Here is a 72,089-nt window from a genome sequence, read left to right as displayed (position 1 = left end):
GGTGTAGAGGCCGCTCGTTGCCACGCACGTGCCTGCTCAGCTGGTTGAGCTGGCAGCTGCATGGGGACGGCGGCGGTGTCTTGGCAGGCGTGGGCCAGGCTGTGGTCCCGCTGATGCCCACGGCAAGGGCCTTGTCGGGGGCTCGGCAAGGGTCTTGCCATGGCGTCGTGGCCGTCCCCGGCAAGGCGCTTGCCAGGGGTCTCGTGGATTTACTCGGCTAGGATCCCGCCGAGGGTCGTCGTCTTCTGGTCCTCATCTGATCTCGCGTGTTTATGATCTTGACAAAGATCTGCATGCCACCATGGAGGTGCCTCCCGAGCCTTGGTTCCAATGTGGTTTGTTGACGTTGGTACCCCTGGGCTCAAGGGAGGCGCGCTCCGTTGGCGTTAGGCAAGTTGCCCCGGCAAGGCTCTTGCCGGGGCTGCGGAGGCCGTCCCGGCAAGGGTCTTGCCGGGGGAGTCCACCTCGGCCTCTTGCTCTTCGTGGTCTCGGGGTCTTGGCGTTGCCTTGGCTATCTTGTGCTCCGGATTCCCTCCTTTGCCCTGCTCGGTGTGGTCGTGGGCGCGGCTCTGACTGCCCGTGCACAAGTAAAGGGGTCAAAAGGAGAGCCCCTACTTTTGTACACCGACAGGGTGAAGTAAGGGCTGGTTTGACACCGGCACGACGGTGAAGATTACCTCTGAAAAGGAGAAAAATTTGTGAGCATGTGTACGGAAACAAAACACAATACCCTAGAAAGAGATTCTTCCAAAAAGGTTGTCCAATATCCCGTTCATGAAGAAAGATGAACTCAGGTCGGATTCGTATTCGCGCAGAAAACAGATCCGAAAACTGATGCACCAATCGGATGGTTCCCAGAGTTTGGACGGTTGGATCGAGCTGAAATTTTGAGAGGTGGTAGATATGGAAATTCCGCACAAGATGAACCACTGGATCTTCCAAATGACCTCTGAGCTAGGCTCTGGAGACCACGCCCTAAACTCGTCCAGATTCCCGTCCAGACTCGACAGGTCTCCAGTATATCATAGATCGCCGAAGATTCCTCCATCGGAATGCGACGAAATTTTACAGGGTTGTTGTAGACTCAATTCCGCACAATTCCATCGAAGGAATCGTCAAAGCGATGCTCGAGGAGGCGGTGGCGGCGGATACAAGTTTGCTGTTCAGAAAAATAGCACGGTCGCTCAAGGGCAATGTTGACGTTGAGCCCCCGGGCTCCATGGATGATTCCTCCATGATCTTGATAGAGATCAGAGTTGATGATGACAAGGACATATGTCCGATATTGATGATCTGAAGAGGAGCCTGGTCCTCGGACCAACCGAGGTGACCAGTCGAGCCGGCGATGAAGACACCGGCGTCACAGTTGATCTGCAGACCAGCCATTGATCCCTTGCCGATCACACAGCAGAACTCTCAATGAAAGCACCATTGTCGGTGTCAAAACCGGCAGATTTCGGGTAGGGGGTCCCAAGCTGTGTGTCATGGATCGATGGGTAACAGGAGACAGGGGACACGATGTTTACCCAGGTTCGGGCCCTCTTAATGGAGGTAATACCCTACTTCCTGCTTGATTGATCTTGATGAATATAGAGATTACAAGAGTTGATCTACCCTGAGATCATATGTTGTGGTCTAAACCTGGGGGTATGATGAATAATGTCATGATGCTCTATCGACTAGCCTGGCCTCGGCTTATATAATGTACCGGAGGCCTAGGATAACAAGAGTCCTAGTCGAATACGTTGGTGAAGAGGAGTCCTTGTCTTGATCACCAAGTCTTGTGGAATCTTCCTTGTATGCGGCATGGGCTGTCCGAACTAGCCCAATAGTGAACCGCCATGGGGGTCCTCGGCCCGAGCCAGCTGGTCGGGAGACGACCTGGTGATACCCCCTAGTCCAGGACACCGTCATCAACCCCTATGCATAGATTACCCCAATGTCACCTCAGGAATCCGCGAGTTGAGTGCCAAAACATATATCAAGTGATCTCAAATCCATAAAAGTATTCAATCTGATAACAACGAAATCTCAAAGGGAAACTCAATTCATCACAAGATAGAGAGGGGAAAACACCATATGACCCGACTATATTAACAAAGCCCACGATACATCAACATCGTGACATCTCAAGAACACGAGAGAGAGAGAGAGATTAAACACATAGCTACTGGTACAAACCCTCAGCCCCGAGGGTGGACTACTCCCTCCTCATCGTGGTGGCCGCCGGGATGATGAAGATGGCCACCGGAGATGATTCCCCCCTCCGGCAGGGTGCCAGAAAGGGTCTAGATTGGTTTTCGGTGGCTACAGAGCCTTGCGGTGGCGGAACTTCTGATCTAGGTTAACCCATGATGGTTTCTCTATTTATAGGATTTTTTGGCGTTGGTTTCACGCTAAGATGGGCCTCGAGGTGAGCACAACCCACCGGGGCAAGCCAGGCCGACCAGGCGCGCCCTGGTGGGTTGTGCCCTCCTCGTGGCTCTTCTGGCCCTCCCACGAAGCTTCAGGGGTCTCTTTTGTTCAAAAAAATCGTCAAAAAGTTTCATCTCATTTGGAGAACTTTCATTTCTGCACAAAAAACAACACCATGGTAGTTCTTCTGAAAACAGCGTCAGGCCGGGTAAGTTCCATGCAAATCATACGAAAACCATATAAAATTGTTGTAAACATGGCATGAATACTTCCTAAATTATAGATATGTTGGAGATGTATCACTTGCTAGGCCTGCCGCCAAGGCCACCACGGTGCTAGACAACGCCACCATCCTGTGCGTATCCATCCACATGCGCCCGTCACTGAAACTCCGCAGCGCCATGCAGCCGGGATCTGCCGTCGGTCTTGCGGTAGATGTAACACAGCTCCTCCTCTTGTCCCCTCCAACCTGCACTTACTCCAAAACGATACCTCCAGGAGGGAGAATGACACTGAAGGCACCGTCATCGTCCGATCCGATAGACCCAGATCTAGGGTTTCCCCCAGAACATCCCGATCGAGTAGACGAGACCTATATTGGTACCTATATTACACAAAGTTCTTGTTACTTTCCTGAGAAAATTAGAAGGTGCTCTCCTCTACCAAGGTAACCACAGATACTATCAATAAGCAAAATTCCTTTTTTTCGATAAATGGCGCTTTTATTATCTCAAAATGTAGCATCAAGCAGATAAGAAAACATTGTGAGTAACATCCGGCCTCTGCATAACTAGGATGCACATAGCTAAACAACAAAAGTCTGACAAAAGGAAAAATAACAAAAATGACAAGTCAGCAACAGTAGAGTTCTATAGACCAGCACTATGCCTATGTCAAAAATGGAGGTAGATCGATTAGGAGGTTATGATGCCAGCCATGTTGGAAAAAACCTCCATAGCCACCTGCTCCAACCGCATACACACCGTCTTGAACATCGGTTGGTGCTCCGGCTGTTGTAGTGTAGACCACATATGAAGCAAGTGCATACAACGGAAAATAACTTGTAGAGAAGAAGCATTTTTGTCATTAAAAATTAAATCATTTCTAGATAGCCAAAGCGACCAAAGTAAGGCATACGCTCCCACCCTTATTAGCATTTTGAACTTATTTGAAATACCGTCCAACCAATAACCAAATATATTGGCAACACTTGTGGGCAGATACAAATTTGACGCTATTTGGATGACTGGCCATGTAGAACATGCAAACTTGCATTGGAAAAGGAGGTGCTCGATTGTCTCGTCATGAGCACAAAAGCAACACTACTTACTTCCTGTCCAGTTGCGTCGTGTAAGGTTGTCTTTGGTTAGCACAACTCCCCTACGAAGATACCACATGAAGATTTTAAACTTTTAGTCGAATCTTCGACTTCCAAATTTTCTTGTTATTACTCACTGGTACCTCAGAATGCATTAGCGCACGATACATAGAGTCTACTATGAAAGAACCCGATGTAGTAAGGTTCCAGCGAAAAATATCCCGGCCTTGTGTCAGGTTCATTGAATCCAGTCGGGATAAAAGATTATGCCATGACATAAGTCAGGGGCCAATCAAATCCCGCATGAACGAAATATTCGGTGGGGATGAACTGAGCATGTGCGCAATATATAGTATTATTTTTATCGCGAGCAATGGTATATAAGGCTAGGTATTGTTCTCGGAGACTGGCATTGCCTAGCCATATGTCTTTCCAGAAACAAATTTTTGACCCATCCTTTATCGCGAAAGACCCAAAGCGAAAGAGATGTTTGTTTGCCACCATTAGGCCAGCCCAAAAGTGTGAGTCACCAGGTTTCCAATAGGCCTGAGCCACTGCCTTTTGGCTTAGATACTTGTTGCGCAACATGGTTTGCCAAATACCATCCTCAGTAAAAAGTTTGAACAACCATTTACTAAATAGGGCTACATTCTTGACCTGGAGGTCATAAATACCAAGACCATCTTGGTTTTTCGGCCTACAAACCACGCTCCATTTGGCCAGCCTATACTTTTTATTTTCACCATCTCCTTGCCAAAAGAATCTGGATCTAAAATAGTCCAGTCTTTGCAGCACCCCTTTTAGGAGTTGGAAAAAAGAAAGCATATAGAGAACCATATTTGTGAGGACGGAGTTAATCAAAACTAGTCGTCCTCCAACTGAGAGCATCTTGCCTTTCCAACTGCTCAACCATTTCTCTAAATGCTCCTCTACATGTTTCCACTCCGCAATGATGAGACACCGATAGTGAATCGGCATTCCCAGATATTTAATCAGAAATTAGCCATGTGCACAACCAAACAGGTTGGCATAATCGGCAGCCGCCTCAACAACATCTCCAAAGCAGAAACGTTCGCTTTTATGGAAGTTAATTTTGAGACCCGACATTTGCTCAAACGCTGAAAGTAAGAGTTTCAGGTTTCGAGCTTTGTCCAGGTCATGTTCCATAAAAAGAATTGTTTCATCAGCATATTTCAGAATAGATAGGCCACCATCCACAAGGTGTGGCACTACTCCGGCAATCAGGCCGTCCTGCTTGGCGCGATCAATCTGAATAGCCAACATGTCAGCGACAATGTTAAATAACATTGGGGACATGGGGTCACCCTGCCGTAGTCCTTTTTTTGTCTAAAAGTAATGGCCTACATCATCATTGACTTTGATGGTCACACTACCTCCAGTTACAAAATTTTGGATCCACTGGCACCATTTTTTGGAGAAACCTTTCATTCTTAGGGCTTGTTGGAGGAAAGACCATTTGACCTTGTCATAGGCTTTTTTTTGATGCATTTCGTGAACGGTCTCATGCAAAATTACTACACCATCAAATATATTTATTCCTTGCATGAATGTCGTTTGAGATGGCCGGACAATATGGTCAACTACCGAGTTTAACCTATTCGTAGCCACTTTGGTGAAAACCTTGAAGCTAACATTAAGGAGGCATATAGGTCTGAACTGTTGGATCCGTTCAGCCTCCTTACTCTTTGGCAACAAGACAATCTCACCAAAATTAAGTCTGAATAGGTCTAGTCGGTCGGCGTGAAAACAATTGAACAACTCCAAAAGGTCAGTCTTGATGATATCCCATAAATTCTGATAGAATTCTGCGAGGAAACCATCTGGGCCTTGAGCTTTGTTATGTTCCATTTGAAACACAGCCGCTCCCACCTCCTCTTCTGAGAATGGTGCCGTTAGGATATCATTTTCTCTGCCATGACTTGTGAAATATCTTCTGCTCGGGTCTCATTGAGGGTGAAGTTCCCTTTAGTCGGCGCTCCGAACAAAGATTTGTAGTATTTTGTGATATTCTTTTTGAGCTCTTCCTGACCTTCGATCCGCCCCTCATCTTGTTGGAGACTGTAAATACATTTCTTCCTATGCCGCCCATTGGCAACCAATTGAAAGTATTTTGTATTACTAGCACCCATCAAAATGAAATCAGCTTTGGATCTCAGGTAGTATTTGATCTCGTCTTCTCACCAAAGACGGGCAACCTCGCAAAATTCCTTCTACACACATATTTGTATCGTCGGCTCAACCGAGTGAGATGTCAAATTCTGGCGGAAGGAATGATTGATTAATTGGTACACTGTACACCTAGCGTGCAGCCGTACCAGCCAGCATCCAAAATCTCAAAAGAAAAAGGAGATAGATATTCGGGACCTGCATATTTTTATGGTTGGCACCAAAGTACTACACCACATGCATGCATGAATCACGCACGAGTGACTGTGCATGCATGTGAAGAACATGGTCCTATCGGCCTTTCTCGTCCTCCTCCTCTGAGTTCGTGTCTCTTTTGCTGTTCGTGACATTGTTGTGTTGTGAGCTGTGACCGATCGAGGATCAGCGATCGGTGCTTGTCCCTTCGTTCGGAGAGGCAAACAGCTCGACGGGTCGGTGTCTCGTGCCATCATGGTAAGCGAGAGTCGTCTGATTTAAATTTAAAACCCATGTGGAATGAATGTGATAGTCTGATTGAGGCGGCTTGGCTCAGTGATAGTCCCATAGCTCCTTAAAAAACAACATGCAGTTGTCCTCTTCCCATTTGTACGTTGAGCCGCGTCACCAATTCCGGGTTTACTTCTTGACCTCAGACTGGAACCAAGACTTCTACCTATAATAATACTCTTTTTTTTTCTAAAATGTGAGCTCTGCCTCAGGGTTTACTTCATGACCTCAGACTGGATCGATCCAAGACTTCTACATAAGATAATGTTTTGATTGTTTTTTGCCAATACATTTGGCGCGATGATGTATACGCCTCACCTAGTGTATCTGCTGATCGGTGAGCTAATATTCGATGTCTATTATCTTGATTTTATTAGCGGCAATTTGCAAAGCTAGGGTCAACTACAAACGCTATGACAACTCAAACATATTTTTTGGTGTCCAATGCCCGCAAAGGTTTAATAATCCCACCAAGCGGAGAAATGATTCTACACAGATGCCAGAACAAATAGATTGCTAAACAAATCTAATATTTTTTCTCATGTTCTCGTAAATTACTCATCCCGGATCTCGCAAAAATTAATTTACTCATCTCGTAATCTAGTCCTATTGCATTGTATCGATGGTTATATAAACATTTTTTTGATGACCGCATGTACCCCACAGAGCAATATCATGATTGGTATCTCATTCACACAAAAAAAAGGGTGATTGGTATCTTCAAGCAACAGTTGCCATCGATGTGCAAGCAGGCGAACAAGATAGGGTTGACAAATGGCAAGTATGCTATAAAAGTTGCCGTGAGCAAAATGTTTAGGCAATGTTAATTTAAGCTTGGACATTATCTTCTAAAATAAAGTTACACGTCTCACGCGCTTGGAGTTTGCATGCAATTGATTCATTGATGTTGTTTTTACATTTTTTATGGAACTAATGGATGGACCTTGCAACAGTTTATCCCCCCCCCCCCCCCCCCCCCAAAAAAAGGGACGATGAAACCCCGGGCTCTTTATAAGCACGATGCACATGACCTTTCGTATTAACGATTAAGTAGAGTACAGAACAAAGGAAACCACTACCGAACAATTAACAAAATTAAATAACACTTATAAGTCGACTTCTTCTGATCAACACCTTTCAAGAAGAATAAAGTCCTCGTGCCATTATCACCACATCCAGCCCGAGACGACGTGGACAAAGATTTGCATCCTATTTGCTTAGACCAACCAATGAAGACCAGTGCAACAACAAATAGACAACATCTTCAACAAGGTAACAACGCAAGTCCGCAGCTACCGAGCACGACCAGTATAGGCCAGGACAAGAATTTTCACTCTGGACATGAAGGGGTGTTCCGATCAGCATATTGATGACAGACTGTTCGATGGTCGCGTTCGTCGGCACTCCATGTCAGGCCAAAAAAGCACTATTTGACTGGTAGGACGTCTTTCGACCTTAGACCTCTGTCATGGCCATCAGGAGGCGCTAATGCCTCAGTGTGGAACATTCGCTTCCACTCTAGACCAGCGCGAGACACATTACAACATCGACCATACCGTCAAAGAATTCATGGAGGAACCGCCGGTGTGCCCTAAACTCATCAGCATCGGCATTGCCACTGGCGCCAAGAACCTCCTCATGTGATGGTTGCTTCCCTTGCACCAGACAAAAATCCCCATTGCGCTGCCAGCGAGCATGCATGACCTCTGTGGCTATGCCTGCAGATAAGTTGAGCGCCTACAAATGCGCCTTTGCACTCCTCGATCTCCTTGCTTCGATCGTCGAGGGTTGCCACCCTCAAACAACCTAGCCCTAAATAAATCTGAACTCTTATTAACCACGATAGGTAGTCCATAGGGAGAGATCCACATGACAGGTGAAGATAGTAGAAAAGTTATTTGCCTTATTTAAGGCATCACCAGAAAGGGAAAGCTCACTTTTATGAAAATTGATTTTTAGTCCAGGCATCTGTCAGGCAGGCACAATATGAATTTCATATTATGTGCACTTTCATAGTCATCTTGTAAAGGAAATATATATCATCTACATATTGCAGCATATTAAAACCATTTTCAATGTTTTCCTCGAGCACTCCTTTGATTAAACCATTTCTTCTAGCTCTATCCATAATCATGGCCAGAGCATCAGAAGCCAAATCAAAGAACAAAGGAGACAAAGAGTCTCCTTGTCTTACCTTTATGGGTGGGAAAGTAAGGTTCTATATTGCCATTAACTCTAATGCCTATATTACCCTCCTAATAGCATGCATAACCCAACCATTCCATTTATAAGGAAAACCTTTTACTTTTAACATTTGCATCACAAGAGGCCAGTTAACCTTATCATAAGCTTTTCCAAAGTCAACTTTAAAGATCCCGCCACTTTGTTTTTTCCACATGAATACTTATAGAGTTTTATGTAAAATCATCACCCACTCCATAACGAATCTGCCCTTTATAAAAATAGTTTGAACGGGTGAAATAACCTCCCCAACTACCTCATTCAACGAGTTCATAAGTACTTTAGTGAAAATTTTGAAACTGGTTGACATTAAGCAGGCAAATACGCCTATACTTTTGTATTTGATTAGCATGAATGGTTTTAAGAGCCAAGGTGATAATCCCATAATGAGTCTAGATATATCCACTTTGCTTGTATGTAAGTAATCAAACATGGCTTTTAAATCAAACTTAACCAAATCCTAGAAGTGTTGAAAAATTCTGTAGTGAAACCATCAAGTCAGGGAGATTTATTATGAGCCATACTAAAAACCCCAGTTTGATCTTTTCCGTAGAAAATCTGCAATTAATTGTGTGCACCTTCTCTTGGAATAGTTTAGGAGCCTATATATCTAAAGATATAGTAGAAACCTTAGGGTGTCCAAATAGATTCTTATAAAAATGTTAATATAAGTAATCAATTCCTTACCCACCCCCCCCCCCACCCTATCAATTTGACCTTCCTCTAGATCCAAAGAAGTAATCATATTTTTCCGTCGCCTTCTATTGGCCTTAGCATGAAAATATTTAGTATTAGTGTATTCTTCAAAGATATCATTAATTTTAGCCCTCTGTTTCCATTTCAAATCTTCCTATTTCATAAGCCTGTGTCTACCTGTGGTCTTAGATCTTTCTGTTGGTGCCTCATTTAAGTAGTTAGGCCATGTAATTCACATTGTTTGTCAATGGGTATCCAATTTAATCGTGATATCCTTTTTCAGATCTTTGTACCCAAGCATTCATATTTTGATTCCTTCCTTTTTCCTTAAGCTTTCTCAGTCTTCTTTCCATTTATCTATTATAGATCCCTGGATAGTTGGATCCAACCAAGTATCTTGCAAGTAATCTACTACAGTGGCATAAATTGGAAAAGGCTTGTATTGTGTTATTGCCACCAGGGAAACAAATGATTTCGTGGTTGTCATTTGAACGCAGGGTGAAGACAATATATTGTCTACTTCATGTCATCATACTTAATACAATACTCTATTTTATTACTCCCTCCGTCTAGGTGAGTAAGTCATCTTAGGTTGTGCACCGTGACCAAGGAGGAGGAAAGAAAAAGAGACCTTAATGTTTATTTGCTAATTAATAGCATTGCATGCAATGAACTAACCACTGCATGTCGTGTTTGGTAGTCTCAAGTCATTAAAAGCATGCACACCCCTCATCTCTTATTGGTTGATATGTCAAGAAACAAGAAACAAGAAACAAGGTAGAAGTTAATGCACTGCGCCTAAGTGTTTTAAGATTATTTGATTTTCGTAAGATGACTTACACACCTAGACGGAGGGAGTACTTAATACTTTAAGATGCATGCTGGATAGCGGTCTTGGGTGGAGTATTAGCTATGTATGCAGTTGTATAACTATCTATAGATATTTGGACGTGATGCTCATATGTATTTATGCCATTTTTGCTAGTAAAAGGTTTGCAAAGTATCAATGGGAATAAGTAGGTTAATAGGATTATAAGAATAATTTGGAGACATATAAAACTAAAAAAACAATTGCAAACAACAGATTCATACTCCAAGCTGTGTCAATATCCTTTAAGTGTTTGTTTAGTAATTTGAGAAATGACAAGTCATGACCACCTGAACATTGAGACGATATTATTTCCATTGTAGTCTATACGGACAGCAGGGTTCATGATACGGAAAAGGGCATGCATGAGAGTATATTTACCACCGCCTAAAATATTCGTCTTCATGCATTGGAGTATATCTCACCTTCATCATTATTAAAAAGATAAGGACATTTGCTACTTGGAATGATACTATTGTTGATCTGGCAAAGCACTGAATCAAGCAATTCATTTGCCTGTAAGTATATCTCTCACAATTTGCTGACAAGGGCAAAGAAAGTGTAACTTCTATAGAACATGTGAACACATGTATGAACAAAAGTGGGCAGGAGGGATCAGGGATAATGGTAATTACATGGAGGTTATGGAGCTTAAATTTTTTCCCCTGACAGCCAGCTATGAGACATCCAATCTTCAGACAATAAAATAGGGCCCTCTGTTTATGTTATTTTTCATTTCAGCATGACCACTTTGCACACACCCAAATGTAATCAACATGACAACATATTTATTTATCAACCTATGAGATGGAAATCAGGAGCCACATTTGTGAACTCAGGTGTTAATTGTGAACCATCTCTTAAGCTTGCCCGCTGAAGTAAGCCACTGTTTTTATGTTTTGAGAGGTCAAATTTTCATGCTGGTTCTAGCGATGTATTTCAGCCTGATTTTTTTTAACATATAGATATAAATTCATACTGATTGTACGAGAGCTAAATATCTCAACTCTTTTTTACTGGAAATGATATGGATATCATACTCGTGTATTCAGTGATGTCCTAGTGTTCCCGTTTTACTCTTTGAACAATACACGCAAGGTCAAAGCCAAATCGATAGGGAAAAACAAAGAAATATCAATGTAGTGAGTTTGACTTGTACATGCAACGGTCTCGAACATCAAATTCATTACGTTGATACAACCACAAAGTGCAGAACTTGCCTATACTAATTTGTTAAGCTCTTGTCACAAAAGTGTGAAAGCAATTTGTATACAAAGTTCCTTACCTATGGAGAAGCGCGTCTAGTTGTGGTGGTGGTCGGACTTGGGGCCAGAGGAGAGGAGGTAGACGCAGTGCTCCCCCGCTTGGTGGTGGTAGTCGTGGAGCACGGCCAGATTGTTGTCCTCCCGTAGCCAGCGAGAGAAGGTCTGACCATGGGCGAAGGAGGCCGTTGACCGAGATGAATAGATCGCCCCTGCGAGGCATGGCCTTAATGATGACAAATCAGTACTAGTGGCCGGTGATCATTGGTGTCGACCGAGAGCGGTTGTGCGTTCGGGATTCGTGGTGGTGACAGGGAGCTGTGGCGGTTGGCAGATACACCACCGGGTTTGTGGAACCACCAGGTCATGGGAGACGAAGTGTTTGGGTGCTGGCCGACATGCAGAGGGGGCAGGGCTGCGGCTCGATGGCACATGGAGATGGTGGGCAGTGACGGTTTGGGCTACAGGAGGAGGCAACACAATGGGGGTAGAGGGCGGCGGCGCATTCGGGTTGGAGACTGGGTGTGGTACTGCGGTGGGGGTTCTTTTCTTTTTCTTTTTTTCCCTTTTCATAGAAAAAGGGACTTGACCAAACTGTTTTTGACTTAAACAACAGTGCTGGTTAATTACCCAAAACTACAAGGGGCTTTTTGTAAGAACAAAAAGTTTTTCGCTGTTTAACACTTAACACAACACAACGGGTTATTTATCCAAAACTTTAGCGGGCTTTCCGCAAAAACGAAACATTTTCTCTGTTTATAACGCTTAAAATAATACTGTGGGTTAATTATCCAAAACCAGAGAGACTTTTCCTGTAAAATTGCTGATGGTGGATGGGCATAAGCACTAATAATTTTATTAGTAGGTATAGATATAATAGTGTTTAGATCACTATTTTAATGATATAAACGATCTTATATTTGTTTGCAGAGGAAGAACTGTATAAAATCTTTTTTTAGCGAATCAACCTGTGGTTGGATGACTAGGAGGACATTGGTATCCCAGCCCACACTACTGGAATTAGCTAATTTGCCGTCTGTCAAGTCTTCGGACGGCAAAGAAGGTCTTTGACGTCCATTTGCAGAAAACGGACGGCAAAGAGTAGGCAGATGGCAAAGAACGATCTTTGCCATCTTCCTACTCTTTGCCGTCAGCTAGCGGACGGTAAAGAATCTTTGCCGTCAGCTAGCAGACGGCAAAGAAGGTGGTGGTCCCCACTAACGAGCTGATTAAAAAAAACTTAACGTCCCCCTCTTTGCCGTCAGCTAGCGGACGGCAAAGGTTTGGCGGACGGCAAAGAACTAACCTACCTAACGGCGAGACCCACCCCGCCCTAGATCCATCTCTCTGTTTCTCTCCTCTCTCCTTCCCGAGCAACCACGCCGCCGCCCCGCCGCCCGCCGCCGCGCCCACCCCGTGCTGCCGCCCCCGCCACCCGCCGCCACCCCCACCAGCCGCCCCCACCACCTGTCGCAGCCCCCGCCACCCACCAGCCGCCCCCGCCACCCGCCGCCACCCCCACCACCCGCCGCCCCCGCCACCCACCGCCGCCCCACCCCCTGCAGCCGCCCCCGCCACCCGCCGCCGCCCCCACCCCGTGCCGCCGCCACCCGCCGCCACCCCCACCAGCCGCCCCCACCACCTGCCGCCGCCCCGCCACCCGCCGCCTGAAGGAAGTATGCCCTAGAGGCAATAATAAAGTTATTATTTATTTCCTTATATCATGATAAATGTTTATTATTCATGCTAGAATTGTATTAACCGGAAACATAATACATGTGTGAATACATAGACAAACAGAGTGTCACTAGTATGCCTCTACTTGACTAGCTCGTTGATCAAAGATGGTTATGTTTCCTAGCCATAGACATGAGTTGTCATTTGATTAATGGGATCACATCATTAGGAGAATGATGTGATTGACTTGACCCATGCCGTTAGCTTAGCACTCGATCGTTTAGTATGTTGCTATTGCTTTCTTCATGACTTATACATGTTCCTATGACTATGAGATTATGCAAATCCCGTTTACCGGAGGAACACTTTGTGTGCTACCAAACGTCACAACGTAACTGGGTGATTATAAAGGTGCTCTACAGGTGTCTCCAAAGGTACTTGTGAAGGAAATATGCCCTAGAGGCAATAATAAAGTTATTATTTATTTCCTTATTTCATGATAAATATTTATTATTCATGCTAGAATTGTATTAACCGAAAACATGATACATGTGTGAATACATAGACAAACAGAGTGCCACTAGTATGCCTCTACTTGACTAGCTCGTTGATCAAAGATGGTTATGTTTCCTAGCCATAGACATGAGTTGTCATTTGATTAACGGGATCACATCATTAGGAGAATGATGTGATTGACTTGACCCATTCCGTTAGCTTAGCACTCGATCGTTTAGTATGTTGCTATTGCTTTCTTCATGACTTATACATGTTCCTATGACTATGAGATTATGCAACTCCCGTTTCCCGGAGGAACACTTTGTGTGCTACCAAACGTCACAACGTAACTGGGTGATTATAAAGGTGCTCTACAGGTGTCTCCAAAGGTACTTGTGAAGGAAATATGCCCTAGAGGCAATAATAAAGTTATTATTTATTTCCTTATTTCATGATAAATGTTTATTATTCATGCTAGAATTGTATTAACCGAAAACATGATACATGTGTGAATACATAGACAAACAGAGTGTCACTAGTATGCCTCTACTTGACTAGCTCGTTGATCAAAGATGGTTATGTTTCCTAGCCATAGACATGAGTTGTCATTTGATTAACGGGATCACATCATTAGGAGAATGATGTGATTGACTTGACCCATTCCGTTAGCTTAGAACTCGATCGTTTAGTATGTTGCTATTGCTTTCTTCATGACTTATACATGTTCCTATGACTATGAGATTATGCAACTCCCGTTTACCGGAGGAACACTTTGTGTGCTACCAAACGTCACAACGTAACTGGGTGATTATAAAGGTGCTCTACAGGTGTCTCCGAAGGTACTTGTTGGGTTGGCGTATTTCGAGATTAGGATTTGTCACTCCGATTGTCGGAGAGGTATCTCTGGGCCCTCTCGGTAATGCACATCACTTAAGCGTTGCAAGCATTGCAACTAATGAGTTTGTTGCGAGATGATGTATTACGGAACGAGTAAAGAGACTTGCCGGTAACGAGATTGAACTAGGTATTAAGATACCGACGATCGAATCTCGGGCAAGTAACATACCGATGACAAAGGGAACAACGTATGTTGTTATGCGGTATGACCGATAAAGATCTTCGTAGAATATGTGGGAGCCAATATGAGCATCTAGGTTCCGCTATTGGTTATTGACCGGAGACGTGTCTCGGTCATGTCTACATAGTTCTCGAACCCGTAGGGTCCGCACGCTTAAAGTTACGATGACTGTTATATTATGAGTTTATATGTTTTGATGTACCGAAGGTTGTTTGGAGTCCCGGATATGATCACGAACATGACGAGGAGTCTCGAAATGGTCGAGACATAAAGATTGATATATTGGACGAATATATTCGGACACCGGAAATGTTCCGGGTGATTTCGAAGAAAACCGGAGTGCCGGAGGGTTACCGGAACCCCCCCCCCCGGGAGAAGTAATGGGCCTTATGGGCCTTAGTGGAGAGAGAGGGGCTTCCAGGAGGGACGCGCGCCCCGTCCCCCTCTCGTCCGAATTGGACTAGGAGAGGGGGGGGCGGCGCCCCCCTTTCCTTCTCCCTCTCCCCCTTCCTTTCACCCTCCTAGTAGGAGTAGGAAAGAGGGGAGTCCTACTCCTACTAGGAGGAGGACTCCTACTAGGAGGAGGACTCCTCCTCCTGGCGCGCCAACAAGGGCCGGCCGGCCTCCCCCTTGCTCCTTTATATACGGGGGCAGGGGGCACCCCATAGACACAACAATTGATCTATTGATCTCTTAGCCGTGTGCGGTGCCCCCCTCCACCATATTACACCTCGATAATATCGTAGCAGTGCTTAGGCGAAGCCCTGCGTCGGTAGAACATCATCATCGTCACCACGCCATCGTGCTGATGAAACTCTCCCTCAACACTCGGCTGGATCGGAGTTCGAGGGACGCCATCGAGCTGAACGTGGGCTGAACTCGGAGGTGTCGTACGTTCGGTACTTGATCGGTCGGATCGTGAAGACGTACGACCACATCAACCGCGTTGTGTTAACGCTTCCGCTTTCGGTCTACGAGGGTACGTGGACAACACTCTCCCCTCTCGTTGCTATGCATCACCATGATCTTGCGTGTTCGTAGGAAATTTTTGGAAATTACTACGTTCCCCAACAACTTGTTGGGTTGGCATATTTCGAGATTAGGATTTGTCACTCCGATTGTCGGAGAGGTACCTCTGGGCCCACTCAGTAATACACATCACTATAAGCCTTGCAAGCATTGTGACTAATGAGTTAGTTGCGGGATGATGTATTACGGAACGAGTAAAGAGACTTGTCGGTAACGAGATTGAACTAGGTATCGAGATACCGACGATCGAATCTCGGGCAAGTAACATACCGATGACAAAGGGAACAACGTATGTTGTTATGCGGTCTGACCGATAAAGATCTTCGTAGAATATGTGGGAACCAATATGAGCATCCAGGTTCCGCTATTGGTTATTGACCGGAGAGGTGTCTCGGTCATGTCTACATAGTTCTCGAACCCGTAGGGTCCGCACGCTTAACGTTACGATGACAGTTATATTATGAGTTTATATGTTTTGATGTACCGAAGGTTGTTCGGAGTCCCGGATGTGATCACGGACATGACGAGGAGTCTCGAAATGGTCGAGACATAAAGATTGATATATTGGAAGCCTATGTTTGGACATCGGAAGTGTTCCGATGAAATCGGGATTTTTCCGAAGTACCAGGAGGTTACCGGAACCCCCCCCCCCCCCCCGGTAACTTGATGGGCCTTAGTGGGCCTAGGTGGAAGAGAGGAGAGGAGGCCAGGGCAGGGCCGCACGCCCCTCCCCCCCCAGTCCGAATAGGACAAGGAGAAGGGGGCGGCGCCCCCCTTTCCTTCCTCCCCTCCACCTCTTCCCCCCCTCTCTCTCCTAGTCAAACATGGAAAAGGAGGGAGTCCTACTCCCGGTAGGAGTAGGACTCCTCCTGGAGCGCCTCTCCCCTTGGCCGGCCAAACCCCCCCTTGCTCCTTTATATACGGGGGCAGGGGGCACCTTTAGACACACAATTGATCATTGATCTCTTAGCCGTGTGCGGTGCCCCCTCCACCATATTACACCTCGATAATATCGTAGCGGTGCTTAGGCGAAGCCCTGCGTCGGTAGAACATCATCATTGTCACCACGCCGTCGTGCTGACGAAACTCTCCCTCAACACTCGGCTGGATCGGAGTTCGAGGGACATCATCGAGCTGAACGTGTGCTGAACTCGGAGGTGCCATACGTTCGGTACTTGATCGGTCGGATCGTGAAGACGTACGACTACATCAACCGCATTGTGTTAATGCTTCCGCTTTCGGTCTACGAGGGTACGTGGACAACACTCTCCCCTCTCGTTGCTATGCATCACCATGATCTTGCGTGTGCGTAGAATTTTTTTGAAATTACTACGTTCCCCAACAGTGGCATCCGAGCCTGGTTTTATGCGTTGATGTTATATGCACGAGTAGAACACAAGTGAGTTGTGGGCGATATAAGTCATACTGCTTACCAGCATGTCATATTTTGGTTCAGCGGTATTGTGAGATGAAGCGGCCCGGACCGACATTACGCGTACGCTTACGCGAGACTGGTTTCACCGTTGCGAGCACTCGTTGCTTAAAGGTGACTGGCGGGTGTCTGTCTCTCTCACTTTAGTTGAACCGAGTGTGGCTACGCCCGGTCCTTGCGAAGGTTAAAACATCACCAACTTGACAAACTATCGTTGTGGTTTTGATGCGTAGGTAAGAACAGTTCTTGCTAAGCCCGTAGCAGCCACGTAAAACTTGCAACAACAAAGTAGAGGACGTCTAACTTGTTTTTGCAGGGCATGTTGTGATGTGATATGGTCAAGACATGATGCTATATTTTATTGTATGAGATGATCATGTTTTGTAACCGAGTTATCGGCAACTGGCAGGAGCCATATGGTTGTCGCTTTATTGTATGCAATGCAATCGCCATGTAATTGTTTTACTTTATCACTAAGCGGTAGCGATAGTCGTAAAAGCAATAGTTGGCGAGACGACAACGATGCTACGATAGAGATCAAGGTGTCGCGCCGGTGACGATGGTGATCATGACGGTGCTTCGGAGATGGAGATCACAAGCACAAGATGATGATGGCCATATCATATCACTTATATTGATTGCATGTGATGTTTATCTTTTATGCATCTTATCTTGCTTTGATTGACGGTAGCATTATAAGATGATCTCTCACTAAAATTTCAAGATAAAAGTGTTCTCCCTGAGTATGCACCGTTGCCAAAGTTCGTCGTGCCCAGACACCACGTGATGATCGGGTGTGATAAGCTCTACGTCCATCTACAATGGGTGCAAGCCAGTTTTGCACACGCAGAATACTCAAGTTAAACTTGACGAGCCTAACATATAACAGATATGGCCTCGGAACACGGAGACCGAAAGGTCGAGAGTGAATCATATAGTAGATATGATCAACATAGTGATGTTCACCATTGAAAACTACTCCATTTCACGTGATGATCGGTTATGGTTTAGTTGATTTGGATCACGTAATCACTTAGATGGTTAGAGAGATGTCTATCTAAGTGGGAGTTTTTAAGTAATATGATTAATAGATCGATCTTAAATTTATCATGAACTTAGTACCTGATAGTATCTTGCTTGTCTATGTTAATTGTAGATAGATGGCCCGTGTTGTTGTTCCGTTGAATTTTAATGCGTTCCTTGAGAAAGCAAAGTTGAAAGATGATGGTAGCAATTACACGGACTGGGTCCGTAACTTGAGGATTATCCTCATTGCTGCACAGAAGAATTACGTCCTGGAAGCACCGCTGGGTGCCAGGCCTGCTGCGAGAGCAACACCAGAAGTTATGAACGTCTGGCAGAGCAAAGCTGATGACTACTCGATAGTTCAGTGTGCCATGCTTTACGGCTTAGAACCGGGTCTTCAACGACGTTTTGAACGTCATGGAGCATATGAGATGTTCCAGGAGTTGAAGTTAATATTTCAAGCAAATGCCCGGATTGAGAGATATGAAGTCTCCAATAAGTTCTACAGCTGCAAGATGGAAGAGAATAGTTCTGTCAATGAGCATATACTCAAAATGTCTGGGTATAATAATCACTTGATTCAACTGGGAGTTAATCTTCCGGATGATAGCGTCATTGACAGAATTCTTCAATCACTGCCACCAAGCTACAAGAGCTTCGTGATGAACTATAACATGCAAGGGATGAATAAGACAATTCCCGAGCTCTTCGCAATGCTAAAGGCAGCGGAGGTAGAAATCAAAAAGGAGCATCAAGTGTTGATGGTCAATAAGACCACTAGTTTCAAGAAAAAGGGCAAAGGGAAGAAGAAGGGGAACTTCAAGAAGAACAGCAAGCAAGTTGCTGTTCAAGAGAAGAAACCCAAATCTGGACCTAAGCCTGAGACTGAGTGCTTCTACTGCAAGCAGACTGGTCACTGGAAGCGGAACTGCCCCAAGTATTTGGCAGATAAGAAGGATGGCAAGGTGAACAAAGGTATATGTGATATACATGTTATTGATGTGTACCTTACTAATGCTCGCAGTAGCACCTGGGTATTTGATACTGGTTCTGTTGCTAATATTTGCAACTCGAAACAGGGGCTACGGATTAAGCGAACACTGGCTAAGGACGAGGTGACGATGCGCGTGGGAAACGGTTCCAAAGTCGATGTGATCGCCGTCGGCACACTACCTCTACATCTACCTTCGGGATTAGTATTAGACCTAAATAATTGTTATTTGGTGCCAGCGTTGAGCATGAACATTATATCTGGATCTTGTTTGATGCGAGACGGTTATTCATTTAAATCAGAGAATAATGGTTGTTCTATTTATATGAGTAATATCTTTTATGGTCATGCACCCTTGAAGAATGGTCTATTTTTAATGAATCTCGGTAGTAGTGACACACATATTCATAATGTCAAAGCCAAAAGATGCAGAGTTGATAATGATAGTGCAACTTATTTGTGGCACTGCCGTTTAGGTCATATCGGTGTAAAGCGCATGAAGAAACTCCATAATGATGGACTTTTGGAATCACTTGATTATGAATCACTTGGTACTTGCGAACCATGTCTCATGGGCAAGATGACTAAAACACCGTTCTCCGGAACTATGGAGAGAGCAACTTATTTGTTGGAAATCATACAATGTATGTGGTCCGATGAATATTGAGGCTCGTGGCAGATAGCGTTATTTTCTCACCTTCACAGATGATTTGAGCAGATATGGGTATATCTACTTAATGAAACATAAGTCTGAAACATTTGAAAAGTTCAAAGAATTTCAGAGCGAAGTTGCAAATCATCGTAACAAGAAAATAAAGTTTCTACGATCAGATCGTGGAGGAGAATATTTGAGTTACGAGTTTGGCCTATATTTGAAACAATGCGGAATAGTTTCGCAACTCACGCCTCCCGGAACACCACAGCATAATGGTGTGCCTGAATGTCGTAATCGTACTTTACTAGATATGGTACGATCTATGATGTCTCTTACTGATTTACCGCTATCGTTTTGGGGTTATGCTTTAGAGACGGCTGCATTCACTCTAAATAGGGCACCATCGAAATCTGTTGAGACGACGCCTTATGAACTATGGTTTGGTAAGAAACCAAAGTTGTCGTTTCTTAAAGTTTGGGGTTGCGATGCTTATGTGAAGAAACTTCAACCTGATAAGCTCAAACCTAAATCGGAAAAATGTGTCTTCATAGGATACCCAAAGGAGACTGTTGGGTACACCTTCTATCACAGATCCGAAGGCAAGACATTCGTTGCTAAGAATGGATCCTTTCTAGAGAAGGAGTTTCTCTTGAAAGAAGTGAGTGGGAGGAAAGTAGAACTTGATGAGGTAACTGTACCTGCTCCCTTATTGGAAAGTAGATCATCACAGAAACCAGTTTCTGTGACACCTACACCAATTAGTGAGGAAGTTAATGATAATGATCATGAAACTTCAGATCAAGTTATTACTGAACCTCATAGGTCAACCAGATTAAGATCCGCACCAGAGTGGTACGGTAATCCTGTTCTGGAGGTTATGTTACTAGACCATGACGAACCTACAAACTATGAAGAAGCGATGGTGAGCCCAGATTCCGCAAAATGGCTTGAGGCCATGAAATCCGAGATGGGATCCATGTATGAGAACAAAGTATGGACTTTGGTTGACTTGCCCGATGATCGGCAAGCCATTGAAAATAAATGGATCTTCAAGAAGAAGACTGACGCTGACGGTAATGTTACTGTCTATAAAGCTCGACTTGTTGCGAAAGGTTTTCGACAAGTTCAAGGGATTGACTACGATGAGACCTTCTCACCTGTAGCGATGCTTAAGTCTGTCCGAATCATGTTAGCAATTGCCACATTTTATGATTATGAAATTTGGCAAATGGATGTCAAAACTGCATTCCTGAATGGATTCTGGAAGAAGAGTTGTATATGATGCAACCGGAAGGTTTTGTCGATCCAAAGGAAGCTAACAAAGTGTGCAAGCTCCAGCGATCCATTTATGGACTGGTGCAAGCCTCTCGGAGTTGGAATAAACGCTTTGATAGTGTGATCAAAGCATTTGGTTTTGTACAGACTTTTGGAGAAGCCTGTATTTACAAGAAAGTGAGTGGGAGCTCTGTAGCATTTCTGATATTATATGTGGATGACATATTACTGATTGGAAATGATATAGAATTTCTGGATAGCATAAAGGGATACTTGAATAAGAGTTTTTCAATGAAAGACCTCGGTGAAGCTGCGTATATATTGGGCATCAAGATCTATAGAGATAGATCAAGACGCTTAATTGGACTTTCACAAAGCACATACCTTGACAAAGATTTGAAGAAGTTCAAAATGGATCAAGCAAAGAAAGGGTTCTTGCCTGTGTTACAAGGTGTGAAGTTGAGTCAGACTCAATGCCCGACCACTGCAGAAGATAGAGAGAAGATGAAAGATGTTCCCTATGCTTCAGCCATAGGCTCTATCATGTATGCAATGCTGTGTACCAGATATGATGTGTGCCTTGCTATAAGTCTAGCAGGGAGGTACCAAAGTAATCTAGGAGTGGATCACTGGATAGCGGTCAAGAACATCCTGAAATACCTGAAAAGGACTAAGGATATGTTTCTCGTATATGGAGGTGACAAAGAGCTCATCGTAAATGGTTACGTTGATGCAAGCTTTGACACTGATCCGGACGATTCTAAATCGCAAACCGGATACGTGTTTACATTGAACGGTGGAGCTGTCAGTTGGTGCAGTTCTAAGCAAAGTGTCATGGCGGGATCTACGTGTGAAGCGGAGTACATAGCTGCTTCGGAAGCAGCAAATGAAGGAGTCTGGATGAAGGAGTTCAGATCCGATCTAGGTGTCATACCTAGTGCATCGGGACCAATAAAAATCTTTTGTGACAATACTGGTGCAATTGCTTTAGCAAAGGAATCCAGATTTCACAAGAGAACCAAGCACATCAAAAGACGCTTCAATTCCATCCGGGATTTAGTCCAGGTGGGAGAGATAGAAATTTGCAAGATACATACGGATCTGAATGTTGCAGACCCGTTGACTAAGCCTCTTCCACGAGCAAAACATGATCAGCACCAAGACTCCATGGGTGTAAGAATCATTACTGTGTAATCTAGATTATTGACTCTAGTGCAAGTGGGAGACTGAAGGAAATATGCCCTAGAGGCAATAATAAAGTTATTATTTATTTCCTTATATCATGATAAATGTTTATTATTCATGCCAGATATCATGATAAAGGTGCTCTACAGGTGTCTCCAAAGGTACTTGTTGGGTTGGCATATTTCGAGATTAGGATTTGTCACTCCGATTGTCGGAGAGGTATCTCTGGGCCCACTCAGTAATACACATCACTATAAGCCTTGCAAGCATTGTGACTAATGAGTTAGTTGCGGGATGATGTATTACGGAACGAGTAAAGAGGCTTGCCGGTAACGAGATTGAACTAGGTATAGAGATACCGACGATCGAATCTCGGGCAAGTAACATACCGATGACAAAGGGAACAACGTATGTTGTTATGCGGTCTGACCGATAAAGATCTTCGTAGAATATGTGGGAACCAATATGAGCATCCAGGTTCCGCTATTGGTTATTGACCGGAGAGGTGTCTCGGTCATGTCTACATAGTTCTCGAACCCGTAGGGTCCGCACGCTTAACGTTACGATGACAGTTATATTATGAGTTTATATGTTTTGATGTACCGAAGGTTGTTCGGAGTCCCGGATGTGATTACGGACATGACGAGGAGTCTCGAAATGGTCGAGACATAAAGATTGATATATTGGAAGCCTATGTTTGGACATCGGAAGTGTTCCGGGTGAAATCGGGATTTTTCCGGAGTACCGGGAGGTTACGGGACCCCCCCCCCCCCCGGTAACTTGATGGGCCTTAGTGGGCCGAGGTGGAAGAGAGGAGAGGAGGCTAGGGCAGGGCCGCACGCCCCTCCCCCCCAGTCCGAATAGGACAAGGAGAAGGGGGCGGCGCCCCCCCTTTCATTCCTCCCCTCCACCTCTTCCCCCTCTCTCTCCTAGTCAAACATGGAAAAGGGGGGGAGTCCTACTCCCGGTAGGAGTAGGACTCCTCCTGGCGCGCCTCTCCCCTTGGCCGGCTGAACCCCCCTTGCTCCTTTATATACGGGGGCAGGGGGGTACCTCTAGACACACAATTGATCATTGATCTCTTAGCCGTGTGCGGTGCCCCCCTCCACCATATTACACCTCGATAATATCGTAGCGGTGCTTAGGCGAAGCCCTGAGTCGGTAGAACATCATCATTGTCACCACGCCGTCGTGCTGACGAAACACTCCCTCAACACTCGGCTGGATCGGAGTTCGAGGGACGTCATCGAGCTGAACGTGTGCTGAACTCGGAGGTGTCGTACGTTCGGTACTTGATCGGTCGGATCGTGAAGACGTACGACTACATCAACCGCGTTGTGTTAACGCTTCCGCTTTCCGTCTACGAGGGTACGTGGACAACACTCTCCCCTCTCGTTGCTATGCATCACCATGATCTTGCGTGTGCGTAGAATTTTTTTGAAATTACTACGTTCCCCAACACCGCCACCCCCACCACCCACCGCCCCCGCCACCCGCCGCCGCCCCCACCCCGTGCGGTCGCCCCACCACCCCGGCGCCCCGGCGCCCCACCACCCCGGCGCCCCACCACCCCGGCGTCGCCGCCGCCCCCGCCACCCGCCACCGCGGTCCGGTGAGTTTTTTTTTCTTTTTTTGCTGTTTAATTGTTAGTGTTAGGTTTAGTGCTAGATATATATGTGTTAGTGTTAGATTTAGTGCATGGGTTTTAGATAATTAGTCATATAATTAAAAGAAGTAGAAAAAAGATGAAAAAGGAAGAAGAAGAAAAGAAGAATATGTAGAAGGGGAAGAAGAAGAAGAAGAGGAGGAGGGGAGAAGAAGAAGAAGAAGAAGAAAGTGTAGGAGAAGAAGAGGAGGGGAGAAGAAGAAGAAGAAAGTGTAGGAGAAGAAGAGGAGGGGAGAAGAAGAAGAAGAAGAAGAAAGTGTAGGTGTAGGAGAAGAAGAGGAGGGGAGAAGAAGAAGAAGAAGAAGAAGAAGAAGAAGAATATGTAGAAGGTGCTCTTTGGACCGCCACCCGCCCCGCCCCTGTCACCAGCCACCCGCCGCCACCCCCCACCCGCCGCCACCACCCGCCCACCCACCGCCTCTCACCCCGTCGCCCCGACCACCCGCCGCCCCCCTTTCAGGCACGCTACAATAAGGCGGATAAGGTGCCAGAGGTGTACGACATGTATGCCATGGCCCACACTGCCTCTTTCAAGAAAGTCAAGGCATTCTCTCCGTTTGACCTCGATGATGCAAACAACTTCACCCAACATCTCCTCCCACGACAAGCTCGTGAAATATAGAGGTGAGGGGAAGGCGAGGAAAGGGGAGGACTTTAACTCGAGCCAGGGTCCCATTGATCCAGAGCTGGTGATGATATCTGGTGGCGGGAGGTCCCATGGCTCCATAGCCATTGGAGATGGACTTATCCGTTGTCCTAGCACTCTCCCGGAGATCAAGGCGTGCCAGTCGAGCTCCGCTCCTGAGATAAGGCCTCGTGAACGGCCAGTCCAACTCGCCATCAAAGTTAGTTATACGTACTTAGTTATCTTTCTCCATTACATTGTCTATGCTTCCATCAATAATTACAAATGGTAACGAGGAGTGGTGTTGCAGGCTGCTATATAGAGTGAGAGAGATATAACGGAGAAACTTCTGGCGGAGGCGGCGGAGAGGCAGCGGGAGTTGGAGGAGAGGACGACAACGATGTTGGAGGAGGAGAGGGCACGGAATGACATGCAGGCAAGGGCCATGTACGAGCTCCTTGTGGTAAGTTTCTTCTGCAGATTAGCCAAAACATTCATGTAGTGTTTGTCTCATTACTAACTAGTATGACTGAGTCGTCAGAACCAAATGTGCAGTCTGTGTGCGAGAAGACCGGTCAGACCGCTCCGCCGATGCCAGTGATTGCTCCTGGGACCACGGTGAGTTTAATTTGAATGGACATTACTTGCTAGTCTTAACATTTGAGTGTCATCATGCTAACGAGACATTGGAAATGATCTTTGGTGCAGCGTAACTCCAGACAAGCATCGCACGATCCTTCTTCAGCTACCGGCACGAGCCTGCCCGCTCCTACACCTCCATGATCATGGTAAGTTTCTCTAGTGCTTTGCTTAACAAATGCATAAAGACCTAGACTTAGCCTTATTTCCTCCAAAATGCTTACCACAATGACCTAGACTTAGCTTTATTTCCTCCAAAATGACTTAATAAGCTTACTGACCTCCAAAACCATCCATTTTACCTAAGTTAGCTCTAAAACGATCTATACTTAGCTTTGTTTCCTCCAAAATGACCAAAGTTAGCTCTAATATGCTTAGTTAACTAGGTTTGCTCAATAATGACAGGTACTTAGCTTACTTATGTCAAAAATGGCATAATTAGCTTAGTTAGCTCATAAACGATCCATTTTACCTAAGTTAGTTCTAAAATGATCCATTTTACCTTAGTTAGCTCATAAACGATCCATTTTACCCAAGTTAGCTCTAAAATGACCCATTTTACCTTACTTAGCTCATAAATGATCCATTTTACCCACGTTAGCTCTAAAATGACCCATTTTACCTTATTTAGCTCATAAATGATCCATCTTACCTAGGTTAGCTCATAAATGATTCATTTTCTTCTTCTTCTTCTTCTTCTAACTTTCTTATTTCCCATTTTGCAGAATTCATTCGCTTCACGAAAGCTAGCATAGATGGAGTGCTTGTTTGGATGAACTATGTTTCTTTTGTATCGATGAACTATGCATGTATGGTAGGATGACACTACTGTAATATGTATGGTTGGATGCATGTATGTGGAACTTGCTATGTATGGTTGATGGAACTACGCATGCATGATGAAATTATATGTGTTGGATATCTCATATGTTTGCTGTGAACTTGTCATGTGAAAAATATATATGTATCATCTATTTGCTGTGAAAATGGTTGGGTATAAGAAAAAACAGAAAAAAAAGAGGCAATGCAGGCTCTTTGCCGTCTGCCACCGACGGCAACGGGCTCTTTGCCGTCCGCGGCGGACGGCAAAGAAGCCACGTGGCAACCACCTGTGCTTCCTGGCAGCTGACCCATTTGGTCAGTTTGCCTACAGTGGCAGACGGCAAAGGCTTGAGGCTCTTTGCCGTCAGCCACGGACGGCAAAGACTGCCGTTAGCCACCTAACGGACTAACAGCGAATTTATTGCCGTCGGCTTTCTTTGTCGTCCGGCCTGATGGCAAAGGCCCCTTTGCCGTCCGCTTCAAAAAGCAGACGGCAAAGAAGCTCTTTACCGTAGACTACTTTGCCGGAGCCTTTTGCCGTCCGCGGCAGACGGCAAAGGCCTTTGCCGTCCGCCAACCTTGCCTTTGCCGTCTGCCGTGGCAGACGGCAAAGTAGCCGATTCCTATAGTGCCACCAGGTTCAAATCCTGGTGCTTGTATTATTCCTGAATTTATTTTTAGGGTGATACCTTTCCGTCGACTACGAGACGCTTGTGATGACTTCGTCAATCTCAAGATAATATGCAGCCTTGGTCTCTCGGAGGTGCTCATAGGGGTATGATATGCATGTATGTGTTCATAGAGATGAGTGTATGCGCGTACATGTGAGCGGCTGCTCTGTGTTAAAAAACATTTTTTTTAAACAAAACTTGTATATAAAACCTGGCCGTGTGGCCTTCTCAGACTCGTCCAACTCGCCGGTCAGATTCTTCCACGCGGTCTTTCCGTGTGTTCTGCTCCCTCCCGCGCCTGCAGATGGCCCGTTAGACTCTGTTCACTCTCTTCCCTCCATGGTGCGCGCAAATGTATCACTCTGCGCTAAGCGACTCCTTTTTCTTTCTCACCTCGAGCAGCTGGACGCCTACGATGGTCGGCGGCCGCGCTCGTCCTGCTCTTCCTTGCCGCCGGGGCGGCGGCGGAGGCTGCACGCAGGGAGGCTGTGACCTCGCCGCACGGCGCCGTGGCGGCCGACGACGAGCGGTGCTCCAGGATCGGGCGTGACGCGCTCCGCTGTGGCGGCACCGCCGTGGACGCCGCAGTCGCCACGTCGCTCTGCCTCGGCGTGGTCAGCCCCGCGTCCAGCGGCATCGGCGGGGGCGCGTTCATGCTCGTCAGGCTCACCGACGGCACGGCCGTCGTTTACGACTCCCGTGAGACCGCGCCGCTGGCGGCTACAAAGGTGCGTGATTGGAAGAGTCGTCTCTTTCCGTAGTCTACTCAAAGACTTGTGGGCTTGTGCATTTCCTTACTTTATTCGTTCAATCATATAATTTGAGACTTGACTACTCCTCGTAATCTAGAATGCAAATTTGCCTGCATGGTTAAGCCCATTGAGCCGAAATATTTTGCGCTGTGTAGGGCGCCTCTCAAGCATCCACACCAAAATTTTCAAACTTACTGACAACAATACCATCAAACCGATGGAGTATCAATCAAACTAAAAATATATATAACCGTAGTACCATACATACACACACCTACTCGGTGGTTAATTCACATGGTTGGTGTGCCTTTCTGGATCCGTTATACTACTATTCCGTTACAACTGGCAAAGAACATGGACATGCCATGCCATGCATGGAAGAGATGAGACACAGCGTTCCCACTCTAGCTGCTCGATTCCTACTCCCTACTACTACTAGTATTGAGTATTGGTCGAAACACTTGCTGTTGCTTGTGTTGGGTTGTAGTACTAAGATAGTATACCTTGGAGTGGCGGGAAGAACAAAGGGAGGACGGTGACTGATCGGCGTGGTCGAGGGCCATACGCGTGGAGGCTAAGCTACATGGTGGCGCCATGTTCAATGCCGCGCGTCCGTGTGTCAACCAGTGGAAAGAAGCGCCCCACGCTATCACGCGCCCACTTGCATCTCTGGGCCGCCGGTTGCAGCACGGACCGGGAAAGCCAAAACGAATCCGCGTTCGGCCGGCCGGCGTGCAAACTGATGCTACGATGCCACCAACCACGTCCCGTTCAGCGCTTCGGCCGCTTCTTTTTTGTCAGTGCACTAGTGCGGCAATGTACAGGAACATGATCCGCGATTCCATATGTCCAGCCAGAAATAAAATTGTGGGTGTGGACACTCAGAAATAATTGATTAGGCTATTGCCTATTATGCTTGGGGTTTGCTTAAAAGGGTTAACTTGGACAAGTTCCTATATGGTAAAAATACCTCAAAATCCCGCTGGCTACGGCACTATCTGCCAGTGGTTAGCTTGCTGTTGTCCCACTTGATCGTTACTACCTCCGTTTTGGTTTACTGGTCTTTATTGTATTTTTTTTTACCAAATTTTGACCATAAATTTAACTAACAAAATGTTTATACATGTCTTAAAAAATTATATCATTTGGTATCATTGAAAACTATGTTCAAATAATATAATTTTTGTTGACATGAGTGAACATTTTGTTAGTAAAATCTTTGGTCACAAATTATAAAGGGGACCAATAAACCATGACGGAGGTAGTACATTCTATCTAAGCCGTTACCAGTCTACACGGAATGCCAGGACTTGTTCTCTAATTTTTTTGATAAATGATGATTTTATTAGCTTAAAATGTAGCATAAAGTGGATACAAATCATAACGGGTAACGTCCGGCCTCTGCATAGATAAAATGCACACATCTAAACTTGTTGTCTAATTTGATTATATGGCCAGACTTGAATGAAAGAGTCTTCTTGCCCATTTACCGTTTGGGATTTGGCAAGAAAATTGCTCCTGTACGTAAAGAAAAAAAGTGAATTATGAACACTAGCGATCTTAATTGTACATTCAGGACATGTACGGCGGCAATGACACGCTGAAAGCCAGGGGCGCGCTCTCCATCGGAGTCCCGGGTGAAATCGCGGGCCTCTACGAGGCATGGAAGCGCCACGGCAAGCTCCCATGGAAGGAACTGGTGATGCCGGCCGCGAAGCTCGCCTGGGCGTTCACGGTGTCGCCGTACCTCCACATGCAGATGAAAGCGACCGAAGCCGGCATCCTCGGCAACGCCGGGATGCGGGCCGTGTACGCCTGCAACGGGGAGATCCTCAAGGTCGGCGACGTGTGCCGCAACGGCAAGCTCGCGTGGACCCTCGAGGCCGTCGCGGAGAGAGGGCCGGCCGCGTTCTACAGTGGCCCGGTGGCGGACCTGCTGGTGAAGGACGTGAAGGAGGCCGGAGGGATCATGACCAAGGAGGACCTGGAGAAGTATCAGGTTAAGGTGCGCCGGCCGCTCTCGCAGAGTGTCATGGGCCTTACCGTGCTCAGCATGCCTCCTCCTTCTGCCGGTGGTGCCGGCCTCATGCTGGTAAGTTTTCTACTGTATGTGTTAAATTTTGTTTACTGTTTTGCTATATGTTGCTTTGACGATGGACAGAGATATTGGCTGGTTCTTCTTTTTGTGAAGAGTCAACTAGAGTAGCTATTTTTTGTCAAAAGTTTCAGTGAAAAGATATGCATCGTGCTTAAGAATATTGGTTCTGGATAAGATTGATATAAAGAGTATGTGAAGACTTCACATTTGAAGGATGTGAAGTTCTTTAATGAGATATTTATTCAACACGAGACAAGTACCGTTTCGGTGAGAGATAAGCACAAGAGTTGCATTCAGGTCAAGTGGTGTCATCACACTTTTGGAAGAAAAATCTAACGTTCTGATGGTGACAGTTTCTGTGTGCATGTTTTTCTTGATATCCTTTTTTTTTACTTTTTACTCGATGAACAGGTTTTGAACATCCTGGCTCAGTATGGAGTTTCTGGTATCTCTGGCTCTCTTGGGATTCATCGCCTTGTTGAATCCTTGAAACATTACATGGCAGTGAAGATGAATCTTGGAGATCCCGACTTTGTTGATGTTGGTGCGGTTGTCTCTGATATGCTCTCCCCCAAGTTTGCTGCTGAGCTGAGAAGAACGATTTACGATAATATGACATTCTCACCTCAACATTATGGTGGAAGGTAAATAAACCTTATTTTACTAATTAAAATGAAACTACATCAATGAGCTATGGCCGCGTTACTGTACTTTTTGGAAAATAACGGCAGCAGATTAACTGCATTTCAAATTTTGGAAACATATTTTTTCTTTTCATGATTGAATGTTTCCGAGAACTGCCAGTTGCATGTGAATTTGTTACCGTTGTATTGCTAATTAAACCCTTTAGATATATCTTACAAGAAACACAACTGTACGTTTTTAACCAGATTTTCAGGTTTTGTAGCCTGAAGAAAATCCCAACACCTAAAACCTTTTCTGCCCGAACTATTTTGTAGTGACACCATCAACTTTATATGGTCAGTAGCATTTGATTCCTGCGGGATATATGATATCTTGAACCTTTATCGGAGAAATAAACACTGTACCGAAATCACATCACCATCTTGGATGGCATTATGAACCTGAATTTCTCAGTGCACTACTACATCATGGAGCAGTGCCATCTTTCCTGATTCAGTGCGAACTGCCCTACCAATTGATCCTGCCTGACCAACTTGCATATTTCAGGTGGAACATCCTTCAGGACCACGGGACCAGCCACCTATCCATCGTGGACGGCGAGAGGAACGCCGTCTCGATGACGAGCACCGTCAACGCCTACTTCGGATCCCTGATACTGTCCCCGAGCACAGGCGTTCTCCTCAACAACGAGATGGACGACTTCTCCATGCCGGCGAACACCACCGCGAACACTCCGCCGCCGGCTCCCAACAACTTCGTGGCCCCTCTGAAGCGCCCCCTCTCCTCCATGTGTCCAACCATCGTTCTCAAGGTTAGATTAGTAGGCCGCAATGGAAGATGTGAACTCCGTCTTGTAAATCTTCTGACAAGACTGAAGGTTCTGATTGTTTTGGTGCTGTGCCTGTGGCAGGATGGGAAGCTGAAGGCCGCGGTGGGCGCCAGCGGCGGGAGCATGATCCCTGCCGGGACGATCGAGGTGCTCCTCAACCACTTCGCCAAGAACATGGATCCGTTGTCCTCTGTCATGGCGCCGCGAGTTTATCACCAGGTCCCATTCTTAACTGAAACTATTTCTCGTGCTCTTCGTTTCGTCAACCATACACAAATGCAAGCTCGAGACACCATCCCATCCCACAACTCTGACGCTGGTTGCAGCTTATCCCGAACGAGGTTAAGTACGAGAACTGGACGACGGTGACCGGCGACGTATTCTTGCTGGACGCGGCGACGAGAGGCGATCTGCTGAAGAAAGGCCACGTCCTGGAGCCGCTCGCCGGGGGAACCATAAGCCAGCTCGTGGTGCACAACGTCGAGGGCCGCGGGGACCTGACCGCCGTGAGCGATCCCAGGAAAGGCGGCGTCCCGGCGGGGTACTGAACTTGATGGCTGGACCGCGTCTAAGGGTTCATTCGACGGGCATCCTCTCTAGCTGTCATCAGCTCAAGATACACGCGTGATTCTTGTATTTGTTCATGGATTGGAATAAAAAGGGCACCACGTCATCCTGTCAAATAAACACGTGCGCTTCATTATCAAAAAGGTTTTCACCTCACTTCATATAGAGGTAAAGCAACGATCAACGACATGCCACCACAATTTCACGCACACATCTAAAACAAGATACAAAGATGTTGAGAATCATGCCACACCAGCCCAACAACTCCAAGCAAGCAAAAGATGAACAATAAGTACTCCCTCTGATCCTTTTTACTCTGCATATAACAATTGTCTGAAGTCAAACTTTATAAAATTTGACCTTATTTATATGAAAAAATATCAACATCTATCATTCTAAAGTTATACAATATCAAAATTTAAGTCATAACACATGTACTGAAATTTGTTTCATACTATGAATGTTGGTATTTTGTTCTATAAAATTGATCAAACTTTACGAGGCTTGACATTAAACAAATTTTATATACGAACTAAAAAGATTCAGAGGGAGTAACACTATGGAGTCGATGGAGCCCTCAACCATGATCAAGCCATTGTGAAGCCGAGTATGCCAATGCACTCAGAACCCGCCGTCGTGGCCGTGGCCGCTATTAGTTTGTGAGTTTAAATAATATAGATCGATCGAAAGAATGTAAAGTTGCAGCGTGACTATGAATGATATCGATGCTTCAATCGAAATAGTGTTCTGCTAGAGTCCTTCCCAATTCGCTCGTTGACGTGTGATGGAATTTTTCGGTGCAATCGATAGTTCGTCAAACACGATTCACTCAAGTTCACCGTGTGTCATATATGGACATCACACTATTGAGGAACGCAGTAATTTAAAAAAAAAAATCTACGCACACACAAGATCCATCTAGGTGATGCATCCATCTAGGTGATGCATAACAACGAGCGGGGAGAATGTGTCCACGTACCCTCGTAGACCGAAAGCGGAAGCGTTTAGTAACGCGGTTGATGTAGTCGAACGTCTTCGCGATCCAACCGATCCAAGTACCGAACGCACGGCACCTCCGCGATCTGTACACGTTCAGCTCGGTGACGTCCCTCGTACTCTTGATCTAGCTAAGGCCGAGGTAGTGTTTCGTCAGCACGACGGCGTGGTGACGGTGATGATCAAGTTGCCGACGCAGGGCTTCGCCTAAGCTCTACAATGATATGACCGAGGTGGAAATCTGTGGAGGGGGGCACCGCACACGGATAAGACAACTGTCAACTTGTGTGTTCTAGGGTGCCCCCCTGCGCCCGTATATAAAGGAGCAAGGGGGAGGCCGGCCGGCCCCTAGGGCGCGCCCCCAAGAGGGGAATCCTACTAGGACTCCAAGTCCTAGTAGGAATCTATCAAGAGGGAGGGAGGGGGAAGGAAGGAAGAGGGGGAAGCGAAGGAAAGGAGGGCGCCGCCCCCTTCCTCTCGTCCAATTCGGACCCAAGGAGGGGGGCGCGCGGCCAGCCCCTCCTGGCCCTTCCTCTCTTCCCACTAAGGCCCACAGAGGTCCATTAGTTCCCCTGGGGGTTCCGATAACCCCCCGGCACTCCGATATTTACCCGGTGACCCCTGAAACTCATCCGATGTCCGAATAACATTGTCCAATATATCAATCTTTATGTCTCGACCATTTCGAGACTCGTCGTCATGTCCGTGATCACATCCGGGACTTCAAACTATCTTCGGTACATCAAAACACATAAACTCATAATACCGATCGTCATCGAACGTTAAGCGTGCAGTCCCTACGGGTTCGAGAACTATGTAGACATGACCGAGGCTCATCTCCGGTACCAATAGCGGAACCTGGATGCTCATATTGGTTCCTACATATTCTACGAAGATCTTTACCGGTCAAACCGCATAACAACATACGTTGTTCCCTTTGTCATCGGTATGTTACTTGCCCGAGATTTGATCGTCAGTATCATCACACCTAGTTCAATCTCGTTACCGGCAAGTCTCTTTACTCGTTCCGTAATGCATCATCCTGTAACTAAATCATTAGTCACATTGCTTGCATGGCTTATAGTGATGTGCATTATCGAGAGGGCCCACAGATACCTCTCCGACAATCGGAGTGACAAATCCTAATCTCGATCTATGCCAACTCAACAAACACCATCGGAGACACCTATAGAGCATCTTTATAATCACCCAGTTACGTTGTGATGTTTGTTAGCACACTAAGTGTTCCTCCGGTATTCGAAAGTTGCATAATCTCATAGTCATAGGAACATGTATAAGTTATGAAGAAAGCAATAGCAATAAACTAAACGATCATAGTGCTAAGCATCCAGATGGGTCAAGTCAATCACATCATTTTCTAATGATGTGATCCCGTTCATCAAATGACAACTCTTGTCCATGGCTAGGAAACTTAACCATCTTTGATTAACGAGCTAGTCAAGTAGAGGCATACTAGTGACACTCTGTTTGTCTATGTATTCACACATGTACTAAGTTTCCGGTTAATACAATTCTAGCATGAATAATAAACATTTATCATGATATAAGGAAATATAAATAACAACTTTATTATGGCCTCTAGGGCATATTTCCTTCAGTCTCCCACTTGCACTAGAGTCAATAATCTAGATTACATTGTAATGATTCTAACACCCATGGAGTCTTGGTGCTGATCATGTTTTGCTCGTGAGAGAGGCTTAGGCAACGGGTCTGCAACATTCAGATCCGTATGTATCTTGCAAATCTCTATGTCTCCCTCCTTGACTTGGTCGCGGATGGAATTGAAGCGTCTCTTGATGTGCATGGTTCTCTTGTGAAATCTGGCTTCCTTCGCCAAGGCAATTGCACTAGTATTGTCACAAAAGATTTTCATTGGACCCGATGCACTAGGTATGACACCTAGATCGGATATGAACTCCTTTCATCTAGACTCCTTCATTTGCTGCTTCCGAAGCAGCTATATACTCCGCTTCACACGTAGATCCCGCCACGACGCTCTGCTTGGAACTGCACCAACTGACAGCTCCAGCATTCAATAAAATACGTATCCGGTTTGTGACTTAGAGTCATCCGGATCAGTGTCAACGCTTGCATCGACGTAACCGTTTACGACGAGCTCTTTGTCACCTCCATATACGAGAAACATATCCTTAGTCCTTTTCAGGTATTTCATGATGTTCTTGACCGCTGTCCAGTGATCCACTCATGGATTACTTTGGTACCTCCCTGCTAAACTAATAGCAAGGCACACATCAGGTCTGGTACACAACATTGCATACATGATAGAACCTGTGGCTGAAGCATAGGGAATGACTTTCATTTTCTCTCTATCTTCTGCAGTGGTCGGGCATTGAGTCTGACTCAACTTCACACCTTGTAACACAGGCAAGAACCCTTTCTTTGCTTGATCCATTTTGGACTTCTTCAAAACTTTATCAAGGTATGTGCTTGTGAAAGTCCAATTAAACTTCTTGATCTATCTCTATAGATCTTGATACTCAATATATAAGCTGCTTCACCGAGGTCTTTCATTGAAAAATTCTTATTCAAGTATCCTTTTATGCTATTCAGAAATTCAGTATCATTTCCGATAAACAATATGTCATCCACATATAATATCAGAAATACTACAGAGCTCCACTCACTTTCTTGTAAATACAGGCTTCTCCAAAAGTCTGTATAAAACCATATGCTTTGATCACACTATCAAAACGTATATTCCAACTCCGAGAGGCTTGCACCAGTCCATAAATGGATCGCTGGAGCTTGCACAATTTGTTAGCACCTTTTGGATCGACAAAACCTTCTGGTTGCATCATATACAATTCTTCTTTAAGATATCCATTAAGGAATGCAGTTTTGACATCCATTTGGCAAATTTCATAATCATAAAATGCGGCAATTGCTAACATGATTCGGACGGACTTAAGCATCGCTACGGGTGAGAAGGTCTCATCGTAGTCAACTCCTTGAACTTGTCAAAAACCTTTCGCAACAAGTCGAGCTTTGTAGATAGTAACATTACCGTCAGCGTCAGTCTTCTTCTTGAAGATCCACTTATTCTCTATGGCTTGCCGATCATCGGGCAAGTCAACCAAAGTCCACACTTTGTTCTCATACATGGATCCCATCTCAGATTTCATGGCCTCAAGCCATTTTGCGGAATCTGGGCTCATCATCGCTTCCTCATAGTTCGTAGGTTCGTCATGGTCAAGTAACATGACTTCCAGAACAGGATTACTGTACCACTCTGGTGCGGATTTTACTCTGGTTGACCTACGAGGTTCGGTAGTAACTTGACCAGAAGTTTCATGATCATCATCATTAGCATCCTCACTTACTGGTGTAGGAACCACTGGAACTGATTTCTGTGATGAACTACTTTCCAATAAGGGAGTAGGTACAATTACCTCGTCAAGTTCTACTTTTCTCCCACTCACTTCTTTCGAGAGAAACTCCTTCTCTAGAAAGGATCCATTCTTAGCAACGAATATCTTGCCTTCGGATCTGTGATACAAGGTGTACCCAACAGTCTCCTTTGGGTATCCTATGAAGACACATTTCTCTGATTTGGGTTCGAGCTTATCAGGTTGAAGCTTTTTCACATAAGCATCGCAACCCCAAACTTTAAGAAACGACAACTTGGGTTTCTTGCCAAACCACAGTTCATATGGTGTCGTCTCAATGGATTTAGATGGTGCCCTATTTAACGTGAATGCAGCCGTCTCTATAGCATAACCCTAAAACAATAGCGGTAAATCAGTTAGAGACACCATAGATCGCACCATATCTAATAAAGTAAGATTACGACATTCGGACTCACCATTACGTTGTGGTGTTCTGGATGGCGTGAGTTGCGAAACTATTCCGCATTGTTTCAAATGAAGACCAAACTCGTAACTCAAATTCTCCTCCACGATCAGATCGTAGAAACTTTATTTTCTTGTTACGATGATTTCCACTTCACTCTGAAATTCTTTGAACTTTTCAAATGTTTCAGGCTTATGTTTCATCAAGTAGATATACCTATATCTGCTCAAATCATCTGTGAAGGTCAGAAAATAACGATACCCGCCGCGAGCATCAACACTCATCGGACCGCATACATCAATATGTATTATTTCCAACAAGTCTGTTGCTCGCTCCATTGTTCCGGAGGACGGAGTCTTAGTCATCTTGCCCATGAGGCATGGTTCGCAAGCATCAAGCGATTCATAATCAAGTGATTCCAAAAGCCCATCAGAATGGAGTTTCTTCATGCGCTTTACACCAATATGACCTAAACGGCAGTGCCACAAATAAGTTGCACTATCATTATTAAACTTATATCTTTTGGCTTCAATACTATGAATATGTGTATTACTACTATCAAGATTTAGTAAAAATAGACCACTCATCAAGGGTGCATGACCATAAAAGATATTATTCATATAAATAGAACAACCATTATTCTCTGATTTAAATGAATAACCGTCTCGCATCAAACAAGATCCATATATAATGTTCATGCTTAACGCTGGCACCAAATAACAATTATTCAGGTCTAAAACTAATCTCGAAGGTAGATGTAGAGGTAGCGTGCCGACGGCGATCACATCGACTTTGGAACCATTTCCCACGCGCATCGTCACCTCGTCCTTAGCCAATCTTCGCTTAATCCGTAGCCCCTGTTTCGAGTTGCAAATATTAGCAACAGAACCAGTATCAAATACCCAGGCGCTACTACGAGCATTAGTAAGGTACACATCAATAACATGTATATCAAATATACCTGTCACTTTGCCATCCTTCTTCTACGCCAAATACTTGGGGCAGTTCCGCTTCCAGTGACTAGTCCCTTTGCTCTCAGGCTTAGGTCCATACTTGGGCTTCTTCACTTGAGCAGCAACTTGCTTGCCGTTCTTCTTGAAGTTCCCCTTCTTCCCTTTACCCTTTTCCTTGAAACCGGTGGTCTTGTTGACCATCAACACTTGATGCTCCTTCTTGATTTCTACCTCCGCAACCTTTAGCATTGCGAAGAGCTCGGGAATCGTCTTATCCATCCCTTGCATATTATAGTTCATCACGAAGCTTTTGTAGCTTGGTGGTAGTGATTGAAGAACTCTATCAATGACACTATCAACTGGAAGATTAACTCCCAGCCGAGTCAAGTGATTGTGGTACCCAGACATTCTGAGTATATGCTCACTGACAGAACTATTCTCCTCCATTTTGCGGCTGTAGAACCTATTGGAGACTTCATATCTCTCAATCTGGGCATTTGCTTGAAATATTAACTTCAACTCCTGGAACATCTCATATGCTCCATGACGTCCAAAACGTCGTTGAAGTCCCGGTTCTAAGCCGTAAAGCATGGCACACTGAACTATCGAGTAGTCATCAGCTTTGCTCTGCCAAGTGTTCACAACATCTGGCGTTGCTCCTGCAGCGGGTTTGGCACCCAGCGGTGCTTCTAGGACGCAATTCTTTTGTGCAGCAATGAGGACAATCCTCAAGTTACGGACCCAGTCCGTGTAATTGCTACCATCATCTTTCAACTTAGCTTTCTCTAGGAACGCATTAAAATTCAATGGAACAACATCACGGGCCATTTATCCACAACAACATAGACATGCAAAATACTATCAGGTACTAAGTTCATGATAAATTAAAATTCAATTAATCATATTACTTAAGAACTCCCACTTAGATAGACATCCCTCTAATCATCTAAATGATCACGTGATCCATATCAACTAAACCATGTCCAATCATCTCGTGAGATGGAGTGGTTTTCAATGGTGAACATCACTATGTTGATCATATCTACTATATGATTCACGCTCGACCTTTCGGTCTCAGTGTTCCGAGGCCATATCTGCATATGCTAGGCTCGTCAAGTTTAACCCGAGTATTCTACGTGTGCAAAACTGGCTTGCACCCGTTGTATATAAACGTAGAGCTTATCACACCCTAACATCACGTGGTGTCTTGGCACGACGAACTGTAGCAACGGTGCACACTCAGGGAGAACACTTGTACCATGAAATTTAGTGAGAGATCATCTTATAATGCCGTACTAAGCAAAATAAGATGCATAAAGGATAAACATCACATGCAATCAATATAGGTGATATGATATGGCCATCATCATCTTGTGCCTTTGATCTCCATCTCCAAAGCACCGTCATGATCACCATCTTCACCGGCTTGACACCTTGATCTCCATCGAAGCATCGTTGTCATCTCGCCAACAATTGCTTCTACGACTATCGCTACCGCTTAGTGATAAAGTAAAGCAATTACATGGTGATTGCATTTCATACAATAAAGCGACAACCATATGGCTCCTGGCAGTTGCCGATAACTGTGTTACAAAACATGATCATCTCATATAACAATTTATATAATCACGTCTTGACCATATCACATCACAACATGCCCTGCAAAAACAAGTTAGACGTCCGCTACTTTGTTGTTGCAAGTTTTACGTGGCTGCTACGGGCTTAGGAAGAACCGTTCTTACCTACGCATAAAAACCACAACGATTTTTCGTCAAGTTTGCTGTTTTAACCTTCAACAAGGACCGGGCGTAGTCGCACTCGATTCAACTAAAGTTGGAGAAACAGACACCCACTAGCCACCTATGTGCGAAGCACGTCTGTAGAACCAGTCTCGCGTAAGCGTACGCATAATATCGGTCTGAGCCGCTTCATCTAACAATACCGCCGAATCAAAGTATGACATGCTGATAAGCAGTATGACTATTATCGCCCACAACTCTTTGTGTTCCACTCGTGCATATAACATCTACGCATAGACCTGGCTCTGATGCCACTGTTGGGGAACACAGTAATTTCAAAAATAATTCCTACGCACACGCAAGATCCATCTAGGTGATGCATAGCAACGAGCGGGGAGAGTGTGTCCTGATACGTCTCCGTCGTATCTACTTTTCCAAACACTTTTTTCCCTTGTTTTGGACTCTAACTTGCATGATTTGAATGGAACTAACCCGGACTGACGCTGTTTTCAGCAGAATTGCCATGGTGTTATTTTTGTGCAGAAATAAATGTTCTCGGAATGACATGAAAATCAACGGAGATTATTTTTGGAATTAATAAAAAATGCTGGCCAAAGAATCAAGGCCGGGGGGCCCACACCCTGTCCACGAGGGTGGGAGGCGCGCCTACCCCCTGGGCGCGCCCCTGCCTCGTGGGCCCCTGGAGCTCCACCGACCTCAACTCCAACTCTATATATTCGTGTTCGGAGAGAAAAAAATCAGAGAGAAGGATTCATCGCGTTTTACTATACGGAGCCGCCGCCAAGCCCTAATCTCTCTCAGGAGGGCTGATCTGGAGTCCGTTCGGGGCTCCGGAGAGGGGAATCCGTCGCTATCGTCATCATGAACCATCCTCCATCACCAATTTCATGATGCTCACCGCCGTGCGTGAGTAATTCCATCGTAGGCTTGCTGGGCGGTGATGGGTTGGATGAGATTTACCATGTAATCGAGTTAGTTTTGTTAGGGTTTGATCCCTAGTATCCACTATGTTCTGAGATTGATGTTGATATGACTTTGCTATGCTTAATGCTTGTCACTAGGGCCCGAGTGCCATGATTTCAGATCTGAACCTATTATGTTTTCATGAATATATGTGAGTTCTTGATCCTATCTTGCAAGTCTATAGTCACCTATTATGTGTTATGATCCGTTAACCCCGAAGTGACAATAATCGGGATACTTACTGGTAATGACCGTAGTTTGAGGAGTTCATGTATTCACTAACTGTTAATGCTTTGGTCTGGTACTCTATTAAAAGGAGTCCTTAATATCCCTTAGTTTCTATTAGGACCCCGCTGCCACGGGAGGGTAGGACAAAAGATGTCATGCAAGTTCTTTTCCATAAGCACGTATGACTATATTCGGAATACATGCCTACATTACATTGATGAATTGGAGCTAGTTCTGTGTCACCCTATGTTATAACTATTGCATGAGGAATCGCATCCAGCATAATTCTCCATCACCGATCCAATGCCTATAAGCTTTTCACATATTGCTCTTTGCTTAGTTACTTTTCCGTTGCCACTATTACAATTACTACAAAACTGCTACTGTTACTTTGCCATCGTTACCGCCACTATCATATTACCTTGCTACTAAATACTTTGCTGCAGATACTAAGTTATCCAGGTGTGGTTGAATTGACAACTCAACTGCTAATACTTGAGAAAATTCTTTGGCTCCCCTTGTGTCGAATCAATAAATTTGGGTTGAATACTCTACCCTCGAAAACTGTTGCGATCCCCTATACTTGTGGGTTATCAAGACTATTTTCTGGCGCCGTTGCCAGGGAGCATAGCTCTATTCTTTGAGTCACTTGGGATTTATATCTGCTGGTCACTATGAGGAACTTGAAAGACGAGAAAACCAAAATTTATCCCTCAACTACGAGGGGAGGTAAGGAACTGCCATCTAGCTCTGCACTTGATTCACCTTCTGTTTTGAGTAAGTTTGTGACACCTAAACCTGCTTCTGCTATTAATTCTGATATGTCGCATGTTATTGATGATGCCACTTCCGCTATGCATGATACTTATGATGAAACTACTTCTATGCTTGATACTATTGTGCCACTAGGTGAATTTCTGGATGAACAACTTGCTAGGGCTAGAGAGAATGAAATTATTGAAACTGATAATATTGATGAAAGTGATGATGAAGATTCTCCCCCTAGATATGAATTACCTGTTGTGCCTGAGGGTTATGTTATGGATGAAGAAACTGCTAGAGACTTTCTTGCTTGCAATGATAGGAGTGATCTTAAGAAATTATTAGCTAAGCTTAAAGAAAAATCTCTGAATGCTAGAATGAAATATGACTTTGCTTTTGCCACTTCACGTATGTTTGTTACTGATAAGGATTATGATTTCTCTGTTGATACTGAGATAATTACTTTGGTTGAATCTGATCCTTTTTATGGCTATGAATCTGAAACTGTTGTGGCACATCTTACTAAACTAAATGATATAGCCACCCTGTTCACTAATGATGAGAAAATTCGCTACTACTATATCCTTAAATTATTTCCGTTCTCATTAAATGGTGATGCTAAGATATGGTTTAATTCTCTTGATCCTGGTTGTGTGCGTAGTCCCCAGGATATGATTTATTACTTCTCTGCTAAATATTTCCCCGCTCATAAGAAACAAGCTGCTTTAAGGGAAATATATAATTTTGTGCAAATTGAAGAAGAGAGTCTCCCACAAGCTTGGGGGAGGCTTCTCCAATTACTTAATGCTTTGCCTGATCATCCTCTCAAGAAAAATGAAATACTTGATATCTTTTATAATGGACTAACCGATGCTTCCAGAGACCACCTGGATAGTTGTGCTGGTTGTGTTTTCAGGGAATGAACAGTCGATCAAGCTGAATTGCTATTGAATAATATGTTGACTAATGAAAATAATTGGACACTTCCTGAACCAACTCCTAAGCCAACTCCGAAGAAAAGGGGCATTCTATTTCTCAGTCCTGAAGATATGCAAGAGGCAAAGAAATCTATGAAAGAAAAAGGTATTAAAGCTGAAGATGTTAAGAATTTACCACCTATTGAAGAAATACATGGTCTTAATTTGCCGCCTGTTGAAGAAACAAATGGTCTTGATAACCCGACACAGGTAGTAAAGGTAAATTCTCTCTATAGATTTTACGAAGGTGATATTCCTCATTATAAGTCTGCTAGCCAATGCTTAGATGAGTTTGACAATTTTATTGTTAAACAAGAAAACTTTAACGCTTATTTTGGTAGACAATTGAAACACAATGCTTATATGATTGAACACTTGGGTGATCATATGTCTAGCATTAAAGGTGAACTTAAACTTATTAGTAAACATGCTTCTATGGTTACCACTCAAGTAGAACAAGTGCTTAAAGCTCAAAATGATTTGCTCAATGAATTACATAATAAGAAGAATGACTTTGTTGTTAGAGTTGCAACTAGAGGAGGTAAAATGACTCAGGAACCTTTGTATCCTGAGGGCCACCCTAAGAGAATTGAGCAAGATTCTCAGAGAACTAAAGTAGATGCACCTAGTCGTTCTAAGAGAAAGAAAAAGAAAAATGATAGGACTTTGCATGCTTCTAGTGAACCTGTTGTTCACACACCTGAGAATCCCAATGATATTTCTATTTCTGATGCTAAAACACAATCTGGTGATGAACATGAACCTAGTGATAATGTTAATGATGATGTTCATGTTGATGGTCAACCTAGCAATGACAATGATGTAGAGATTGAACCTGCTGTTGATCTTGATAACCCACAATCAAAGAATCAACGTTATGATAAGAGAGACTTTGTTGCTAGGAAGCACGATAAAGAAAGAGAACCATGGGTTCAGAAACCCATGCCATTTCCTCCTAAACCATCCAAGAAAAAGGATGATGAGGATTTTGAGCGCTTTGCTGAAATGATTAGACCTATCTTTTTACGTATGCGTTTTACTGATATGCTTAAAATGAATCCTTATGCCAAGTATATGAAGGATATTAGTACAAATAAAAGAAAGATACCGGAAGCTGAAATTTCCACCATGCTTGCTAATTATACTTTTAAAGGTGGAATACCAAAGAAACTTGGAGATCCAGGGGTACCAACTATACCATGCTCCATTAAAAGGAACTATGTTAGAACTGCTTTATGTGATCTTGGAGCCGGTGTTAGTGTTATGCCTCTCTCTTTATATCATAGACTTGATCTGAATAAGTTGACACCTACTGAAATATCTTTGCAAATGGCCGATAAATGAACTGCTATACCTGTCGGTATTTGTGAGGATGTGCCTGTTGTGGTTGCAAACGTTACTATTTTAACGGACTTTGTTATTCTTGATATTCCCGAGGACGATAGTATGTATATTATTCTTGGAAGACCCTTTTTGAATATTGCAGGGGCTGTTATTGATTGCAACAAAGGCAATGTCACTTTTCATGTTAATGGTAATGAGCATACGGTACACTTTCCGAGGAAACAACCTCAAGTTCATAGTATAAACTCTATTGGAAAAATTCCATCGATTATTTTTGGAGGTTTTGAATTTCCTCTACCTACTGTCAAGAAGAAATATGATATTCTTATTATTGGGGACATGCATATCCCCGTTGAGGTAACCTAGTGCTATTCGAAAATTCTCCGGTTTCATGCCACTCGGAATGAGTTTGTTAACAAGACTTGATTGTTGGGGAACGTAGTAATTTAAAAAAAATTCCTACGCACACGCAAGATCATGGTGATGCATAGCAACGAGAGGGGAGTGTGTTGTTCACGTACCCTCGTAGACCGAAAGCAGAAGCGTTAGCACAACGCGTTTGATGTAGTCGCACGTCTTCACGATCCGACCGATCAAGTACCGAACGCACGACACCTCCGAGTTCAGCACACGTTCAGCCCGATGACGTCCCTCGAACTCCGATCCAGACGAGTGTTGAGGGAGAGTTTCGTCAGCATGACGGCGTGGTGACGATGATGATGTTCTACCGATGCAGGGCTTCGCCTAAGCACCCCTACAGTAATATCGAGGTGGACTATGGTGGAGGGGGGCACTGCACACGGCTAAAAGATCAAACAATCAATTGTTGTGTCTAGGGTGCCCCCCTGCCCCCGTATATAAAGGAGCAAGGGGGAGGTGCGGCCGGCCAGGAGGAGGCGCGCCAGGAGGAGTCCTGCTCCCACCAGGAGTAGGACTCCCTCCCTTCCTTGTTGGACTAGGAGAGGAGAGGGAAGGAGAGAGGGGGAAAGGAAAGGGGGGGCGCCGCCCCCCCTCCTTGTCCAATTCGGACTTGGGGGGGAGGGGCGCGCGACTGCCCCTTGGACGCCTCTCCTCTTCCACCAATTGGGCCCGTGAGGCCCAATAGCCTCCGGGGGGTTCCGGTAACCCCCCGATACTCCGATATATATCCGATAACCCCCGGAACCATTCCGGTGTCCGAATATAGTCATCCAATATATCAATCTTCATGTCTCGACCATTTCGAGACTCCTCGTCATGTCCGTGATCACATCCGGGACTCCGAACAACCTTCGGTACATCAAAGCATATAAACTCATAATATAACTGTCATCGAAACGTTAAGCGTGCGGACCCTACGGGTTCGAGAACTATGTAGACATGACCGAGACACGTCTCCGGTCAATAACCAATAGCGGAACCTGGATGCTCATATTGGCTCCCACATATTCTATGAAGATCTTTATCGGTCAGACCGCATAACGACATACGTTGTTCCCTTTGTCATCAGTATGTTACTTGCCCGAGATTCGATCGTCGGTATCTCAATACCTAGTTCAATCTTGTTACCGGCAAGTCTCTTTACTCGTTCCGTAATACATCATCCCACAACTAACTCATTAGTTGCAATGCTTGCAAGGCTTAAGTGATGTGCATTACCGAGAGGGCCCAGAGACACCTCTCCGACAATCGGAGTGACAAATCCTAATCTCGAAATACGCCAACCCAACAAGTACCTTCGGAGACACCTGTAGAGCACCTTTATAATCACCCAGTTACGTTGTGACGTTTGGTAGCACACAAAGTGTTCCTCCGGTAAACGGGAGTTGCATAATCTCATAGTCATAGGAACATGTATAAGTCATGAAGAAAGCAATAGCAACATACTAAACGATCGAGTGCTAAGCTAACGGAATGGGTCAAGTCAATCACATCATTCTCCTAATGATGTGATCCCGTTAATCAAATGACAACTCATGTCTATGGAGAGGAAACATAACCATCTTTGATCAACGAGCTAGTCAAGTAGAGGCATACTAGTGACACTCTGTTTGTCTATGTATTCACACATGTATCATGTTTTCGGTTAATACAATTCTAGCATGAATAATAAACATTTATCATGAAATAAGGAAATAAATAATAACTTTATTATTGCCTCTAGGGCATATTTCCTTCACAAGTACCTTTGGAGACACCTGTAGAGCACCTTTATAATCACCCAGTTACGTTGTGACGTTTGGTAGCACACAAAGTGTTCCTCCGGGAAACGGGAGTTGCATAATCTCATAGTCATAGGAACATGTATAAGTCATGAAGAAAGCAATAGCAACATACTAAACGATCGAGTGCTAAGCTAACGGAATGGGTCAAGTCAATCACATCATTCTCCTAATGATGTGATCCCTTTAATCAAATGACAACTCATGTCTATGGCTAGGAAACATAACCATCTTTGATCAATGAGCTAGTCAAGTAGAGGCATACTAGTGACACTCTGTTTGTCTATGTATCCACACAAGTATTACGTTTCCGGTTAATACAATTCTAGCATGAATAATAAACATTTATCATGAAATAAGGAAATAAATAATAACTTTATTATTGCCTCTAGGGCATATTTCCTTCACAAGTACCTTTGGAGACACCTGTAGAGCACCTTTATAATCACCCAGTTACGTTGTGACGTTTGGTAGCACACAAAGTGTTCCTCCGGTAAACGGGATTTGCATAATCTCATAGTCATAGGAACATGTATAAGTCATGAAGAAAGCAATAGCAACATACTAAACGATCGAGTGCTAAGCTAACGGCATGGGTCAAGTCAATCACATCATTCTCCTAATGATGTGATCCCATTAATCAAATGACAACTCATGTCTATGGCTAGGAAACATAACCATCTTTGATCAACGAGCTAGTCAAGTAGAGGCATACTAGTGACACTCTGTTTGTCTATGTATTCACACATGTATTATGTTTCCGGTTAATACAATTCTAGCATGAATAATAAACATTTATCATGATATAAGGAAATAAATAATAACTTTATTATTGCCTCTAGGGCATATTTCCTTCAGTCTCCCACTTGCACTAGAGTCAATAATCTAGATTACACAGTAATGATTCTAACACCCATGGAGCCTTGGTGCTGATCATGTTTTGCTCGTGGAAGAGGCTTAGTCATCGGGTCTGCAACATTCAGATCCGTATGTATCTTGCAAATTTCTATCTCTCCCACCTGGACTAAATCCCGGATGGAATTGAAGCGTCTCTTGATGTGCTTGGTTCTCTTGTGAAATCTGGATTCCTTCGCCAAGGCAATTGCACCAAGTATTGTCACAAAAGATTTTCATTGGACCTGATGCACTAGGTATGACACCTAGGTCGGATATGAACTCCTTCATCCAGACTCCTTCATTTGCTGCTTCCGAAGCAGCTATGTATTCCGCTTCACATGTAGATCCCGCCACGACGCTTTGTTTAGAACTGCACCAACTGACAGCTCCACCGTTCAATGTAAACACGTATCCGGTTTGCGATTTAGAATCGTCCGGATCAGTGTCAAAGCTTGCATCAACGTGACCATTTACGATGAGCTCTTTGTCACCTCCATAAACGAGAAACATATCCTTAGTCCTTTTCAGGTATTTCAGGATGTTCTTGACACACATCAGGTCTGGTACACAACATTGCATACATGATAGAGCCTATGGCTGAAGCATAGGGAACATCTTTCATTTTCTCTCTATCTTCTGCAGTGGTCGGGCATTGAGTCTTACTCAACTTCACACCTTCTAACACAGGCAAGAACCCTTTATTTGCTTGATCCATTTTGAACTTCTTAAAAACTTTGTCAAGGTATGTGCTTTGTGAAAGTCCAATTAAGCGTCCTGATCTATCTCTATAGATCTTGATGCCCAATATATACGCAGCTTCACTGAGGTCTTTCATTGAAAAACTCTTATTCAAGTATCCCTTTATGCTATTCAGAAATTCTATATCATTTCCAATCAGCAATATGTCATCCACATATAATATTAGAAATGCTACAGAGCTCCCACTCACTTTCTTGTAAATACAGGCTTCTCCAAAAGTCTGTACAAAACCAAATGCTTTGATCACACTATCAAAGCGTTTATTCCAACTCCGAGATGCTTGCACCAGTCCATAAATGGATCGCTGGAGCTTGCACACTTCCTTAGCTTCCTTTGGATCGACAAAACCTTCCGGTTGCGTCATATACAACTCTTCTTCCAGAAATTCATTCAGGAATGCTGTTTTGACATCCATTTGCCAAATTTCATAATCATAAAATGCGGCAATTGCTAACATGATTCGGACAGACTTAAGCATCGCTACGGGTGAGAAGGTCTCATCGTAGTCAATCCCTTGAACTTGTCGAAAACCTTTTGCAACAAGTCGAGCTTTATAGACAGTAACATTACCGTCAGCGTCAGTCTTCTTCTTGAAGATCCATTTATTCTCAATTGCTTGCCGATCATCGGGCAAGTCAACCAAAGTCCACACTTTGTTCTCATACATGGATCCCATCTCAGATTTCATGGCCTCCAGCCATTTTGCGGAATCTGGGATCACCATCGCTTCTTCATTGTTCGTAGGTTCGTCATGGTCTAGTAACATAACCTCCAGAACAGGATTACCGTACCACTCTGGTGCGGATCTTACTCTGGTTGACCTACGAGGTTCAGTAACAACTTGATCTGAAGTTCCATGAACATCATCATTAACTTCCTCACTAATTGGTGTAGGCATCGCAGAAACCTGTTTCTGCGATGAACTACTTTCCAATAAGGGAGAAGGTACAGTTACCTCATCAAGTTCTACTTTCCTCCCACTCACTTCTTTCGAGAGAAACTCCTTCTCCAGAAAGATTCCGAATTTAGCAACAAAAGTCTTGCCTTCGGATCTGTGATAGAAGGTGTACCCAATAGTCTCCTTTGGGTATCCTATGAAGACACATTTCTCCGATTTGGGTTCGAGCTTATCAGGTTGAAGCTTTTTCACATAAGCATCGCAGCCCCGAACTTTAAGAAACGACAACTTTGGTTGCTTGCCAAACCACAGTTCATAAGGTGTCGTCTCAACAGATTTTGATGGTGCCTTATTTAACGTGAATGCGGCCGTCTCTAAAGCATAACCCCAAAACGATAGCGGTAAATCAGTAAGAGACATCATAGATCGCACCATATCTAGTAGAGTACGATTACGACATTCGGACACACCATTACGCTGTGGTGTTCCGGGTGGCGTGAGTTGCGAAACTATTCCGCATTGTTTCAAATGAAGACCAAACTCTTAACTCAAATATTCTCCTCCACGATCAGATCGTAGAAACTTTATTTTCTTGTTACGATGATTTTCAACTTCACTCTGAAATTCTTTGAACTTTTCAAATGTTTCAGACTTATGTTTCATTAAGTAGATATAGCCATATCTGCTTAAATCATCTGTGAAGGTGAGAAAATAACGATATCCGCCACGAGCCTGAACATTCATTGGACCACATACATCTGTATGTATGATTTCCAACAAATCTGTTGCTCTCTCCATAGTTCCGGAGAACGGCGTTTTAGTCATCTTGCCCATGAGGCACGGTTCGCAAGTACCAAGTGATTCATAATCAAGTGGTTCCAAAAGTCCAGCAGTATGGAGTTTCTTCATGCGATTTACACCGATATGACCTAAACGGCAGTGCCACAAATAAGTTGCACTATCATTATCAACTCTGCATCTTTTGGCTTCAGTATTATGAATATGTGTATCACTACTATCGAGATTCAACAAAAATAGACCACTCTTCAAGGGTGCATGACCATAAAAGATATTACTCATATAAATAGAACAACCATTATTCTCTGATTTAAATGAATAACCGTCTCGCAGCAAACAAGATCCAGATATAATGTCATGCTTAACGCTGGCACCAAATAACAATTATTTAGGTCTAAAACTAATCCCGAAGGTAGATGTAGAGGTAGCATGCCTACCGCGATCACATCGACTTTGGAAGCATTTCCCACGCGCATCGTCACCTCGTCCTTAGCCAATCTTCGCTTAATCCGTAGCCCCTGTTTCGAGTTGCAGATATTAGCAACAGAACCAGTATCAAATACCCAGGTGCTACTGCGAGCATTAGTAAGGTACACATCAATAACATGTATATCACATATACCTTTGTTCACCTTGCCATCCTTCTTATCCGCCAAATACTTGGGGCAGTTCCGCTTCCAGTGACCAGTCTGCTTGCAGTAGAAGCACTCAGTCTCAGGCTTAGGTCCAGACTTGGGTTTCTTCTCCTGAACAACAACTTGCTTGCTGTTCTTCTTGAAGTTCCCCTTCTTCTTCCCTTTGCCCTTTTTATTGAAACTGGTGGTCTTATTGACCATCAACACTTGATGCTCCTTTTTGATTTCTACCTCCGCAGCCTTTAGCATTGCGAAGAGCTCAGGAATCGTCTTATCCATCCCTTGCATGTTATAGTTCATCACGAAGCTCTTGTAGCTTGGTGGCAGTGATTGGAGAATTCTGTCAATGACGCTATCATCCGGAAGATTAACTCCCAGTTGAATTAAGTGATTGCAGTACCCAGACATCTTGAGTATATGCTCACTGACATAACTATTCTCCTCCATCTTGCAGCTGTAGAACTTATTGGAGACTTCATATCTCTCAATCCGGGCATTTGCTTGAAATATTAACTTCAACTCCTGGAACATCTCATATGCTCCATGACGTTCAAAACGTCGTTGAAGTCCCGGTTCTAAGCCATAAACCATGGCACACTGAACTTTCGAGTAGTCATCAACACGTGACTGCCAGGCATTCACAATGTCTGCAGTTGCTGGCGCAGGTGGTACACCTAGCGGTGCTTCCAGGACGTAATTCTTCTGTGCAGCAATGAGGATAATCCTCAAGTTACGGACCTAGTCCGTGTAATTTCTACCATCATTTTTCAACTTTGCTTTCTCAAGGAACGCATTAAAATTCAACGGAACAACAGCACGGACCATCTATCTACAATCAACATAGACAAGCAAGATACTATCATGTACTAAGTTCATGATAAATTTAAGTTCAATTAATCATATTACTTAAGAACTCCCACTTAGATAGACATCCCTCTAATCCTCTAAGTGATCACGTGATCCATATCAACTAAACCATGTCCGATCATCACGTGAGATGGAGTAGTTTCAACGGTGAACATCACTATGTTGGTCATATCTACTATATGATTCACGCTCGACCTTTCGGTCTCCGTGTTCCGAGGCCATATCTGTTATATGCTAGGCTTGTCAAGCTTAACTTGAGTATTCCGCGTGTGCAACTGTTTTGCACCCGTTGTATTTGAACGTGGAGCCTATCACACCCGATTATCACGTGGTGTCTCAGCACGAAGAACTTTCGCAACGGTGCATACTCAGGGAGAACACTTATACTTTCATAATTTAGTGAGGGATCATCTTATAATGCTACCGTCAATCAAAGCAAGATAAGATGCATAAAAGATAAACATCACATGCAATTAATATAAGTTATATGATATGGCCATTATCATCTTGTGCTTGTGATATGCATCTCCGAAGCACCGTCATGATCACCATCGTCACCAGCACGACACCTTGATCTTCATCGTAGCATCGTTGTCGTCTCGCCAATCTTATGCTTCTACGACTATCGCTACCGCTTAGTGATAAAGTAAAGCATTACAGGGCGATTGCATTGCATACAATAAAGTGACAACCATATGGCTCCTGCCAGTTGCCGATACTCGGTTACAAAACATGATCATCTCATACAATAAAATTTACCATCATGTCTTGACCATATCACATCACAACATGCCCTGCAAAAACAAGTTAGACGTCCACTACTTTGTTGTTGCAAATTTTACGTGGCTGCTACGGGCTTAGCAAGAACCGTTCTTACCTACGCATCAAAACCACAACGATAGTTTGTCAAATTGGTCCTGTTTTAACCTTCGCAAGGACCGGGCGTAGCCACAGTCGGTTCAACTAAAGTTGGAGAAACTGACACCCGCCAGCCACCTGTGTGCAAAGCACGTCGGTAGAACTAGTCTCGCGTAAGCGTACGCGTAATGTCGGTCCAGGCCGCTTCATCCAACAATACCGCCGAACCAAAGTATGACATGCTGGTAAGCAGTATGACTTATATCGCCCACAACTCACTTGTGTTCTACTCGTGCATATAACATCAACACATAAAACCTGGTCGGATGCCACTGTTGGGGAACGTAGTAATTTCAAAAAAATTCCTACGCACACGCAAGATCATGGTGATGCATAGCAAAGAGAGGGGAGAGTGTTGTCCACGTACCCTCGTAGATCGAAAGCGGAAGCGTTAGCACAACGCGGTTGATGTAGTCGTACGTCTTCACGATCCGACCAATCAAGTACCGAACACAAGGCACCTCCGAGTTCAGCACACGTTCAGCCCGATGATGTCCCTAGAACTCCGATCCAGCCGAGTGTTGAGGGAGAGTTTCGTCAGCACGACGGCGTGGTGACGATGATGATGTTCTACCGACGCAGGGCTTCGCCTAAGCACCGCTACAGTATTATCGAGGTGGACTATGGTGGAGGGGGGCACCGCACACGGCTAAAAGATCAAATGATCAATTGTTGTGTCTAGCGTGCCCTTTGCCCCCGTATATAAAGGAGCAAGGGGGGAGGTGCGGCCGGCCAGGAGGAGGCGCGCCAGGAGGAGTCCTACTCCCACCGGGAGTAGGACTCCCTCCCTTCCTTGTTGGACTAGGAGAGGAGAGGGAAGGAGAGAGGAGGAAAGGAAAGGGGGGGGGGCGCCGCCCCCTCCTTGTCCAATTCGGACTTGGGGGGGGGGAGGGGCACGCGGCTGCCCCTTGGCCGCCTCTCCTCTTCCACCAATTGGGCCCATGAGGCCCAATAGCCTCCGGCGGGGTTCCGGTAACCCCCGGGTACTCCGGTATATATCCGATAACCCCCGGAACCATTCCGGTGTCCGAATACAGTCATCCAATATATCAATCTTCATGTCTCGACCATTTAGAGACTCCTTGTCATGTCCGTGATCACATCCGGGACTCCGAACAACCTTCGGTACATCAAAACATATAAACTCATAATATAACTGTCATCGTAACGTTAAGCGTGCGGACCCTACGGGTTCGAGAACTATGTAGACATGACCGAGACACGTCTCCGGTCAATAACCAATAGAGGAACCTGGATGCTCATATTGGCTCCCACATATTCTACGAAGATCTTTATCGGTCAGACCGCATAACAACATACGTTGTTCCCTTTGTCATCGGTATGTTACTTACCCGAGATTCGATCGTCGGTATCTCAATACCTAGTTCAATCTTGTTACCGGCAAGTCTCTTTACTCGTTCCGTAATACATCATCCCACAACTAACTCATTAGTTGCAATGCTTGCAAGGCTTAAGTGATGTGCATTACCGAGAGGGCCCAGAGATACCTCTCCGACAATCGGAGTGACAAATCCTAATCTCGAAATACGCCAACCCAACAAGTACCTTCGGAGACACCTGTAGAGCACCTTTATAATCACCCAGTTACGTTGTGACGTTTGGTAGCACACAAAGTGTTCCTCTGGTAAACGGGAGTTGCATAATCTCATAGTCATAGGAACATGTATAAGTCATGAAGAAAGCAATAGCAACATACTAAACGATCGAGTGCTAAGCTAACGGAATGGGTCAAGTCAATCACATCATTCTCCTAATGATGTGATCCCTTTAATCAAATGACAACTCATGTCTATGGCTAGGAAACATAACCATCTTTGATCAATGAGCTAGTCAAGTAGAGGCATACTAGTGACACTCTGTTTGTCTATGTATCCACACAAGTATTACGTTTCCGGTTAATACAATTCTAGCATGAATAATAAACATTTATCATGATATAAGGAAATAAATAATAACTTTATTATTGCCTCTAGGGCATATTTCCTTCATTGATCAACCTTGTTAGTGGATTCCTTTTGATGAGCATGAGATGGATGAAGTTAGAAAGCACAACCTTCTGTACCCTCCTTTTACTTTCTGTTATTTAGATTAAATTAAGCAGTATTTTCTGTCTATTTTCTGATGTATCCGTGCAATAAAAAATACCCCGAAAATAAAAGTTCTCCAATTGCCCCGAAATTGAAATATGATTTTTTTCTGGAATATTTGAGAATATCTGGCACTGAGAACACATCAGGGGGAGCAAGCACCAGGCCACGAGGGTCCAGGGCGCGCCCACCCCCCTGGGCACGCCCCCTGCCTCGTGGGCCCATGGTGGCTCCCCTCCACTTATTCCAGCCACCACACACTCCTTCTTCCTCCCAAAAAAATCACCAACCAGCTCAAGCACGAGTTTTAGCTCATCTTGCTGCCATTTTCGATCTCCTTGCTCAAAGCTCCACTCACAAAACTGCTTTGGGGGATTGTTTTTCGGTATGTGACTCCTCCAATGGTCCAATTAGTTTTTGTTCTAGTGCTTTATTCATTGCAAAATTTTGCTGCCTAGGTGACCCTGTTCTTGAGCTTGCATGTCAAATTTATATGGCCCCAACTAGTTCTAATGCATAATATAGTCTCTAGGCACTTGTGGGAGTAGTTGCTATCAATTTTGTTGAGTTTGGTTCACTTTTATTTTAAGTTACTAAAAATTTCAAAAAAAATTCAGAGGGAGAAATATGTTTAGGAGAATGTACCAAGGTGGTTCTTCAAGGAAGCAAGGACCCAGGCCCGCAATGCGTGAGCCGGACCATGAACTACCCAGAGAAGCTCAAGTGCGGCCTTGTGAATGGCCGTCAGACAATTTCATGGTCCGAGCAGGAATTAAGGAGGAATTTGACGCGTATGTGCACAATGCTGAACTCGAGGGCTTCATGATTGATAAGTGCCCTCAGTATTATCATCTAACTGATTCCTTTGTGAGAAGGTTCAAATTTTCATCTTCACGTAATTCTCACACTGTCATATTTGATCTTTATGATAAATCTTATACTATGGACTTAGAAGATTTTAATACTGCTTGTAAACTTCCGCAGTGGGGTAGTTTCAGTGAACCTCGCAAATACGAGTTTAGGGATTTTCTTGCTAGTATCACAGTGGGGGAATCTAGAGATATAACACAAGCTACCATAGGGAGCATTCATTTTCCTGCTATACATTATTTTGCTCTCTTTATAGGTAGATGCATAAATGGTAAGGATGAGGCATGTCACATGTGAGTCCCTGATTTTCGTGTTCTCAAAAGTGCTGTGTTAGGAGATAAACAATATAACTTGGGGGCCATCGTTGCACGAAGGTTGCATAATAATGGTTTAAGTGGAGACCTTTTTGGTGGTATTTATGCAACCCGTGTGGCTAATTTTCTTGAGATACCCATACCTGGAAAGGATATGGAATTGCCCCCCACTTATCTAGATTACGAGGCTATGGTTCGCCATCAGTTTATTGAGAGGAACAAACAACCTCTCCAGTACCGACTGATGTTTGACAAGCGCCGCATTTTCCATGTTGCTCTCCCTGCTCCTACTTTCTTTGACTTTCAGACAAAAGGGAGACATATTATAACTAGGGAGGAGGCGAACGAGTATAAGAGGAGGACTGAGACAGCTCGCCTCCAAGCGGCAGCTCATGAGGCAATAGCTGCTGCATCACAGTACAACCCCAACTACAAGTTTGGATATCCGCCAGGCCAGCCGGCCATAGACCAACTTAGGCCAAAAGCCTAAGCTTGGGGGAGTACGTATTTCTCACCGACATTACATTCATGTTCACACACTTATTCTAGTTGTCGGTGCTCATACCTTTTCATTGTACTATCCATGTTAGTTTATTTTCTTTTCTTGCTTTCTTCTTGTGTGTTTGAAAACCTTAAGAAAAAAAATTAGTAGTAGCTTTTAGCTAGTTTACTTTTCATGCTTGTAGTAGTATTAATTAAAAGAAAACCCAAAAAGATTTTGTGTTCTTCTTTTGCCTGTTGGGAGCTTTCCCGTGTAAATAGTTTTATTTCTTTTCTTTTCTTTGGGGGTCGATAGGAGAAGACCATAATGAAAATGCTGAAGTGGCTCTTATATGCATTATTGTTAATTTAACCAAGAGCCCATATTATCTTGTCTTCTCCTTTGTATTGAATGCCTGCAGATTCCAGCTTAGTCCAAAGCACATGCACTATTATTATTATAGACACCGTTCGGTCATGCAAGTGAAAGGCAATAATGACGAGATATGATGAACTGATTGAGATGAGAGAAGCTGGTATGAACTCGACCTCTCTTGTTTTTGTAAATATGATTAGTTCATCATTCCTGATTCAGCCTATTATGAATAAACATGTTTGCAATGACAATTAGAGATTATAGTTGCCCATGCCATGCTTAATTTGCTAGGAGTTTATAATGGTTTACCTTGCGTGCCAACATGCTATTATAATGGTTGTGATGTGGTATGGTAGGGTGGTATCCTCCTTTGAATGATTCAAGTGACTTGACTTGGCACATGTTCACACATGTAGTTGAAACAAATGAACATAGCATTCACGATATTTATGTTCATGGTGGATTATATCCTACTCATGCTTGCACTCAATGTTCATTAATTTTAATGCATGTTCATGACTGTTGTCGCTCTCTAGTTGTTCGCTTCCCAGTCTTTTTCTAGCCTTCACTTGTACTAAGCGGGAATACTGCTTGTGCATCCACTTCCATAAACCCCAAAGTTATTCCATATGAGTCCACCATACCTTCCTATATGCGGTATCTACCTGCCGTTCCAAGTAAATTTGTATGTGCCAAACTCTAAACCTTCAAATGAAATTCTGTTTTGCATGCTCGAATAGCTCATGTATCAACTAGGGTTGTCTGTATCTTCCATGATAGGCGGGTTATTCTCAAGAGGAGTGGACTCCGCTCCTCACTCACAAGAAAATGGCTGGTCACCGGGATGCCCAGTCCCATGCTCTAAGCAAATCAAATCGAAATAATTGCAAACAAAACTCCCCCGGGACTCTTGTTAGTTGGAGGCACTCGTTGTTTTGAGCAAGCCATGGATTGATGCTTGTTGGTGGAGGGGGAGTATGAACTTTACCATTCTATTTGGGAACCGCCTATAATGTGTGTAGCATGGAAGATATCGAGATCTCTCAGTTGTTATGTTGACAATGAAAGTATGCCGCTCAAAATATTATTCATCTCTATTTCAAAATCGAGCTCTGTCACCTCTACAAATCCCTGCTTCCCTTTGCGAAGGGCCTATCTATTTACTTTTATGTTGAGTCATCACCCTCTTATTAAAAAGCACCATCTGGAGAGCACCGCTGTCATTTGCATCCATTACTATTAATTTATATTGTGTATGACTATGACTGGATCTCTTTTACCATGAATTACAATGTTTAGTCAGTCCTTGATCTTCAGAAGTGCTCTGCATTTATGTTTTGCGGTCTCAGAAAGGGCTAGCGAGATACCATCTTGTTATATCATATTATGATTGTTTTGATAAAGTGTTGTCATCCGAGATTTATTATTATTGCTCGCTAGTTGATTATGTCATTGATATGAGTAAACATGAGACCTAAATGTTATTGTGAATATGGTTAGTTCATAATCTTTGCTGAAAACTTGAATGCTGGCTTTACATATTTACAACAACAAGAGCAAACAGAGTTTGTAAAAGTTTTTTCTTTATCACTTTCAGTTTATCAACTGAATTGCTTGAGGACAAGCAAAGGTTTAAGCTTGGGGGAGTTGATACGTCTCCGTCGTATCTACTTTTCCAAACACTTTCGCCCTTGTTTTGGACTCTAACTTGCATGATTTGAATGGAACTAACCTGGACTGACGTTGTTTTCAGCAGAATTGCCATGGTGTTATTTTTGTGCAGAAATAAAAGTTCTCGGAATGACCTGAAAATCAACGGAGATTATTTTTGGAATTAATAAAAAATAATGGCAAAAGAATCAAGGCCAGGGGGCCCACACCCTGTCCACGAGGGTGGGAGGCGCGCCTACCCCCTGGGCGCGCCCCCTGCCGCGTGGCCCCCCTGGAGCTCCACCGACCTCAACTCCAACTCTATATATTCGTGTTCGGGGAGAAAAAAATCAGAGAGAAGGATTCATCGTGTTTTACGATACGGAGCCGCCGCCAAGCCCTAATCTCTCTTGGGAGGGCTGATCTTGAGTCCGTTCGGGGCTCCGGAGAGGGGAATCCGTCGCCATCGTCATCATCAACCATCCTCCATCACCAATTTCATGATGCTCACCGCCGTGCGTGAGTAATTCCATCGTAGGCTTGCTGGACGGTGATGGGTTGGATGAGATTTACCATGTAATCGAGTTAGTTTTGTTAGGGTTTGATCCCTAGTATTGTTGGGGAACGTAGTAATTTCAAAAAAATTCCTACGCACACATAAGATCATGGTGATGCATAGCAATGAGAGGGGAGAGTGTTGTCCACGTACCCTCATAGACCGAAAGTGGAAGCGTTAACACAACGCGGTTGATGTAGTCGTACGTCTTCACGATCCGACCAATCAAGTACCGAATGCACGACACCTCTGAGTTCAGCACACGTTCAGCTCGATGACGTCCCTCGAACTCCGATCCAGCCGAGTGTTGAGGGAGAGTTTCGTCAGCATGACGGCGTGGTGACGATGATGATGTTCTACCGATGCAGGGCTTCGCCTAAGCTCCACAACGATATTATCGAGGTGTAATATGGTGGAGGGGGGCACCGCACACGGCTAAAAGATCGTTGATCAATTGTGTGTCTAGAGGTGCCCCCTGCCCCCGTATATAAAGGTGCAAGGGGGAGGCCGCCGGCCTAGGAGGTATAGGCGCGCCAGGAGGATTCCTACTCCTACCGGGAGTAGGAGTCCCCCCTTTCCATGTTGGACTAGGAGTGGAAGGTGGAGGAGGTGGAGGGGAGGAAGGAAGGGGGGCGCCGCCCCCCTCTCCTTGTCCTATTCGGACTGGGGGGGAAGGGGGGCGCGGCCCTGCCCTGGCCTCCTCTCCTCTCTTCCACCTAGGCCCACTAAGGCCCATTAAGTTACCGGGCGGTTCCGGTAACCTCCCGGTACTCCGGAAAAATCCCGATTTCACCCGGAACACTTCCGATGTCCAAACATAGGCTTCCAATATATCAATCTTTATGTCTCGACCATTTCGAGACTCCTCGTCATGTCCGTGATCACATCCGGGACTCCGAACAACCTTCGGCACATCAAAACATATAAACTCATAATATAACTGTCATCGTAACGTTAAGCGTGCGGACCCTACGGGTTCGAGAACTATGTAGACATGACCGAGACACCTCTCCGGTCAATAACCAATAGCGGAACCTGGATGCTCATATTGGTTCCTACATATTCTACGAAGATCTTTATCGGTCAGACCGCATAACAACATACGTTGTTCCCTTTGTCATCGGTATGTTACTTGCCCGAGATCCGATCGTCGGTATCTCGATACCTAGTTCAATCCCGTTACCGGCAAGTCTCTTTACTCGTTCCGTAATACATCATCCCACAACTAACTCATTAGTTACAATGCTTGCAAGGCTTATAGTGATGTGCATTACCGAGTGGGCCCAGAGATACCTCACCGACAATCAGAGTGACAAATCCTAATCTCGAAATACGCCAACCCAACAAGTACCTTGTCACTAGGGCCCGAGTGCCATGATTTCAGATCTGAACCTATTATGTTTTCATGAATATATGTTAGTTCTTGATCCTATCTTGCAAGTCTATAGTCACCTATTATGTGTTATGATCCGTTAACCCCGAAGTGACAATAATCGGGATACTTACTGGTGATGACCGTAGTTTGAGGAGTTCATGTATTCACTAAGTGTTAATGCTTTGGTCTGGTACTCTATTAAAAGGAGTCCTTAATATCCCTTAGTTTCCATTAGGACCCCGCTGCCACGGGAGGGTAGGACAAAAGATGTCATGCAAGTTCTTTTCCATAAGCACGTATGACTATATTCCGAATACATGCCTACATTACATTGATGAATTGGAGCTAGTTCTGTGTCACCCTATGTTATAACTATTGCATGAGGAATCGCATCCGGCATAATTCTCCATGGCCGATCCAATGCCTATGAGCTTTTCACATATTGCTCTTTGCTTAGTTACTTCTCCGTTGCCACTGTTACAATTACTACAAAACTGCTACTGTTACTTTTGCTATCGTTACCACTACTATCATATTACCTTGCTACTAAATACTTTGCTGCAGATACTAAGTTATCCAGGTGTGGTCGAATTGACAACTCAACTGCTAATACTTGAGAATATTCTTTGGCTCCCCTTGTGTCGAATCAATAAATTTGGGTTGAATACTCTACCCTCGAAAACTGTTGCGATCCCCTATACTTGTGGGTTATCATGTCCATGTACCCTCGTAGACCGAAAGCGGAAGCGTTTAGTAACGCGGTTGATGTAGTCGAACGTCTTCGTGATCCAACCGATCCAAGTGCCGAACGCATGGCACCTCCGTGATCTGCACATGTTCAGCTCGGTGACGTCCCGTGTACTCTTGATCCAGCTGAGGCCGAGGGAGAGTTTCGTTTGCACGACGGCGTGGTGATGGTGATGATGAAGTTACCGACGCAAGGCTTCGCCTAAGCTCTATAACGATATGTCCGAGGTGGAAATCTGTGGAGGGGGCACCGCACACGGCTAAGACAACTGTCAACTTGTGTGTTCTAGGGTGCCCCCCTGCCCCCATATATAAAGAAGCAAGGGGGAGGCCGGCCGGCCCCTAGGGCGTGCCCCCAAGAGGGGAATCCTACTAGGACTCCAAGTCCTAGTAGGAATCCATCAAGAGGGAGAGAGGGCGAAGGAAGGAGGAGGGGGAAGGGAAGGAAAGGGGGACACCGCCCCCTTCCCCTAGTCCAATTCGGACCCAAGGAGGGGGGCGCACGGCCAGCCCCTCCTGGCCCTTCCTCTCTTCCCACTAAGGCCCATAGAGGCCCATTAGTTCCCGTGGGAGTTCCGATAACCCCCCGGCACTCCGATATTTATCCGGTGACCCCCGAAAATCATTTGGTGTCCGAATAACATCGTCCAATATATCAATATTTGTGTCTCGACCATTTCGAGACTCCTAGTTATGTCCGTGATCACATCCGGGACTCTGAACTACCTTTGGTACATCAAAACACATAAACTCATAATACCGATCGTCATCGAGCGTTTAGCGTGCGGACCCTACGGGTTCGAGAACTATGTAGACATGACCGAGGCTCATCTCCGGTCAATAACCAATAGCAGAACCTGGATGCTCATATTGGTTCCTACATATTCTATGAATATCTTTTTCGGCCAAACCGCATAACAACATACGTTGTTCCCTTTGTCATCGGTATGTTACTTGGCCGAGATTCGATCGTCGGTATCATCATACCTAGTTCAATCTCATTATCGGCAAGTCTCTTTACTCGTTCTGTAATGCATCATCCCGTAACTAACTCATTAGTCACATTGCTTGCAAGGCTTATAGTGACGTGCATTACCGAGAGGGCCCAGAGATACCTCTCCGACAATCGGAGTGACAAATCCTAATCTCGATCTATGCCAACTCAACAAACACCATCAGAGACACCTTAGAGCATCTTTATAATCACCCAGTTACGTTGTGATGTTTGATAGCACACTAAGTGTTCCTCCCGTATTCGGGAGTTGCATAATCTCATAGTCATAAGAACATGTATAAGTTATGAAGAAAGCAGTAGCAATAAACTAAACGATCATAGTGCTAAGCTAACGGATGGGTCAAGTCAATCACATCATGCTCTAATGATGTGATCCCGTTCATCAAATGACAACTCTTGTCCATGGCTAGGAAACTTAACCATCTTTGATTAACGAGCTAGTCAAGTAGAGGCATACTAGTGACACTTTGTTTGTCTATGTATTCACACATGTACTAAGTTTCTGGTTAATACAACTCTAGCATGAATAATAAACATTTATCATGATATAAGGAAATATAAATAACAAATTTATTATTGCCTCTAGGGCATATTTCCTTCACACACACGGCTTCTGGAAACAAACTGTTTGTGACAGAAAAATTGGTGAGCCAAATAGTATTCATCATACCTTGTGAAATCAAGAAATGCCTAAATTTGACCCAATGTGGCAAAAAAGATGGAGTTATTGTCTGACTAAACTTTCACCCAATTTGGGCAAAGAACTGACTATGGACCGACCATCAAATTAAATCAAAACATTCATCAAGCCACATGCATTCCCCAACCAACTTAGGGTTTAGAGGATACATTATTTTTGTTCCTTGAGAAACAGAACCACAAAATCATATCCAAGGAAGATCCAAGCAACTAAGCTTGGGGATGCCACGGAAGGCTTGAAAACTTAGGGTTTAGAGGATACATGTTGCTGTTTGAAAACAGAAAGTTTACCGCCGTTGCAAAAATTCCCTAGAAAAGTCAGAATGTGATAAAATGTTGAACCTTTTTGCAAAATAAGCTCTGATAAATTTTCTACAGTGTGTTAAATTTTCAGAATTTTTGGAGTTGAATAAGTATTGATACTCTTGCATTCTTTATAGACTGTACTGTTTTCGCATATTGCTGTTATGTTTGCGTATGTTTTCTTGTTTAATGATTCTATTTGAGGATAGGAGTATTAAATATGCAGAGGAATTTAGTATGCAATGTTGAATAATAATTTTAGTGATTTTCTATAGTAGAGACTGATAAGGTTTTTGCATTGGTTTATACTAACTTATCTCACGAGTGCTTGTCGAGTTTTGTGTGGATGAAGCTTTTGAGATTTAGGGAAACCGTGATATGAGAGGAATTAAGGAGACACAAAAGCTCAAGCTTGGGGATGCCCAAGGCACCCCAAGATAATATTTCAAGAAGTCTCAAGCATCTAAGCTTGGGGATGCCCCGGTAGGCATCCCGCCTTTCTTCTTCTTCAATTACCGGTTAGTATCGGTTGAGCCTAAATTTTTGCTTCTTCACATGAGTTGTGCTATCCTTGGAATGTCATTTTATCTTGTTTTGCCTTTTGTTTTAATAAAATACTTAGATCTGAAAGTTTTAAATTAAATAGAGTCCTCAAATAATTGCCAGGGAGGATAAGTAAGCGGCATTCACATCCCGTCAACGAAGCTCTTTTCTATGTCATTTACTCTTGTGCTTCACTTTTATCCTAAGAGTAAATTGTTGAATAAATTGAATGTCATGAAGTTGAAATCATATCATCCTAGTGGTAGATTCACATTGGGTTTATAAATTGAAATCTTTTGAGGGTTGACAATCACAATATTGGTCATATAAGCAATTCATGAATAATTAGTATAAGGAAGAGAACTTTCACACGCAAATACACTATCTTGGAAATCTTTTGTGATTGTGAGCCCCCGTCAAAATAATATATGCCAAAATTGTTGACGTTGGACAAGGAAGACAACGTAATGATTTATGTTTGTTCATATTTGCTACCTCTTGAGCACTGTGTTGGTTTTTCCTTGAAGAGGAAAGGGTGATGCAGCAAAGTAGCGTAAGTATTTCCTTCAGTTTTTGAGAACCAAGGTATCAATCCAGTAGGAGGCTACGCTCGAGTCCCACGCACCTACACAAACAAATAAGAACCTCGCAACCAACGCGATAAAGGGGTTGTCAATCCCTTCACGGTCACTTACGAGAGTGAGATCTGATAGAGATGATAAGATAATATTTTTGGTATTTTTATGATAAAGAGATATAAAGATGCAAAGTAAAATAAAAGGCAATAAAAATAGCTAAGTGATGGAAGATTAATATGATGGAAAATAGACCCGGGGGCATAAGTTTCACTAGTGGCTTCTCTCAAGAGCATAAGTATCACGGTGGGTAAACGAATTACTGTCGAGCAATTGATAGAATTGAGCATAGTTATGAGAATATCTAGGTATGATCATGTATATAGGCATCACGTCCGTGACAAGTAGACCAAAACGATTCTGCATATACTACTATTACTCCACACATCGACCGCTATCCAGCATGCATCTAGAGTATTAAGTTCATAAGAACAGAGTAATGCTTTAAGCAAGACGACATGATGTAGAGGGATAAACTCATGCAATATGATATAAACCCCATCTTTTTATCCTCGATGGAAACAATACAATACGTGCCTGGCTGCCCCTACTGTCATTGGGAAAGGACACCGCAAGATTGAACCCAAAGCTAAGCACTTCTCCCATTGCAAGAAAGATCAATCTAGTAGGCCAAACCAAACTGATAATTCGAAGAGACTTGCAAAGATAACCAACCATACATAAAAGAATTCAGAGGAGATTCAAATATTTTTCATAGATAATCTTGATCATAAACCCACAATTCATCGGATCTTGACAAACACACCGCAAAAGAAGATTACATCGAATAGATCTCCAAGAGAATCGAGGAGAACTTTGTATTGAGATCCAAAGAGAGAGAAGAAGCCATCTAGCTAATAACTATTGACCCGAAGGTCTGAGGTAAACTACTCACACATCATCGAAGAGGCTATGGTGTTGATGTAGAAGCCCTCCATGATCAATGCCCCCTCCGGCAGGACGTCGGAAAAGGCCCCAAGATGGGATCTCACGGGTACAGAAGGTTGCGGCGGTGGAATTAGGTTTTCGTGGATGCTTCTGATGGTTTGGGGGTACGTAGGTATATATAGGAGGAAGAAGTAGGTCGGTGGAGCCACGAGGGGCCTAGGAGGGTGGAGGGCGCACCCTGGGGGGGGGGGGTAGGCGCGCCCCCTACCTCGTGGCCTCCTCGGCTGTTGCTTGACGTCCACTCCAATTCCTATGGATCACGTTTGTTCCAAAAATCACGTTCCCGAAGGTTTCATTCCGTTTGGACTCCGTTTGATATTCTTTTTCTGCGAAACACTGAAATAGGCAAAAAAAACAGCAATTTGGGCTGGGCCTCCGGTTAATAGGTTAGTCCCAAAATAATATAAAAGTGTATAATAAAGCCCATTAATCATCCAAAATAGAATATATATAATAGCATGGAACAATAAAAATTATAGATACGTTGGAGACGTATCAAGCATCCCCAAGCTTAATTCCTGCTCATCCTCGAGTAGGTAAATGATAAAAACAGAATTTTTGATGTGGAATGCTACTTAGCATAATTTTCAATGTAATTCTCTTATTTGTGGTATGAATATTCAGATCCGAAAGATTGAAGATAAAAGTTTAATATTGACATAAAAATAATAATACTTCAAGCATACTAACAAAGCAATCATGTGTTCTCAAAATAACATGGCCAAAGAAAGTTATCCCTACAAAATCATATAGTCTGGCTATGCTCTATCTTCACCACACAAAATATTTAAATCATGCACAACCCCGATGACAAGCCAAGCAATTGTTTCATACTTTTGATGTTCTCAAACTTTTTCAATATTCACGCAATACATGAGCATGAGCCATGGATATAGCACTATGGGTGGAATAGAATGGTGGTTGTGGAGAAGACAAAAAGGAGGGGAAGATAGTCACACATCAACTAGGCGTATCAACGGGCTATGGAGATGCCCATTAATAGATATCAATGTGAGTGAGTAGGGATTGCCATGCAACGGATGCACTAGAGCTATAAGTGTATGAAAGCTCAACAATGGAAACTAAGTGGGTGTGCATCCAACTTGCTTGCTCATGAAGACGTAGGGCAATTTGAGGAAGCCCATCATTGGAATATACAAGCCAAGTTCTATAATGAAAAATTCCCACTAGTATATGAAAGTGATATCATAGGAGACTCTCTATCAATGAAGATCATGGTGCTACTTTAAAGCACAAGTGTGGAAAAAGGATAGTAGCATTGCCCTTCTCTCTTTTTCTCTCATTTTTTTATTTGGGCCTTTTCTCTTTTTTATGGCCTCTTTTTTCTTTTCTTTTTTTCTTTTTCGTCCGGAGTCTCATCCCGACTTATGGGGGAATCATAGTCTCCATCATCCTTTCCTCACTTGGGACAATGCTCTAATAATGATGATCATCACACTTTTATTTACTTACAACTCAATACTTAGAACAAAAATATGACTCTATGTGAATGCCTCCGGCGGAGTACTAGGATATGCAATGAATCAAGAGTGACATGTATAAAAAATTATGAACGGTGGCTTTGCCACAAATACGATGTCAACTACATGATCATGCAAAGCAATATGACAATGATGAAGCGTGTCATAGCAAACGGAACGGTGGAAAGTTGCATGGCAATATATCTCGGAATGGCTATGGAAATGCCATAATAGGTAGGTATGGTGGCTTTTTTGAGGAAGGTATATGGTGGGTGTATGATACCGGCGAAAAGTGCGCGGTATTAGAGAGGCTAGCAATGGTGGAAGGGTGAGAGTGCGTATAATCCATGGACTCAACATTAGTCATAAAGAACTCATATACTTGTTGCAAAAATCTATTAGTTATCGAAACAAAGTATTATGCGCATGCTCCTAGGGGGATAGATTGGTAGGAAAAGACCATCGCTCGTCCCCGACCGCCACTCATAAGGAAAACAATCAATAAATAAATCATGCTCCGACTTCATCACCTAACGGTTCACCATACGTGCATGCTACGGGAATCACAAACTTTAACACAAGTATTTCTCAAATTCATAAGCAATCAACTAGCATGACTCTAATATCACCATCTTTATATCTCAAAACAATTATCAAGCATCAAACTTTTTCTTAGTATTCAACACACTCATAAGAAAGTTTTTACTAATCTTGGATGCCTATCATATTAGGACTACCTTCTCAATTTAAGCAAACTATCATGCTGTTTTGTAGGACTCTCAAAATAATATAAGTGAAGCATGAGAGAACAATAGTTTCTATAAAACAAGACCACCGCCGTGCTCTAAAAGATATAAGTGAAGCACTAGAGCAAAAACTATATAGCTCAAAAGATATAAGTGAAGCACATAGAGTATTCTAACAAATTCCGAATCATGTGTGTCTCTCTCAAAAGGGTGTGTACATCAAGTATGATTGTGGTAAACTAAAAGCAAAGACTCAAATCATACAAGACGCTCCAAGCAAAACACATATCATGTGGTGAATAAAAATATAGCTCCAAGTAAAGTTACCGATGGACGAAGATGAAAGAGGGGATGCCTTCCGGGGCATCCCCAAGCTTTGGCTTTTTGGTGTCCTTAGATTACCTTGGTTCCATGGGCATCCCAAGCTTAGGCTCTTGCCACTCCTTGTTCCATAATCCATCAAATCTTTACCCAAAACTTGAAAACTTCACAACACAAAACTCAACAGAAAATCTCGTGAGTTCCGTTAGCGAAATAAAACAAAACACCACTTCAAGGTACTGTAATGAACTCATTATTTATTTATATTGGTGTTAAACTTACTGTATTCCAACTTCTGTATGGTTTATAAACTATTTTACTAGTCATAGATTCATCAAAATAAGCAAACAACACATGAAAAACAGAATCTGTCAGAAACAGAACAGTGTGTAGTAATCTGTAACTAACGCAAACTTCTGGAACTCTAAAAATTCTGCCAAAATAGGACGACCTAAATAATTTGTTTATTGATCTTCTGCAATTGCAATCAATATTATATCACGTTCTGGTAATTTTTAACAATTGTTTTCGTAAACAGAAAGTTTCTGGAATTTTCAGCAAGATCAAATAACTATCATCCAAGAAGATCCTATAGGTTTAACTTGGCACAAACACTAATTAAAACACAAAAACAAATCTAACCAGAGGCTAGATCAAAGATTTATTCCTAAACAGAATAAAAAAGCAAAAAACTAAAAATAAAATTGGGTTGCCTCCCAACAAGCGCTATCATTTAACGCCCCTAGCTAGGCATTGATAATTTCAATGATGCTCACATGAAAGATAGTAATTGAAACACAAAGAGAGCATCATAAGACTTGTGAAAATCACATCTAAGTCTAACATACTTCCTATACATAGGCATCTTATAGGCAAAAAAATTATCATAGCAAGGCAAAACTAGCATATGCAAGGAAGCGGAAAGAAACAATAGCAATCTCAACATAACGAGAGGTAATTTAATAACATGAATTTTTTTACAACCATATTTTCCTCTCGCATAATAATTGCATGCAGGATCATAAGCAAATTCCACAATATAGCTATCACAAAACATATTCTTAACACGATCCACATGTATGCAAAGTTGACACTCTTCCAAAATAGTGGGATTAACATTAGCTAAAGTCATGACCTCTCCAAACCCACTTTTATCAAAAACTTCATAAGATTGATCAAAATCCAAATATGTGGAATCTAAAGTAGACACTCTTCCAAACCCACTTTCAATACTATTGCAAATATTATTATCAATCTCATATTCATCATGGGGCTTAAATAAATTTTCAAGATCATAAGAGAAATCACCCCAATCGCGATCATTACAACAAGTAGTAGACATAGCAAACTTAGCATCCCCAAGCTTAGGGTTTTGCATATTATTAGCATAATTTACATCAATAGAATTTATAATAAAATCATTGCAATCATGCTTTTTATTCAAAGATCTATTGTGAATCACTTCATAAAGTACTTCATCGCAATTTTCAGATTCACGAATTTCAAGCAAAACCTCATAAAGATAATCTAGTGGACTCAACTCACTAGCAATAGGTTCATCATAATTGGATCTCTTAAAGAGATTAGCAAGTGGATGAGGATCCATAAACTGAAAGAACATGCGGTACCCCATGTTTGGTTTTGGTAATTGATGACAATCTCTATGGACTAATGGTTGCCTTGAGTTATATTTGAAGGATCTGTCCATAGGCATTTCTTGAAGTCCATGTGTTGGTTTCAAGGAGTTTATGTGGTGACCAAGGTGTTATTAAGGAATTATCCAAAGATTGGTCATGTGAGAGTTGAGCTTATTGCAAGCATGTCTTGGAGAAGAAGATTGTGTGATCATTCATGTATATCTTCAAGACATCATCCAAATGAAGAGAGTTGAAAAGATTCAAGGTTGATCAAGACTAAGTCAAGAGTGAATCAACTTGATCAACTCACAAAGCGTAGAAGATGTACCGAGAGGGATCAAGCGATCCCATGGTGTGGTAAGTATTGTCAATTACGCTTTGTGTACTAACCCATGATCTTCGTGAGAGTTCTTTGTGGGGTTAGGTTGCGGTGTGCAAGTTCAAGTGAAGCATCATGAAGAGATCAAATGCTTGAAGCTTGCTGTCCATTGTGGTGACAATGGACTTGTGAAGATGTGCGGAAGAGTGGCTCACCCATAGTGGAGTATGGGGGAGCAATCAACTAGTCTTCATCGAGCCAACGCAACCAAGAAAGGTGGTCCAACTTGAGGGAGTCAAGATCGTCATCATCTAGCTCAAGTGGACCATGTGCAAGGCAAAGGTTTGCCCTTGATAGGTTTTCTATTTTACCGGTCTCATGATGGTAGTTGGGAGACCGGGTTATAGGATCGATTGCCGTACTATCAAGGGGGGCTCTCGATGAGTAGCTTGATCGTATCATTCGTAGAGAGCTCAAACCATTGCATCCTTGCATCATCTTTCTTGGTTCTTGTTTGGTTCTTCTCTTTGTGAGTTTTGGAGCTTATGGTCATCTTGATGACAAGCTCGAGTTCATCAAAAACGGAGTTCACTCACATCTTCTATGATGTTTTCGATGTTGGAGGTTATGCCGGTTCTTCTCGGTTGGAGGTTTCACTCCTCTATTTGTTGGCATACCTCCCTTGCCTCTTCTTACTATAACCAACAAGCTTGAGTTTGCTCAATTCGGAGCTCATATGCAGAAGTTATGGCAGTTTTGGTCCCAGCGGTAGTACCGCGGGCTGGAGCGGTAGTACCGCTTGGGTGCTTCAAGCGGTAGTACCGCTCAAGAGCGGTAGTACCGCTCCAGAGCGGTAGTACCGCTGGTAGCCCCCAGCCGTAGTACCGCTGCGGTCTCGTGCTAGTACCGCCTCGATTCGAGAGGTCTTTTTCGTGTCGGGTTTTACGGTACTAGCCGCGGCAGTGGGGGCCGTAGTACCGCTCGTATGCGGTAGTACCGCCCTGACCACCGCGGTAGTATCGCTCTGGGCCCAGCAGCAGTACCGCGAGGGGGAGCGGTAGTACCGCTTATAGGGGCAAGCGGTAGTACCGCTGGCCAAGCGGTAGTACCGCTCTCTGCGGGGCTGAAGTGGGGGTAACGGTTGGATTGTTCCCCCCACTATATAAGGGGGTCTTCTTCCCCATTCTACTTTATCCTTTGAGCTCGTGTTCTTCCCCCATTGTTGACCTTCTTCGAGCTTGCTAACTCTCAATCCCTCCATGGATTCTTGCTAGTTTTTGAGGGAAAAGAGAGAGGAGATCTAGATCCACATTTCCACCAATCACTTTCTCCTCTATGTGAGGGGAACCCATTGGATCTAGATCTTGGAGTTCTTGGTGTTCTCCTTCTTGTTCTTCCTCTCATTTTCCTCCCTAGCATTAGTTGCTTCGGTGGGATTTGAGAGAGAAGGACTTGGGCACTCCGTGTGCCCTTGCCATTGCATTTGGTGCATCGGTTTGAGTTCTCCACGGTGATACGTGGAAGTTACAAGTTGAGAAGCTTATTACTCTTGGGTGTTTGGTGCCCTTGAGCTTGTTCCTCTTGGGTGCTTGGGCACCCTAGACGGTTGGTGGTGTTTGGAGCTCAATCATTGTGGTGTAAAGCTCCGGGCAAGCGTCGGGGTCTCCAATTAGGTTGTGGAGATCGCCCCGAGCAATTTGACGGGTTCCGGTGACCGCCCCCAAGGGTTGCCAAAGTGTACGGGTTCAGTGACCGCCCCCAAGGGTTGCCATTTGTACGGGTTCGGTGACCGCCCTCAAGGGTCCCTTAGTGGAATCACGGCATCTTGCATTGTGCGAGGGCGTGAGGAGATTACGGTGGCCCTAGTGGCTTCTTGGGGAGCATTGTGCCTCCACACCGCTCCAAACGGAGATTAGCATCCGCAAGGGTGTGAACTTCGGGATACATCGTCGTCTCCGCGTGTCTCGGTTATCTCTTACCCGAACCCTTTACTTATGCACTTTACTTTGTGATAGCCATATTGTTTCTTGTCATATATCTTGCTATCACTTAGTTGTTTATCTTGCTTAGCATAAGTTGTTGGTGCACATAGGTGAGCCTAGTTGTTGTAGGTTTTGTGCTTGTCAAATTAACCGCTAGGTTTATTCCGCATTTGTTCAAGCCTAAACCGTAATTATTTTAAAGCGCCTATTCACCCCCCTCTAGGCGACATCCACGATCTTTCATAAACTTTTAGCAATCGAAGATGCAAGCAAAAAGAAGGCACATGGTAACACGAGCAAACAGAAGGACGAACGGAAGAGGGGCAAATAAAATGGCAAGGGTGAAGTGGGGGAGAGGAAAACGAGAGGCAAATGGAAAATAATGTAATGCGACGGATAAGAGTTTGTGATGGGTACTTGGTATGTCTTGACTTGTGCGTAGACTCCCCGGCAACGGCGCCAGAAATCCTTCTTGCTACCTCTTGAGCACTGCATTGGTTTTCCCTTGAAGAGGAAAGGGTGATGCATCAAAGTAGCGTAAGTATTTCCCTCAGTTTTTGAGAACCAAGGTATCAATCCAGTAGGAGGCTACGCTCGAGTCCCACGCACCTACACAAACAAATAAGAACCTCGCAACCAACGCGATAAAGGGGTTGTCAATCCCTTCATGGTCACTTACGAGAGTGAGATCTGATAGAGATGATAAGATAATATTTTTGGTATTTTTATGATAAACAGATATAAAGATGCAAAGTAAAATAAAAGGCAATAAAAATAGCTAAGTGATGGAAGATTAATATGATGGAAAATAGACCCAGGGGGCATAGGTTTCACTAGTGGCTTTTCTCAAGAGCATAAGTATCACGGTGGGTAAACGAATTACTACGAGCAATTGATAAAATTGAGCATAGTTATGAGAATATCTAGGTATGATCATGTATATAGGCATCACGTCCGTGACAAGTAGACCGAAACAATTCTGCATCTACTACTATTACTCCACACATCGACCGCTATCCAGCATGCATCTAGAGTATTAAGTTCAAAAGAACAGAGTAACGCTTTAAGTAAGATGACATGATGTAGAGGGATAAACTCATGCAATATGATATAAAACCCATCTTGTTATCCTCGATGGCAACAATACAATACGTGCCTTGCTGCCCCTGCTGTCACTGGGAAAGGACACCGCAAGATTGAACCCAAAGCTAAGCACTTCTCCCATTGCAAGAAAGATCAATCTAGTAGGCCAAACCAAACTGATAATTCGAAGAGACTTGCAAAGATAACCAATCATACATAAAAGAATTCAGAGAAGATTCAAATATTGTTCATAGATAATCTTGATCATAAACCCACAATTCATCGGATCTCGACAAACACACCGCAAAAGAAGATTACATCGAATAGATCTCCAAGAGAATCGAGGAGAACTTTGTATTGAGATCCAAAGAGAAAGAAGAAGCCATCTAGCTAATAACTATGGAGCCAAAGGTCTGGGGTAAACTACTCACACATCATCGGAGAGGCTATGGTGTTGATGTAGAAGCCCTCCGTGATCAATGCC

General features: G+C 43.9%; 1 protein-coding gene across 1 annotated transcript; it reads left to right on the top strand.

Annotated features, from left to right (window-relative positions):
* Positions 1–26,974: 26,974 nt before the first annotated feature.
* On the top strand, positions 26,975–31,750 carry LOC109778729 (glutathione hydrolase 1). The gene is made up of 7 exons (XM_020337306.4): positions 26,975–27,050; positions 27,142–27,467; positions 29,068–29,583; positions 30,001–30,233; positions 30,781–31,045; positions 31,145–31,282; positions 31,390–31,750. The coding sequence occupies exons 1-7, from the start codon at positions 27,044–27,046 to the stop codon at positions 31,609–31,611; spliced, it is 1,707 nt and encodes a 568-aa protein (XP_020192895.1). The 5' UTR covers positions 26,975–27,043; the 3' UTR covers positions 31,612–31,750.
* The last annotated feature ends 40,339 nt before the right edge of the window (positions 31,751–72,089 follow it).

The sequence above is a fragment of the Aegilops tauschii genome, chromosome 2, assembly GCF_002575655.3.
Source record: "Aegilops tauschii subsp. strangulata cultivar AL8/78 chromosome 2, Aet v6.0, whole genome shotgun sequence".
In the NCBI taxonomy this organism is placed as follows: Eukaryota; Viridiplantae; Streptophyta; class Magnoliopsida; order Poales; family Poaceae; genus Aegilops; species Aegilops tauschii.
The sequence above is the reverse complement of the archived record's forward strand: the minus strand, read 5'-3'. Positions and strand labels throughout refer to the sequence as shown.

Bases quoted from the DNA above. Each gene is read 5' to 3' on its own strand.
- LOC109778729 (XM_020337306.4), top strand. The intron at 29,584-30,000 runs GTAAGTTTTCTA...CTCGATGAACAG, and splicing joins GTGGTGCCGGCCTCATGCTG to GTTTTGAACATCCTGGCTCA. The intron at 31,046-31,144 runs GTTAGATTAGTA...TGCCTGTGGCAG, and splicing joins GTCCAACCATCGTTCTCAAG to GATGGGAAGCTGAAGGCCGC.